Here is a 72,089-nt window from a genome sequence, read left to right as displayed (position 1 = left end):
GCCTCACAGAAGCCTCCCCTATCCTATCCACTTCTCTCCCTCAGGCTTGCCCCACAGAAGCCTCCCCTATCCTATCCCCTTCTCTCCCTCAAGCTTGCCCCACAGAAGCCTCCCCTATCCTATCCGCTTCTCTCCCTCAGGCTTGCCCCACAGAAGCCTCCCCTATCCTATCCTTTTCTCTCCCTCAGCCTTGCCCCACAAGAAGCCTCCCCTATCCTATCCTTTTCTCTCCCTCAGCCTTGCTCCACAGAAGCCTCCCCTATCCTATCCCCTTCTCTCCCTCAGCCTTGCCTCACAGAAGCCTCCCCTTTCCTAACCCCTTCTCTACCTCAGGCTTGCCCCACATAAGTCTATCCTATCCTGCTTTCTGCTGTGAAAGTAAAACTGAAAATGAAACTCCTCTCCTCTGCTTGTGTTTTGCATTTGGAACAGATTTCTTTTCAGGTGGGGAGGGGGAGTAGAACTCCTTAGCATCAGAGTGTGTTAATCATAATATAGGAAATACTAATGCTCTGATTGTCATTTTGAAAAATCCTTTCTTAGTGAGCACCTAGAAGCCAAGAGGAACATATGGCAAATTTCAAGTTTGTAGGCTTTACGATTCTGGAGATTTTGTGATGATGCGTGAGTGATATTTCGCTTTTATATATATATAGATAAGTATTTTTATATTTTTAATTAATTTTTAATCTATTTTTAATCTATACCGGACTTAGTGTGGCTACCATTTGTTTTAGATACATTTTAACAATATTACAAGCCAGGATTTTTAAGAATGGGGAAAAGGAGAAAGAGACAGCACTCTGCAGCACAGAATTCACCCAGGCCATTGAAGCAGCAGAAAATGGAAAATTATACTGCAAACAGTCTGTTCCAGTAAGTAACTCATCTGCAGTCACCTTATCAGATAAATTTAATTTATGTGATTCATTGGAATGGGACTTACAAACCAAACTTGAAAACAAACAGTATATAGAACTATCTTCCTCTGTCTCAGAAAATGGTTCCCCTCCTTGGAACTTACCAGCAGCCTTCCATGCACAAGAGGGAGATGTAATAAATTTAAAGGGGGAAAATGTGACAGATTTCCTCTCTAGACAATGTTTGCTTTCAGCTCAAACTGTAAACTCAATCTATGAACTTTTATCAACTGTCATAAATAAGGTTGACTGCCTGAAAGAATCTTTTGCAAAGTTTATTAAGAGCCACCCAAATACTGAATAATAGAGTTGGAAGGGACCTTGGAGGTCTTCTAGTGCAACGACAACAACAACAACAACAATTTATTATTACAATCTTAGACCAGAGACCAGAACAAATAAAAGCACTCGGTATATATACACTTAAAAATTCTAGTATAAAATAATAAATAACAACTAAAATCTATAATAAAATCCAGTGTCAATTATACATGGTCTGACTATACGATAGTTGCAATCCCTTGTGGCCCGTTGTAAATTCAACGCTAAAAGGGAAATGACAAAGCAGTGTAAAGGTTTGCCACAATTGTTATATAACTTTGCTATGGTGGAGAAGACACATGTTTGCGATGAATCCCCAGTGCTGCTTCACAGAATCTAGCCACCTGTGCTGTAGTTATGGACTGTTCATCCTTAATCAGCCACTGAAGATAGGTAGTGTCGGAACGGACAGGATACCTAGCAATTATTGGCAGAATATGTTTTTTCCTAATCTCCGTATAAAAGGAACATCTAAAGAGCATGTGACCCACAGTCTCCACCTCTCCTGAGCCGCAGGGACAGAGTCTTTCAGTGAATGGTATCCTTTTATACATGCCATACAGGACTGCCGATGGAAGCGCATGGCACCATGAGAGTGCAAATGCTTTCCGGTGGTTTGTTGACTCCAACTCACTAGGATAGCTGGCAGGAGCAACAACACATATTTTTTTTTCGAAAAGTTTTTCAGTTTTATTTCTTATATACATAAGATAAAATGTACATTTTCTTATACATAATTAATCCTACATATACATGTTTTCCTTAAAGAAAGCATTAAAAGAGCCTCGGTGGTGCAGCGGACTAAAGTGCTGTTAAGTGCTAGCACTTAGCTGCCAGCTGCCTGCAATTAGTGCAAGTTCGAATCTCACCAGGCTCAAGGTTGACTCAGCCTTCCATTCTTTCGAGGTAGGTAAATTGAGGACCCGAATTGTGGGGGCAATAAGCCAACTTTGTATAGAACAACACCACCTCGGTGGGGGGAAGCCCTAATAAGCAGGTATGTACAAAAAAGTATGCAGGCTATTGCTATAATGCATTGTAAGCCGCCCTGAGTCTACGGAGAAGGGCGGCATATAAATTAGACTAATAATAAATAAATAAAATAAGGCATTTTAATTACATTCGGAGTTGCTCTTCTACCCTTTCTTCCCTCATTTCGCAACAACCCTTCTTCTTCTTCTCCTCTTTCCCTTCCCTCCCTCCTCTCCTCTCCTACTTTCTCTTCCCTCCTCTCCTACCTCATCCTACTTCCCCTTCATTTCCCCCCCTCCTCTCTTCTTTTCCCCCTACTCACCTTTTCTCCTACTCCTATCCCCTACCCTTCCTTCCTCTCCTTTTCCCTTTCTTCCATTCCTTTCCCTCCCTCTCCTCTTCCTACCCTCTGCTTCTCTCTCCTTTCTATCTTCTTCGCTGTGGAATATTCTCCTTGTTTGGTATCCGAACAACTCCTCTATTCTAATAGTATATACTTTCTTTTAATTTCTTTTCAGATTTATTCTATCAGTATTATCATCATAATTGTACACTTATTCATATTATCTTTTTTCTTTCCCCCCCCCAATCCCCCTTTTTCATTTACTCTGGTGTCATCTGGGTTTCTATTTCTTTTTTATCCTCTCCCTCGTTTAACTTTCTATTATCTAAATCATTTATCTATCCTCTTATCTTCATATTTCTTTTCTAACCATGTATAAAATCTCCCCCATGTCTTGAAATACACTGATTCCTCTTTATCTCTTATTCTTAGAGTTAATCTATTCATTTCCGCACAGTCTAAAATCTTTTTTATTACTTCACCTTCTGACGGAATTTTTTCTGTCTTCCAATTTTGTGCAAACACAATTCCTGCTGCTGTTATTATATGTATAGTTAAATACACATCTTCTTTACTATATCTCTCTGGCAGAATACCCAATAAAAAAACTCTGGTTTTAATTCTATAGATTTATATAATATTTCTTCCAACCATTTCTGTATTCTAGACCAATAATTTTTTGCTTCTAAACATGACCACCACATATGATAGTATGATCCCGGCAAATTCAAACATTTCCAACATTTGGCTGATTTATCCTTAAACATCTTTGCTAATCTTTCTGGTGGCCTATGCCACCTAGAAAACATTTTATATAGATTTTCTTTATATGCAGTTGCCATTGTCAATTTATAATTCCTTTCCCATAGTTGCCATTTCTCTGATTCTAGTGCATATCCAAAATTGATTTCTTAATTTATAATAGTTATCTTCCTTCACTGTAATACATCTTGATAGTCACTGCAAAATGTATGGGACACTAGCAAAGCATATATAAGGGGTTGGCAATGACATATGCAGGGAAAAAAAACAAACAGGACAGACAAACTCAAAAGAAGTTGGAGCAGGAATATAAGAAGTTAGAGAAGGAATTGCAAAAAAATCAACAAGACAAAAAAAAACTAAAAACCTAATGGAATTGAGGAGACATAAATTGAATTTAATAGAAAATGAAGAATTGGCAAGGAAAATAAAAACATCAAAGCAAAACTTTTTTGAAAATGCAAATTGTGGAAATTGGGATCGTAGAAACACCCAGGAGCATAGAAGAGTCCAAAGGCAGGTGCATGAATAAATGTGATAAATGTATTTATTCATATAACAAAACATATTAACTATATACAAAGGCTGTCTTAATATCCATTAGGATAGGGGGCACACAGCGTGTGTGACTACCCCTATCAAAGATCATGTCTCATGGAGAACAAACGTAAAAGAGAGCAAGGTGGAAAGGTTAGAGAGGGTTTTATACTCAGTGTAAGCCCCTCCTCTCCACATAGGGGTGGGGGCACTTTCTGCCTCCACTAGTGTCTGTATGATATATGTGCCAATGGCTTGCAAATACTTGACAGTTCCCCTCCTTGCGAGCCAATGGCATGCAAACATACAAATGCAATGCACAACAGATTTTACCCTGTGAGACATAACTTTTTACACAGATCTTTGTGCCTATCTGCTGGTAGAGGTTTTGTGAAAATATCAGCTGTTTGATATTTGGTCTGACAATGTGATAAAGATATAAACCCCATCTCTACTAGTTGCCTAACATTTTGATAGCAGATATCAATATGTCTGGACCTTTTTCCCACCGCATAGGCTTTGGCAATGCCTATGGCCCCGGTGTTGTCTTCTATAATTTGGATGGGCAAAGTCGGTGGTGTCCAGATGCTAGAAATTAAGGCATCAAACCATATCAGATCATTCCCTGCCTCTGATAAGCATGCATATTCGGCCTCAGCGGTGGAGCACGAAACAAATTTCTGTTGCCCCACATGCCAATGGATGGGTGCCTCATTTAATAGTACCAAGAAGTCCGAAGTACTCCTACGTGTCTTGGTATCTCCGGCCCAGTCCGCATCCGCAAAGCATTTTAATTGGGCCTTGTCTCTATTCTCAGGTTCCAAGCGAAGCACGTAATCTGCTGTGGTCTTGAGATACCTTAATAGCTTTTTAATGGCCAACCAGTGGAACTGGGTAGGATGTTCCACTTGTCTAGATAGCAGGTTTACGGCCAGGGCAATATCTGGACGGCTCCAGTTACTTATATATAGTAATGAGCCGATCACTGACCTAAATAGAGTATTATTTTGGAACTCTGAGCTATCCTTGTGTGCCAATCCATAATAGTCGGTCTGCATTGGGATAGCCGTTGGCTTGCTATCTTCCATTTTACATTTCACCAAGAGTTCCTCTATCTTTTCCTTTTGGGAGAGAGCAAAACCTTTTGGTGTAGTGATGATTTGTACGCCTAGGTACTTGTCTACATATCCTAAAGACTTTAGAGTGAACTTTTTTTGTAGGGTCCTGGCAAATATAATACTTCCCCCCTTGTCAGGCCCTATATATAAAAGATCATCGACATACACTAGGACTTTCTCCAGCCCCCCTTTGGTATCCCTTGTGAAGGTACATTTATCAGCTGGAGATGGATGGAAACCCAGTGATTTGAGAGTTTTAGTTAGGCATTTGTACCACAGTCTGCCTGATTGTTTGAGGCCGTACAAACTTTTCTTCAGAAGCCAGGTGTGGCCTTCCTGCCGTTGAAATCCGGGGGCATCTCTGACGTAAATTTCTTGTTTTAGATGTGCGTGTAAATAAGCAGTTTGCACATCAAATTGAAAAATGTGTTCCCCATGTGCTGCTGCGGTGACCAAAGCAGCCCTCACACTTTCCGCTCTCACGGTGGGGGAGTATGTTTCATCAAAGTCCTGCAAGTAGCGCTGTGCGTAGCCTTGTGCTACCAGCCGGGCCTTATAAAGGAGTTTGTTGTTGGGCATTGGCTTGACCTTGTAGACCCAACGGGTGCCAATTGCTTTCCTCTTTTTGGGGACTTCCATGGGGATGAAGACTTTCAATTTTTTGAGACTGTCCATTTCCCGCTCCATTGCCACCCTCCACCTGCGCTGTTCTTCCTCGGGAAGCTGGAGGACATCTGAGTACGTTTTAGGGGCCATGGTAACGCTGTTGACCGAGGCAACACAGCCAATGTCCAACCTTTTGGGTGGCACCCCTTTATTGGAGCGTTTTGACCGTCTGGGAAATTGCCACTCACCATCATCATTGTCATCCGGAGCATCGGTGTCAGAATTGGGGCTGCCGGAGGTATCTTTCCAATCAAAATGGGGCGGGCCTCTGTCCCAGGCGCTGCGAAGATATGGTCGTTTAGGTGAGGCAGGAGGTGTGAAGTCACCCAGGGATTCCTTGTCTGAATCGTCAGAGTCAGGTAGGGATTCATCACCATCTGGATCTTCGCTGGTCAGTTGCTTGGAGTTTGTTGGTTCATCCTCTTCAGGTGGTGCTGCTTGTTCAGTGTCGCTTCTAATAGGGGAATAACCGGGTTCATTGGAATGAATTTTTGACCAATTTGAACCCTCCTCAAAGGAAGCTGATCTAGAGACAATGACAAGGTTATTTTTATCTACAAACCTAGAGGCCTTGCTGCCGGTTGCATAACCTATAAATCTGAGCCTCCTTGATGCCTTGCCCCCCTTTCTTCTGAGGTGCTTGGGAATATGGACCCAGGCATAGGAACCAAAAATTCTCAGGTGTGAGAGGCTAGGTTTCCTTCCATGGACCAGGAAGTATGGGATTTGGTTAATGGCACTACTCCACGTCCTGTTGACTAGATAATTAGCCATTTTGACCGCTTCTGCCCAAAGAACTTGGCTCATGTCAGCATCTGCAAGTAGGCAGTTCATGACATTCTGCAGCATACCATTTCTCCTTTCTACAATGCCATTCTCGGACGGAGTTCGAGGGGATGATTTAAAATGGAGGATACCTCTCTCCTTCATCCACTTTTCAAAAATCTTGGATGTAAACTCAGTCCCCCTATCACTCTGCACCTGAGCGATGCACACCTTGTGTTGCGTTTGGATCTGGTTGTAAAGATATTTGAAGTTGGTAAAGACTTCAGTTTTGTCCTTTAAAATAAATACATGGCCATAACGAGAGTAATCATCTACTACCGTTAAAAAATAACGCCCCCTACCAAGGGAGGGTCTAAAAGGACCAACCAAATCCATGTGTACCAGCTGATAAGGGTACCTTGCACGACGGGAAGAGACCTTAGGTATAGCAGCAGTTTTAGATTTTGCTGCCTTACAGATGGCACATTCCAAATAGGTATTACAATTCTTTATCTTAAGCCCATCAGAAAAATCTTGCATTTTCTTAATAACCGGGAAGCTGGCATGGCCAAGCCTGCGGTGTAATATATGAGCACAATCCAAATGTAAAGGTTTACCCATGCATACTTTGTCAACCTTATGTATCTTACCATTACAAGCCTTGGTCTGTTCAGTAATGAGAGTAGGCACTGGATTAATGGTCACCTTAGAGTTCCTCAGGGTTGGCTGAGGAGTTGTGACCTTAATGGGCTCAGCCTTAATGGCTTTGGATGTCCTAGGAGTTGGTTTAAAAGCTTCATTGGTTTTAGGTCCAGGGTCCTTGGGTTTGGACCACCTGGGGGCTGGCACAGAACCTTTCTGCTCTATCTGGGTGTTAGCTCCCTGAGCCCTCTTGTTAGGTTTCTTGTGCCTTTTGACCTGTGCTTTTGGGGAAAAATAAGGCAAATTGTTGATTTTTACAATATCGCCAACAACACCCCCATTTTCGAAAACATAACCTCCACCCTTCTCAAAAACCAGTTTTACATTTTTATCCTCAGTCAATTTTAAGATGCTTAAAAGGTTGTTCTTGATTGAGGGAACATATAGTGCCCCTGTGACATCTCCTATACCAGGCACATTGATCACGCCTTCTCCAGTTACCTCTGCCTTGTCCCCAGTGGCAACTTTTACTGAGGACTTGAGTGGGTGTAAAACCTTAAATCGTGGCTTCGTGTTGGCTATATGCGTTGATGCACCTGAATCAAGAAGCCACAGCCCCTCAGCATCCTTTACCTGGGAGGTGTGATTGTCACTAGTGACACTACAGAATTGGTATCCTTTATGACCACCTCCCCCTCTTCCACGGCCTCTTTTATTTTTATTGTGCTTAAGTCCAGCCGTGTTGGCCCTAGAGCGAGGGCACTCCCTTTTAAAGTGACCTTGTATGCCACAGTCAAAACAGGTGGGAAGGGTATTAATCCTTTCACATGTGTCCTGGCGCCTCCTCTGAGGCCTAGGTCTGTGATATGCCTCCTTCATTTCTTGTTGTTCCTCATCTCTGCGCCTTAAATCTTCCTCAATAAAGCGGCCAGAAAAGTATTCTATATTTCTTTGTTCCCTAGAAACCCCTTCTAGAGAAATAATAAAGGGACTCCAGGATTTGTCTAGGGAGTTCAACATCACACTAATTAAAGTGGATTCAGAAACAGGCTCCCCCCTCTGTATAAGCTCATCCCTCATGGCTTTAAGCGTTGCCAAATGTTCCCCCATTTTGACACCAGGTTTGAGTTTATAGTTGTGGAAAATTCTTGACAATCTGCTGGTTGCAGCCATATTGTCACTATGGAACAAATTATATAGGGCAGTCCAAACTTCCTGAGCTGTGAGGCCGTCTGAAAGACTGGCATACAGAGCTGTGTCTATAGAACTTAACAGGGTTGTGTAAGCTCTTTTATGCAGGAACTCAATTTCAGGGCTCCAAGGTAAAGGGGGTGGTCTTTTGATTATGTCCAGAGTATTTTCTCTTAAGAGAATTATCTGAATCTCTTTACACCATTTTTTAAAATTCTGACCACTTAAATGTAATTTTTCAAAATTATTTGGCAAAGTTACAAAATTATTGCCATTAAACTGCATGGGGAGTTGTTCAAATGGCTGAAAAGAGCCTGTTGTGAATGGCATTGGGATCCCTAAGCCTGGGATCGATTGCTTAGGTCTGGCTCCTTTTTGTAGTCCTTCTGTAGTTTGAAGCAACTGGGCACGTGCAGGAAATGGAGCATGCTCCAAAGCCTTTTCTTGTTGGAGCTCCAATCTCCCTCTCTGAGCTCTGAAGTCAGGTCTGGCTGGAGCTTCAGGGTAGGCCCGAACATCATCTGGGTGGCGGGGAAACCTTGGAGGAGTGGGAAGAAGGCCTGGAGATCTTTCTGGAGACTGGAGGCCTATCAGATGAAGTCCATGGGCTGGGTAGGCCTGGAAATGTCTCTGGATCTCCTCTTCTCCATCAGAGGAGCAGGATTGCAGCTCCGGATCATCCCAGCAGGGCCGGAAAGGTGCGGAGGCCTCAGCCTGGGCCTCCCTGGAGCATTCAGTGAATGGTGAGCGCCTCTGCAGTGGGGGGTGGGAGGCTGCAGGTCCATCTGGGTTCCTCCGGGGGTGGGAGGTTGGATTTGGGGCCCTCCTTGAGTGGGCAGCTGGGTCTGGGACCTCGGGGGGGCCAGTGGGTGGTTGCTCCATAAGTTGCAGGGCAGCGACCAGGGCCTCTATGGCCTCTTTGATGTTTGCCATGGCAGGCGGGGCCTGGCAAGGGGCTTGTGGGTTCGGAGTGGTCCTCTGGGCCGCTGGAATGCTGAACTGACTGGCTGGCGTTGTAGGCCTGGGCTGTGGAGCTGGGGATGGCCTAGCTCGTGGTTCTGGCAAAGTGCCCAGGGGAGCAGCCATCTTGGAGGAAGTTGCCTCCGGAAGTGGCCTGGCGGCCATTTTGTTTGGCGGGAAACTGGGTGGGGGGGCAGTCTCTCTGGCGGCAGGCGCCATCTTGGAGAGATCAGGCAGGGAAGTCCTTACCGGGATGGCAGGCATCTCTGGTGCTGCCTCCTCAGGCCTCTTTCTGGCTGCTGTCCTTGTCTTCAGGAGGCAGGCGAGCGCTGCTCTGCACTCCTCTTCTGACATCTCAGCCACTTGCCTGTCCAGGCTTTCATCTGGTCCTTCTGCCCCCTCTTCGTCAGTGCTGAAGAAGCCTTCTCCAACATTGCCTGGCTCGGCCCCTGGGATCTCTTGCTGCATTTGGGTGGCCTCTGGCTGCCAGGGTGTAGCTGGATGGAAACCCCCTTCAATGTTTTCCATCGTTGATTCAGACTGGGGCTGCTGTGAAGTTCTCCTCCATTGAAGGCCTCTGGTCACAACAAGGGAGCTTCTCTCACAGGTTATTTTGGAGGGCATCTCGCCTTTTCAACAGCTCCTGGAGTGGAGTTCTGCTACCATTCCCTCTGCTACCATTCTGTGGAAATTGGGATCGTAGAAACACCCAGGAGCATAGAAGAGTCCAAAGGCAGATGCATGAATAAATGTGATAAATGTATTTATTCATATAACAAAACATATTAACTATATACAAAGGCTGTCTTAATATCCATTAGGATAGGGGGCACACAGCGTGTGTGACTACCCCTATCAAAGATCATGTCTCATGGAGAACAAACGTAAAAGAGAGCAAGGTGGAAAGGTTAGAGGGGGTTTTATACTCAGTGTAAGCCCCTCCTCTCCACATAGGGGTGGGGGCACTTTCTGCCTCCACTAGTGTCTGTATGATATATGTGCCAATGGCTTGCAAATACTTGACACAAATAAACCAGGAAGGTGGCTGGCATACAAGATGAAGAAGGAAAAAGAAAGGAAACTGATAACTCAATTATTAGATCAAGGGGGAAAGAGATGTTTCTGAAATGAGGAAAAGAAAAAGATAATTGAGATATATTATAAGAAATTATATCAACAAGAGCAGATACCAGAAGAAAAGATAGAACAATATTTGGAAAAGGTAATGACCCCTAAAATACCAGAACAATTTAAAAAAACATTAGAAGAAAGAATAACAATGATGGAATTGATGGAGGGAATTAAAAGGCAGAAGAATGGAAAAACCCCAGGACCAGATAGGCTACCAGCAGAAGTATATAAAAAGTTGCAAGATGTACTAAGTAATATATTGTTACAAGTATGTAATGATTTATTAATAGAAGCCAAGGCACCGAACTCATGGATGGAGGCATATATAACTCTTATACCAAAAGAAGAAACAGATTTACAACAAATAAAGAATTATAGACCAATTTCACTATTAAATGCAGATTATAAAATATTTCCATCAATTATGGCAGAAAGATTGAAGAGGCTGTTAAATGAATTTATACACCCAGACCAAAATGGTTTTTTTCCCTAAAAGACAAATTAGAGACAATATAATAATTATTTTGGATACATTGGAATATTATGAGGCGCATCCAGAGAAACAAATGGCATTGTTATTTTTAGATCATTTTTTTAGAAAAAATGATTGTTGGGGGCAATAAGCATGCGCGAAGATGGCGGTTCGTAGGTGAAGCTCCTATGCCTCGGGGGAGAAGTAGGGCGTGCTGAGGACTCTCGGGGGGCCGAATATCAGCTGTTGGCCCCCGCCCAGCAAGAGGAATGTGTGGGCGGCCTGTCGCGAGCTTTTGAGCTCCCCTGGATGATCGGCGTGGGCGGCTGGAGCCGAAAAACGCCACGAGGCTATGGCGGCGGTGAACGGGAGGCTGGAGCAAGGTCGGGGCGGCGCCGGGTTGCCTTGGCATCCCCCCCAGTGGCGCCCCCCCCCAGCGGCGCCCTCCCAGCATTGGCCAGAGCGGGGAGGGGTGTGGGGAGACAGCGGCTCGTTGGAGCGCCCCCCCCGGAAAAGCACCCCGATATGGTTCCCAGCTGTCAGCAGCGGCTGCGACGGTTGGAGCGGCGGCTGCGGTGGCTGGGGATGAAACGACGGCCGCTGGGGCGGTGCTGGGTGGAACGGCGCTATCCTGGCTGTTCTCAGACCGACTTTAGACCTTTTTACCAGGGTCGGTTATTTACTGTGGAGGGAGGAAGGGAAGAATGCAGTCTAACTGGTTGCTGACTTCTGAAGACCCCTGAAGACCGGGGCTTAAAGGGGATTAGACGACCCTATGGAGACTGGGGGTTTGGCAAAGTTGGGCGACTGGCCTGCCTCCCCCTGGCCTGTATCCATTTTCCCCTCCCCGCCGCGGCCTGGTTATGGGCGTGGGCGGGGCTGTGGCCATTTGATCTGGACCTTATCTGCACCGGCACTGGACTGCATTGGACTTTTTTTTTTTTTTTTTTTTAATTTGATTTATATGCCGCCCTTCTCCGGAGACTCAGGGCGGCTTACAATGCGTTAAGCAATAGCCTTCATTCTTTTGTATATTTTATACAAAGTCAGCTTATTGCCCCCACAAACTGGGTCCTCATTTCACCTACCTTAGAAAGGATGGAAGGCTGAGTCAACCTTGAGCCTTGGAGAGATTCGAACCAGCAGAAATTGCAGACAGCTGTGTTAATAACAGGGTTCACTAAACCCCTGTACTATCAAGGCTCTTATTGGACCCCTGACCTGACCTGACTATAATTGACACCCGGTTTCCGGCTATATCATCAGTCCCAATCACATTTACAATGCCTTGCTGAGAGGAGAGGCTTAAGCCTGGGTGCGGTCACCGAGGGAGTCACCTTGCTGTTATTGCCACTGAATTAGACCTGTCGATACCAGCCGCCGTGAGAGGGTGGCTTGGTCATCGTTTTTTCAGGACATCGGCTTGAAACTCCTCTCCACTGCCGTGAGAGGACAGTGGAGCCCCGGTTCTGATCCGCGCCAAAATGGTGAACTGTCTCTCCTGGACCTTTAAATGTACCATCATTGAATCCTTAGCCTGACTCTATTTCCCCAGGCGAACTTGCAGGAATGTATTCACCGGCTGAGCTCTTTGCCTTGCGAGACTCCCCCCTCTCGCAAGCCTGGCCTTCCATGTTATCGAAGGCCTACCTCGATGAAGGGCTTTGGAACCCAGAGAGGTGGCATGTCGCGAAGAGGGGGTTGAGGGGTTTTTTATATAAAGTTTTAGCAAATGTCTTAAGGGGTTCCGGGGGGGGAGGGTTGGATCAGAAGTAAGGCCGTGGGTATGGGGGATAACCCACTAAGGGGAGGGCCAGGTATGGCTGTGGAGCACGGCACGGGGGGTGGGGGGCCCGGGGTCAAGAGGGGGGATAAAGTTCATCCAGATAAGGTTTTTACCATCAGTACTGTGGGTGGGAGGGGTAGATATGGTGGGAGCAGGGGGCCATATCGTGTTAGGGGAGCGCGCGCCCGCTGTCTTCGAGCGGTGGCGCGCTCCGGCCTCCACTCGTTTTCCAGGTGGCACAGATCCTCAGGGCCCTGGCCTCCGTCTGATGTTATGCAATGCCAGGTCTGTAGTAAATAAAGCCCCCCTCATTTGTGATCTTGTTCAGGAGGGGGGAGCGGATCTGGCAGGTATTACGGAAACCTGGTTGGGCCAAGAGGGGGGGTCCCTCTTGTTGAAATGTGCCCACCAGGTTTCCGCGCATTCCATCAGCTGAGGTTGCAGGGTAAGGGCGGGGGGGTAGCGGTTATTATTAACGAAGGTCTGAGACCGAGGGAGGCCACTGTTCCTCAGACGGCCGGCTGTGAATCCCTCCTTGTGAAATGGGGCCACGGGGTTCAGATGGGTTTGCTGATCACGTACCTGGCTCCCTGCCATGTGGCAGCAGCCCTGCCTGAGGTACTGAGCGTCATCGCCACAGTGGCGGTTGAGACCCCTAGGCTTATGGTCATGGGGGATTTCAACTTGCCGTCCGTTGGTGAGGCATCTGAGGTGGCTCGGGAGTTCATGGCTTCCATGACAGCCATGGACCTGACCCAGTTAATTCATGGCCCTACCCACATGGGGGGAAACACGCTGGATCTGGTTTTTGTCTCTGGACAGTGGTTGAGTGATCTCGAGATAGGGGATATAGTCATTGAGCCCTTGTCATGGTCTGATCACTCTCTCCTTCGTCTCGACCTTCGAACCGCTATACTCCGCCGCAGGGAGGTGGAGCCGGTAAGATGGTTCCGCCCCAGGCGCCTGATGGAACCTGATAGGTTCCAGATGGAGCTTAGGCCATTCCCTGAGGCTCTGGCACACGCCTTGACTGGAGACCTAGTGGCCGCCTGGGATAGGGCGGCCGCTGGAGCTCTGGATCGGGTCGTGCCTTTGCGGCCTCTGACCCGGCGCCGATCTCATTTAGCTCCTTGGTTCACTGAGGAGCTGAGGGAGTTGAAGCGCCGGAAAAAAATTGCTGAGCACATTGTAAGCCGCCCTGAGTCTTCGGAGAAGGGCGGCATATAAATCAAATTAAAAAAAAAAAAAAAAAAAGACGCCTAGAGAGTAGTTGGAGGGCCAGTCTTTCTGAATCTGACCGGACACTGGTAAGAGCTCATATTAGGAATTACCTAGTGGCGATAAAAGCAGCGAAATGTAGCTATTTTGCTGCTCTTATTGCATCATCAGATAATCGCCCGGCCGCCCTGTTTAGGGTGACCCGCTCCCTGCTCCACCAGGAAGCGCGGGAGGACCCCTTGGAGGGTAGAGCCGAGGATTTTGTTCAATATCTGTATGACAAAATCGCTCAGATTCGGGAAGATCTGGACTCCGACTGGATAGTCTCAGGGGGAGGGACTGGGGCAGGTCTTGAGAATGTTATCTGGGATGAGTTTGATCCTGTGACCCCTGAGGACGTGGACAGGATTCTGGGTAGACTGAACGCGACCACTTGTTTATTGGACCCGTGTCCCTCCTGGTTAGTGCTGGCTTCTCGGGAGGTGACACGAGGCTGGTTCCAGGGGATTATAAATGCTTCGCTGGGTGAGGGTGTCTTTCCTGCCACCTTGAAAGAGGCGGTGGTGAGGCCTCTCCTCAAGAAGCCTTCCCTGGACCCCACAATGTTGGTAAATTATCATCCGGTCTCCAACCTTCGTTTTGTGGCGGAGGTTGTTGAGAGTGTGGTTGCGCAACAGCTCCCCCAGCACCTGGATGAAACGACGTATCTGGATCCGTTCCAGTCGGGCTTCAGGCCCGGGTACAGCACGGAAACGGCATTGGTCGCGTTGGTTGATGATCTCTGGAGGGCTCGGGACAGGGGGTGCTCCTCTGTCCTGGTCCTGTTAGATCTCTCAGCGGCTTTTGATACCATCAACCATGGTATCATGCTGCACCGGTTGGAAGAGTTAGGGGTGGGAGGCACTGTGTTGCGGTGGTTCTCCTCCTTTCTCTCTGACCGGTCGCAGTCTGTGTTGACAGGGGGACAGAGGTCGACCCCGAGGCCCCTCATATGTGGGGTGCCGCAAGGGTCGGTCCTCTCGCCTCTCCTGTTCAACATTTATGTGAAGCCGCTGGGCGAGATCATCTGTGGTTTCGGGGTGGAGTACCATCAGTACGCTGATGACACCCAGCTGTACATCTCCACCCCGGATCACCCCAACGATGCCCTTGAAGTGATGTCCTGGTGCCTGGAGGCCGTACGGATCTGGATGGGGAGGAACAGGCTCAGGCTCAACCCATCCAAGACCGAGTGGCTGTGGTTTCCGACGTCTCGATATAGTCAGTTGACGCCATCACTGACTATTGGGGGCGAATCATTGGCCCCCAAGGAGAGGGCTCGCAACTTGGGCGTCCTCCTGGATTCACGGCTGTCTTTAGAAGAGCACCTGACAGCCGTGACCGGAAGGATTTTTTATCAGGTCCGCCTGATTCGCCAGTTGCGTCCCTTTCTGGATTGGGACTCGTTACGCATGGTCACTCATGCCCTCGTCATCTCCTGCCTGGACTATTGTAATGCTCTCTACATGGGGCTCCCCTTGAGGAGCACCCGGAGGCTCCAACTGGCGCAGAGTGCGGCCGCGCAGGTGGTAATGGGAGCGACATGGCGCTCCCATGTAACACCTCTCCTGCGCGAGCTGCACTGGCTCCCGGTGGTCTTCCGGGTGCGCTTCAAGGTTTTGGTTACCACCTTTAAAGCGCTCCATGGCTTAGGGCCTGGTTATTTACGGGACCGCCTACTACCACCAATAGCCTCCCACCGGCCAGTACGCTCTCATAGAGAGGGACTCCTCCGGGTGCCATCAGCCAAACAGTGTCGACTGGCGGCCCCTAGGGGGAGAGCCTTCTCTGTGGGGGCACCTACCATCTGGAATGAGCTCCCCCCGGAGATACGGAGGATCCCTTCCGCCGTGCTGTGAAGACCTTTTTATTCCATCAAGCGGGCTTGGCCTAATCTCTTCCCTTTTTAAATATGTAAATTTTAATCTGTTTTTAAATTATTGGGGTATTTTAATTTGTCTGGGCCAAATAATTTAATTTGATTTTATCGGGTTTTTAAACTTTGTGTATTTATGTATTTTATTGTTGGCTGTTCACCGCCCTGAGTCCTTCGGGAGTAGGGCGATATACAAATCAAATTAAAATAAGAAAATAAAAATAAAAAAAATAAAATAAGATGCGCAGAAAGTATTTGATAATGTGAATTGGCAATTTATGATTTTACAATTACAAAAGATGGACTTTGGGGATAGATTTAGCAATATGGTTAAGACTATATATAAAGACCAATCAGCTAAAGTAATAATAAACGGTGAAATGACAGAGAAAGTAGATATAAGAAAAGGAATCAGACAAGGATGTCCATTATCTCCACTATTATTTATTCTGAACCTAGAAATTTTAAACAGGAAAATAAGACAAGACAAAGAATTAAAAGGAATGAGAATTAAAAAAGAAGAGTATAAGCTACAAGCATTTGCGGATGATTTAGTATTCATTATGGAAGAACGAATAGAAACGGGTCCAAAGTTAATTGAGCAAATAGAGGACTATGGAAGTAGCTGGAGTGAAAATAAATAAAGATAAAACAAAAATTATAGTTAAAAATATGAGAGAAAAACAAAAGAAGCAATTAATGGAGTAGTTAGATATTCAAATAGTGAAAAAAGTGAAATATTTGGGTATCCAATTAACCTCAAGATGTATTAGGAGCAACAACACATCTAATGGCATCTGGAGCCAGAAACAGCGGAGCTTTCCCTAAGTCTGCCTGCCTCTCGATGTCCTCCACCCTTTGTCTCAAGATTTGCTAGATCATAGTCCATCTTAAGTATTAAAGCTGGGGAGAAGCCTAGTTTGGCAAGGTTGGACTCAACAGCCTTGATCCATGATGAAGAGAATTTGTCTTGGAGGATTAATGTAGCGAGACCTTTTGAAAAGAAGTTAAGCTTTATCCAGAGATTTAAGGACGCTATACAGATTCTTGCTTCACCTTTTGTCAATCCTGTCTCCAGACACAGAAGTGCATTTGCACAACGCGGCATCTGGAGAATTGATCTAATAAATTTGGATTGAACTATTTCTAATGATGTAAAACATGAAGCTGACAGTCCGAGCAAGGTCCCATAAAGAAGCTGTGCTACTGACTTGGCCAGAAAAAGCTTAATTGCAGCAGGGACATAATATCCTCCCTTTGTGTGGAAAAATTTAAGAATGGTGCTCGCTGATCTTTGGCCCAAGGCAGCTGCATTCTCCGTGTGCTTTTCTTCAACCATTGGCCTGAATGACCACCCCCAGGTATTTTAAGATGGTTACCTGCTCCATTTTGTGGCCATTTAGATAGCATGAATAAAGTTTTGGCCTTTTTGCAAAGGCCATGATCTTTGTTTTCTCATAATTTATGTCTAGTTTATTGTACTTACAGTATTGGAGAAGGGCTCGCAAGGCTCTTTTAAGGCCTACAGGCATCCTGGAGAGGATCAAAGCGTCATCTGCATAGAGCAGGAGGGTGATGCTTCAGTCACCTATTTTTTGGGAGTGGTGATTTGGTTTGTTTAGCCATTCTACCATGCCGTTTATGTAAAAATTGAAAAGCAGGGGGGGCAAAATGCACCTCTGTTTAACCCCCTTTTGAGTTTTAACTGACCTCGAGAGGGACCCTTGCATATTACACCTCACCTTGAGGGATGTTTTAGTATGTAGAGCATGTAATAGATGATGCCTCAATTGAGGCAGCTTCTAGATTCTTCCATAGCTTTTGTCCTGGTAACCATATCAAAGGCTGCCTTGAGATCTATAAAACCGGCGTATAATGATACAGGTCTATTTGATATGTATTTTTCAATCAGATGATGAAGCATTGATCTGTGGTGCCTCTCCACTCTCTAAACCCGGCTCTTCAGCTATCAAATTCTCAAGATCCAGCCACTCCTTTAGTTTATCTTAGAGGTGTTTGGTGTAGAGTTTGCTGATTATATTTAGCAGACTTTTTGGTCTGTAATTGGCAGGGTCATCTCTCTTTCCCTTTTTAAAAATTGGGACAATTGCCAAGTCCCAATTTTCTGGGACAGAGTCCGTGGAGTCGATATAAGTGAATAGCGCCACCAGAACTGATATCCATCACTCCAAATTGTTCTTTAGTAATTCAGTGGTAATGAAGTCAGCTCCTGACAGTGGTAATGAAGTCCAGCCAGTCTATTTGTCATCTCCCCTCCAATACTTCTTCTCAAGACTTGTTTTGGTTTTGTTGTTAAGTCCCTATCTTATTTGCCACGTTTGTAGTAGTCTCCATTGTCCTATGGAAGAGTGCTTATGGGAGGGTCCTCTGAAGAAGGAAGCCATTTCTTTGGCAGTGTGCTCTCCTGATTTGAACAATACCAACCAGGGATGACCCAAGACATCCTTCGTACAACCATTTATCTACCTGGAAAGTAGAATTTTGTTAGTTGCAGCTCTCTGTATGAGTACCTGGAGGGTCTAATCTCCATCTTTTCCTTTCAGTTGTTTGGTTTTTTTAAGCACACCTCAGTTTTAAATTGCTTGTTTTGAAGTTTACTTTTCCTTTTTGACTTTCATCTTCAACTGATAATCAAGTGGTTGAATATTAATTTATTCTAACCTCTTGATGGATTTTCATGTTGTTGTTGTTGTTGTTTGCTTTTTTTAACTGCTTTATTTTGGAGTTGTGAATCACTTTTGTTTTCACCATATGGAAGTCAATGGTGAGAGGACTCTCCTGCGTAGTGAAAGTGATCTGATTTGATTTACATTTACATTGGATTTTTATTAGAACGACTTTGTTTTCTATTAGTCTTTAAAAGCTCTGTTGTTATTTCATTTAACCTCTGATGGGAACTTCTCTTTTTTTCTGTTCTGTTGTAATCTAATTTGTTGCTGGCAGTTTTGAAGGACTCAGTCACAAAAGAATTGTCAAGAGATGCTACATTTCAACTTGTAGGAAGATTCCTTGAAAAACAAATTCTGTGAAGATATTTACAACAATGATTTATGAATTTGGGAAATGAGATGCAATTGTTAGGAAAGACCTCATTAAATTTTTTAAGGAAAAGTTTTATCATTAAGAATCAGTCAAAGATATTTGATCCTGGACGCATCAGGAATAATGATTGCAGTAGTTTATGGTAGATCAGAAGCCAAGATTGATGCCAGGTCAAATGGTTGGGTAAACAGAAATGTGGAAGTTCATAAACTGGGGGTCTATTTTGCAAGGGGGGAAACTATTATTCTTGAAATATATTTATCAGTATTCAACTGGAGGGGATAATATATGTGTATGTATTGTTTTTGTGTACATTTTTATATCTTGTTTAGCTATGCATTGCTGTTTTTTTCTTCCTTTTTTTGGAGTTTGTATTTTATCTTTGTGAATAAAATAAAACATTTACTTAAAAAAAGAGTAATGGTTATGGCAAAATTGCTTATTCTCAGGGTTCTCCTATTAATTAAAAAAAAGTTACAGTATTTGTGATTCCTTATATAAATGAGAGGATACTACAGCTGTGAGTGGCAGCAACTTGGCACTTCCTTCTTGGAATGAAGCCACAGTATCTGAAAGAACTCTTCTTCACAATATATTCCTGCTTGAACAGTTACCTGATGAATTGTTGAAGTGTTACCTGGTGATTTGTTGATTCCATATGTACCCAGTACAAATCGTGTTAACAAAAATTACAAAGTGCTCATGGAAATATCTTGCAATACCCAGACTTTGTACTTGTGTCCTGATATTGGATCCAAGTATTAAAGTCTTATGGTTTGCTTTGAAACATTGCAATACGCTTTTTATCATTTCCTCCATTTCTCTCCCCATGGATTCCTATGAATGGTTCTTCTCTGTTACATCCTTTAGCTCTTCGGTTCCCTTTCCTGTAAGAAATACTTGTTATTTGTTTTGTGTTAAATATTAGGCAAATGTATTTGATTCTCCCAAGATTTTTAATAACATTCTATTATGCTACTAGGTGTGTGTACATGCATGTGTGTCTACATGCATGCCTTTGAGTACATTTTTGACATCTGATGACTGCCTGAACAAGTTGTTGCAGTTTTCTTGGCAATGTTTTTTAAAATCCTTGCTTAACAATCCTTTGTTAGAATCCTTGCTTAACAATCCTTTGTTAGAATCCTTGCTTAACAATCCTTGCCTAATAGGGACCAGCAACTCTGCCGCTATGTGAAATCATTGCTATATGAGAAATCACAACTGCAGATGTGCTTTCCAGCTGGAAAGAGGCAAGATTACTCAGTTTCAAGCCTTTCACTTTTGTTTGCCTAACTACTCACCCCCAATTGGAATACTCAAATGCCTGAATGCTGTCTTGTACACATCAAAAGCAATGTAATCACCTATAGCCCAGGGCTGGGATCTTCAGGCATTCTACAAAAATAGCTTATTGTCCTGAAATCCCATTTTCTCCAATCTCTCTGCTGTGCAAGGCGGAGTGGGAGAAAAAAGCAATTTCTGTAAGTATCTCTCCTTTGACTGACCCTCTCTGGTTCATGATACAATTACTTTGCTCTCAATATTAGAATCAGAATAGAGTTGGAAGAGATCCCCCCCGGGAGGTATTTTAGAGTAAAATCAAACCGTTTAAAGTACTGAGCCCATCGTACTTGTTTTGGGGAGAGTTTCCTTGGGGTCGTTAGGGCTTCTAGATTTTTATGATCAGTCCAGACTTCAAAAGGGGTCTTACTGCCTTCTAGGAAGTGCCGCCAGGTTAACAGTGCCCAACGAACTTCATACGCCTCTTTCTCCCAAATAGCCCACCTTTGCTCAGTCTCATTCAACTTTTTGGATGTGTAAGCACAGGGTTGTAGTTGGTCTTGCTCATTCTTCTGAAACAGGACCACTCCTATTGCCACATCGCTGGCATCTGCTTGTATGACAAATGGTTTCTCCGTGTCCGGGTGTTGTAGAATTGGTTCTGCTGAGAACAGCCGTTTAAGTTTTTCAAATGCTGCCTGTCATTCCATAGTCCAGTTCAATGGTTGCTTTGGTTTAGGGTTGTCCTCCCCCTTTGTTTTTAAGAGCTTGGTGATGGGGAGGGCAATCTGAGCGAACGCAGGGATAAACTGGCGGTAAAAGTTGGCAAACCCCAGGAAGCTCTGTAACTGTTTACGTGTGCGTGGAGGGTCCCAATCAAGTACAGCCTGCACTTTTAGAGGATCCATCTCAATCCCCTGGTGTGAAATGCAGTATCCCAAATAGTCAATCTTCTCTTGATGGAATTCACATTTGGAAAGTTTAGCATAAAGTTTGGCAGCGCGGAGTTTGTTTAAAACTGCCCTGACTAGTTTTACATGTTCTGCTTTGGTCTTAGTATAGATTAAAATGTCGTCCAAATAGACCAGAACCCCCTTATATAAATGCTGATGCAGCACTTCATTTATTAACTGCATAAACACTGCAGGGGCTCCTTGTAACCCAAAGGGGAGCACCTTGAATTGGTAGCAGCCGAGGGGGGTGTTAAATGCCGTTTTCCACTCATCCCCTTCCTTAATTCTGACACGGTAGTAAGCCTCCCTTAAGTCCAGCTTTGAAAAATTTTTCCCTTTAGCGAGGTGTGCTAACATATCTTTCATAAGGGGGAGAGGATACACGTTCTGCACACTGATAGTATTAAGGTTTCGATAGTCAACACATAAGCATTTTGAACCATCTTTTTTCTCTCTAAACAACACTGGGGCTGCAATTTTTTGGTCGGGCTGGCTCGATGAAACCCCTTGCTAGGTTTTTCTCAATGAATGTTCTCAGCTCTTCCAAATCCCTCGGTGACATGCTGTACATCTTGGGTTTAGGGAGTTTCGCGCCGGGTAAGATTTCTATTGCACAGTCAGTGGCACGGTGGGGGGGAAGCTCATCTGAGGCTTTTTCGCTAAAACCCTCAGCTAAATCCTTGTATTCTATGGGTATGCCCTCAGTTGGTGTGGCATGACCAGGCATGGCTGTTTCTCGATTCTCTGCCCCCTCAAGTCCTTTATGTGGATACTCAGCAAAAGTCACCTTCCCCTGAAATTTTATGATGCCTTGTTTCCAATTGATTTGTGGGTTCCATCTTTTTAGCCACGCAAGGCCCAGAACCAACGGCCATTCCATGCCAGGTGCCACTATAAAGGTAAGCCTTTCCTCGTGGCTTCCAATGCCTATATGTAGAGGCACGGTGGCCAGAGAAGCTGGCTCCCCTCCTGCTATTGACCCATCTAGTTGGCAGAAAGCAATGGGGGTTTTCAGCTTTCTTACGTTAATCCCTAACTTCCCTACTAAGGTTGGACTGATCAAACAACGGGTGCACCCCGAATCCACTAGGGTGGGGATACTTATCTCCCTGTCCTGGTTTGGGATAAATAGTCTTAAGGGGAGGGTAAGCGGTTTAATTGGTTTGCTTACCAGTGGCTCATCATCTGGATTGCTTCCGAACGAGTGTGATTCCTCCTGTTCAGATGCCAGGGTTTCTTTCCCAAAGAGGGGAGGGGATGGGACTTCTACGGTCTCCCTGCTCCTCAGGGCAGTCTCCTTCCCACGCCGACCCGGTTTTCCAGGACCCTCCCCCGGTGGGTGGTTCCGGGCGGGTGTTTGCGAATGACACTCTGCAGCCCGGTGCCCTTCTTTTCCACACTTGAAACAGGCTGAAGATCTCGGGGAGAATGCGGTTTGTGGTTTGTGGGGCTCTTGCTTCCATTGGGGTGAGGATTTCTTCCATGCTCGCCCCGCTCGATACTGGTTTCTGGCCATATCGATCTCAGCTTCTTCGGCGGTAACATACCATTCATGTAGGTCATTCGGTGCCCCTCGGGCCACGCAGGCATTGTATAGATCATCACTCAGTCCGTCCTTGAAACAGCTCACCAAAATACCTTCCGGCCAGTGCACACGACATGCGAGGTCCCGGAATTCTTCAGTATATTCTGCTACTGGCCGTCGCCCCTGCCTCACCACCTTAATGCAGTCACGTGCTTTGCAATCTGTCAGTGGGTCCTCGAACCGACGTCGCAGGGCCATCATGAAACGGTCAAAATTCCGCAGTTCTGGTGCGTTGGCATTATGTAGGGTCACCATCCATCTGGCTGCGGCACTCTCTAGGGCTAGGATCACAACTCGCACTCGTCAATTTACGTTATCAAATGCCTTTTGCGCATCTAAAAACAACAGCGCTATTTGCTTCTCTGAATGTAATTCATAATATTCTAGTGTATTTAATATAATTAGCATATTGTCTCTAATTTGTCTTTTTGGTAAAAAGCCATTTTGGTTCAAATGTATAAACTCTTTTAATAATTTCTTTAATCTTTCGGCCATGATTGATGCAAAAATCTTATAATCCGCATTTAATAGAGATATAATAGTCTATAATTCTTTATATATTGCAGATCTGCCTTTTCTTTTGGTATTAAAGTTATATATGCCTCCATCCATGAGTCCAGAATTTTAGCTTTAAGTAGTAGTTCATTAAATACTTGCAGCATCACATTGCTTAATACATCTTGTAGGGTTTTATATACCTCTGCTGGTAATCCATCTGGACCTGGTATCTTTCCATTTTTCTGTCTTTTAATTCCCTCCATTAATTCCATCATAGATATTCTTTCTTCTAATAGTTTTTTGAACTTTTCCGGGATTCTAGGCAGCTCCGTTTTTTTCAAATATTGTTCTATCTCGTCTTCTGCAATTGTTTCTTGTTGATACAATCCATTGTAGTATTTCTCAATTATTCTTTTCTTTTCCTCTCTTATAACAAATCTTTCCATCTTGATCTATTAATTGACTTATTAATTTCTTTTCTTTCTCTTTTTTCATTTTATATGCTAACCATCATCCTGGTTTATTTGTATTTTCAAAAAAAAATTGCTTTGTAGCTTTTATTTTATTCGCCAATTCTTCATTTTCCATTAAATTCATCTTATGTTTTTTCAGATCCATCAAATTTTTAATATTTTTGTCATGCGGGGTTTTTTTGCAATTCCATCTCTAATCTCTTATATTCTTCCTCTAAATTCTTTTGCATTGCCTGTTCTGTTTATTTCGTTTTCCTAAATATGTCATTGTCAATCCTCTAATATATGCTTTACTAGTATCCCACACATTTTGTAAAGATGTATCTTCTTTAAAAAAGAAAGTCAGTTCTTTTTCCATATATTGTTGAAAAATTTTTTCATTTAGTAGTTTTTGATTTAATGTCCATCTTATTTTCCCTTTTTTCCCTTTCCATGTCATTATTATTGGATTGTGGTCTGCCCATACATTTGTTCCAATATCAGTCTCTTGTATTTTAGCTATTAATTCTGTTGACATCCATATCATATCTATTCTTGACCACGACAAATGCCTATTTGAATAGAAAGTATACTGCTTTTCTTTTGGATGACTTTGTCTCCAAGCATCTTGTAGGCTTAATTCATCTATCATTGTGAAATGTTTTTCTTATCTCCTTATTAAGTTTTGTAGTTTTATAGTCCAACTCATTGTCTATTATTGCATTAAAATCCCCTAATATACATATCTCTTCGTATTCATATTCTATTATTTTTTTATGTAATTTCCCATAATATTCTTCTTGATTATCGTTTGGAGCATATATTGCCACTAACAATGGTTTTTTCTTTTTTTATTCATAGTTATTTCAACCATTAGTATCATTCCTTCCTCATCTTCAAAAATTTGTTTGGATTGAATTGTTTTTTCAATGTATAATGCTACCCCTCTTTTACTTTGACTGGCAAGTGTTGTATATAATATTCCCAGTTTCGTTTGCTCCAATAGATATTTATGCTGTTTCTTTTATTATTTATTTATTTAAAAAGTTTTACAAATACATTTTCTCCCCAGTTTCCCCCCCAAACCCCCCATACCCTCCCTAGCCCTCCCCTTCCCCCCATAGACTTCCACAATATAAAATCCTAATTGAAAAATACATTTTATAAAACTTTTATAAAACTTAAACCCCTCCACCCCCCTATATACTATTTATACCTTCATAAAGCTCTATTGATTTGTCCCTACATAATACATTCATTCAGCTAAAAGCTATCTGATATTTCTTAATTTGATATTTATTCTGCACATAATCTATCCACTTTTTCCACTTCCATACATAGGTCTCTTGAGTTCGGTCTTTTAAATATGCTGAAATCTTCGCCATCTCAGCAAAACTAGCCATCTTCAGAGTCCATTCTTCAATAATGGGCATAGCTTCATTTTCCCAATATTGACCTATCAGTAATCTCGCTGCTGTCACCATATACAATATCAACTTTGTTTCGCCCAATGTAAAATCCTTAACTATACACAATAAAAACAATTGTGGAGAAAACAAGGTTTTTCTTCAAAACATTTTGCATAACCCACCAAATTTTTATCCAAAAAGCCTTCACTTTCTTACAAGTCCACCACATATGGTAATATGTGGCATCTAAGCAATCACATCTCCAGCATTTTGGTTGAACATTAGGATACATACACGATAACTTCTTAGGATCTAAGTGCCATCTATAAAACATTTTATAAAAATTTTCCCTCAAATTCTGCGACTGTGTGAATTTAACATTCTGGACCCATATTTTTTCCCATGTTTCCAACATCACTGGTTCTTCGAAATTTTGTGCCCATTTTTATCATACAATCTTTAACCAATTCATTTTCCGAGTCCCTTTCTAGCAAAACATTATAAACCCTCTTAATATGCATTGGACCTTTCTCTTTTATATGTCTAACCAATTCTTCTTCGTACATCTATACCAGTTTTTTTATCTTCTTTCCATCTCAGTTGAAGTTGATTATATTGTAACCAAGTTAAATTAATTCCTTCATCCAACAGTGTCTGTAATGTCTTCAGCTGCCATCTGCCCGCATCTGTGAAAAGAACCTCTTTATATAAAAACCCCCCGAGTGACATTATATTTGTATTCCACATAGTATGACCAAGATCCAGCCATAGCGGTATTTTGTAATCCCATTTGAGTCGGTGCTTCTTCCAAACTCTCATCAAAGAATTCCTAAGTATGTGGCTATTGAATACTTTGTCCACTTTGTTCTCATAAAATAAATATGCATGCCAACCAAATTCAAGATCATGACTTTCTATATTCAATATTCCAGACTTTATCCTTCCAAACCAGTCACTTGCTTGTGTCAGAGCTGCTGCTTCATAATACAATTGTAGATTTGGAAGTTTAAGGCCTCCCCTTTCTGGAGCATCTTGCATTATTTTCAGTTTGACTCTCGGCTTTTTCTCATTCCAAACAAACTTATTCAATCCATTTTGCCATTCTCTCAATTGCTTATCAGTTTTAAGCACCGGAATCATTTGAAACAAAAAAAGAAATCTAGGCAAAACGTTCATCTTAACTGCTGCTATTCTTCCAAGTAGCGACAGCTGCAGTTTTTTCCAGGTCTCCATATCCTTTTGTACCTCTTGCCACAACACCTCATAATTATTTTGAAATAATTTTGAATTTGAATCTGCAACTTGAACTCCTAAATATTTAACCTTTGATACTATTTCAAAGCCTGCCTTGCTTTCAAGTTCCTGCTTCCGATCTTGTGTCATATTTTTAACAATCATCTTAGTCTTTTTCTGGTTCAACCTAAATCCTGATATCATACCATATTTGTTTATAATGTCTTTCATCTGGATTATTGATTCCATCAATAGGGTAACAACCCTATTAGGGTAACAACCAGATCATCTGCAAATGCCCTGGTCCTGTAATCCTCATGCCTGATAGCTATGCCATGTAATAAGTTTGAGTCCCATATTGTATTCAACAAGACTTCTAATGTTAAAATAAATAACAATGGGGATAGCGGACAACCTTGCCTTGTTCCTTTTTCAATACTAAAATTTGTAGTCAAACTTCCATTAATAATAATTTGTGCCGTTTGCTGTTGATAGATTGCTGAAACCACCTGTATAAACTGATCCCCAAAGTCCATTTTTCTCAAAGTCTTTAATAAAAAGTTCCAATCCACTCTATCAAAGGCCTTCTCCACATCCAAAAACACCAGCACTGCAGATATCTGTTTATTCTTCTCAAGATAGTCCAATAAATTTATTATTTGCCTTACATTATCTTTCATGTATCTACCTTCTATAAATCCTGCTTGGTCATGATGAATCACCTCCTGAATAACTGGCATTAATCTGTTGGCTAATACTTTTGCAAAAATTTTATAATCATTGTTCAGAAGAGATATTGGTCTATAATTCTCAGGTTTTTTAAGATCTACTTGCTCTTTCGGTATCAATGAGATATAGGCTGATTTCCATGAAGGAGGTATTTTACCCCCTTGTTGTATACTACAAAATAAGTCTTTAAAATGTTCAATCATTTCTGCTTGTAAAGTTTTATAGTACACCGCAGTTAAGCCATCTGTCCCTGGGGCTTTGGCTGTTTTCAATTGTTTACTTGCGACAATAATCTCCTCAGCTGTAATTAATCGACTCATTCTTTCCTTTTGATCACTAGAAATTTTTATAACTCTTTTTTCTTCTAAGTATTTATCTATGAGTCCAGTCTTTATTTCATCTTTAGCATATAATTTAGTATAATAATCTAAAAAAGCTTCTTTAATCAGTTTTTGTTGAAAAATTTCCTTCCCTCCAATGTCAATACTGCCAATAACCCGTGTACTCTGGCGCTTCCTCAATGTGTAGGCCAGCCATCTGCCCAGTTTATTGGCGTTGCAAAATGTATTATGTTTTACAAATTGTAAATTAGTTGCTGTTTGCTCTGCCATAAGCATATGAAATTGATCTTTCAGAAGTTTAATAGCTCCTCGTGTTCTTTCATCTGTTGGGTTCTTTATAAGTAGCTGCTCTTTCTTCTTTATCTCTGCTTCCATTTCCAGTCTTCTCTTTTGTCGGTTTAATCTATGTTTAGAGTTCATATGGATAAGTACCCCCCTCATATATGCCTTACTCGCATCCCACACGATTTCAATAGGGGTACCCTTATTCAAATTCATTTCAAAAAATTCTTTCATTTGCTTTTTAAGTTCATTTACATTTTTTTCATATCTAAACAAATTTTCATTTACTCTCCATGATCTTCTCTCAGTCTTTCCCATTTCAATTTCTATCCATACCGGGCTATGGTCAGTTAGAGTCCTTGGAAAAATCTTTGGGTTTTTTTGTTTTTGCAAGTAAGTCAGATGATAATAAAATAAAATAAAATAAAATCAATCCTAGAGAAGGATCTGTGTCTGTCTGAGAAAAAGGTAAAGTCCAAATCTTTCGGGTTATGTATTCTCCAAATATCTTTTAATTCCAAATCTTCTTTCATATCAAAAAAAATCTGTGGCAGTCTATTCCTTGACTTTGCCAAACTCTTTTTATCTATTTTCGGATCAATTACTCCATTCCAATCTCCCATAATTAAGATAGATCTATAGTCCCATTGCAATACTTTAGAATACAATGTTTTATAAAAATTTTCTTGTTGTTGGTTAGGAGCATAGATTCCAATCACCAAAATTGGACCATTTTCTGTATAAAGTTCAATTGCTATAAACCTCCCAGAATCATCTGCTTCTATAATTTTAGATGATAGTCTTTTATTTACATAAATCACTACTCCATTCTTTTTTTCCGAACTAGAAGCTATAAATTGTGTTCCTAATCTGGAATTTATTAAGTATTTTTGATCTTGTATTCGAATATGAGTTTCTTGTAAACAAATAATATCATTGTTAAACTGTTTCAGATAATTAAACAATTTTCTCCTCTTCTGTGGTGAGTTTAATCCATTCACATTCCAAGATAACAATTTAATTGTCATTTGAGATCTCTTGAAGCGATAGGAGCAATTGCTGAAGATTATCATCCAGATTGATAGTCTTCGGCTCAGCTCCCCCCATGGCTTCACATGCTTGTGTACCCTTAGCTCCCTTCTTTTCTTGTTGTGGCTTGGACCTCTCCTGTGTTGTTTTTCTTTAAATTGCTTATAAACTGCTCGAGTTATACGCTGCTCTTTAGCTTCAGCCATCCAGGCCAGGTCCAAAACCACTTCTCTTGTATTAGTGGGTACTCCAAATGCAGGTTCCAGAGGGAGATCTAACAAAGGCTCATCTAGAAATCCACCTGTAGCTCCCTGCGTTTCCATTGCCTCCCCTCCAACTGTTTGCACTGCTCCTCATTCTCTTGTTCAAACTGCTTCTCTTTATCGCTCTCCTTTATCTCCAACACTGAAGATGTGTGTGGGGATGTTGTACCTGTTTTTTTAAAAACTGCAGAATAAAATTCTTCCGCTTTCTCAACTGTATTCAATCTATACCTTTCTCCTTCATACTTGAATATTATGCCAGTTGGGGCATCCCATCTGAATGGGATTTGCTGTTTCTTTAGTTCAGACACTAAAAATCCAAAATCCTTTCTATCTTTTAACATCTTAGGTGGCAGCTCTTTGTAAACTCCAATTTCTCTTCCATCCACTTGCACAGTAGAGACAAAGGACGTTTGCAGAATATCATTTCTTATTCTTCTATCTGTGAAATATATTACCACATCTCTAGGCAATTGTCTTTGTCTAGCCACCCAGGAATTCACTCTATAAGCTTTATCCATCTTGCAAAAAATCTCTTCAGGGCTGGTCTTTAACAACACAGCTAAGACATCAGCACAGATCCTTCTCAAATCTTCTCTAATATCCTCTCTTATACCTCTAAGTCTTATAGCAAATTCCATAGCCCTGAATTGCATCATGGTCAGCTCATTTTCCATCCTTTGCATTTTATTATCAACATTAAAAATTTTTTGATCTGTCTGCTTCATTTTAACATCCATCTCAGATTTATATTCCTCTACTTTCTTATCAGTTTGCACAACTGCAGCTGAGAGACCAGTCACCACTGTCACTAACTTTTTAGTCACCTTGTCATATTTTTCTTGAACCACCTCTTTAATTTCTTTAATCTCCTGCTTAATTTCCTGTTGAGATTTTTTAAACTTCGCATCCATATTTTCATCTTGTCTCATCAAAGCCTGGGCAATAAACTCTTTCAAACTTTCAAGATCAATCTCCTTTTTCTGACTCTGCTGGCTAGAAGGCTGTTGTTGCGGCTTATGCGTGGGGGATTCCCCCCCCCGCCGCCTTCATATCTTGCTTTGGCTGTTTAGAAGCCATTCTGCCACGTAGCCTAACTTTTTCAAAAAGGGAGATTCTTTTTTCCCTTCTTCCTCCACAAAGTCCTCTAAAAAATTCCCCCAGGTTTGATCAAATTAGAAGTAAAGTTAAGTCAAAGTCAAGCTTGCTTATTTTTAGGAAAAAATTTTGGTCTTTTCTCTTCAGTTATTACAGACAGTGAGACTTTGTAGCATGTTAAAGTAACTAGGCAAATCCACTTTCACTTTCAGCATTCCTCTGTGCTGAAGCCGGGCGCCATTTTCAGGAAACTTTCAATCTCTCACTTAAGTTTAATCACAGGGCTAGCACAGCACAACACAGATACTTGCGGTTTTAAGGTTCAAGTCCCAGTTTCACCCTGTTCAATTAGGAAGTTTTCTTTGTTTTCACTTGTTAGGATGGTCACACCGTCTTGTTCTACAAAGTAGAAGCGTCCCCGAGGTCCGGAGCTTCGGCGGGCTGGAGAGGGAGCCTCGCCTGTTTCCTCCCCCAGAAGCAAAAAAAAAAAAGCAGTCTGGGGGCTTCACAGGGGCTCAACCAAGTCTCGCCGGCTCTGCTCGCAATTCCTTATGGATTGGGAGTTTTTCAAGCCACTTCTCTTTTCGTGAAGCGGCTCTTTACAGAGTCTAAAAAAAGACCATCTAGCAACGACGAAGACCAAACCGGAAGTCGATATTTATGCTGTTTCTTAATATGAACTTCTTGTAAATTTATAATCTCTAATTTTAATTTTTCTAGTTTGTTGAATATTCTTCTTTTTATTACTGAATTTAGTCCATTTATATTCACTGATATTACTTTTACTTCTTCCATTTTTATTTGTTTAATAGATCTAGTCACTCTTGTTTCTCTTTGTTCTTTTATCTCTTTCGCTCTTGCCCCCTCTCTTAATGCTCTTGTTCCTTGGTTGTCTCCATTAGTTGTTCTTTTTTCTCTTCTTGGCAGCTTGCCCCTCCTTCTTCCCTCACTTTCACTTCTTCTTGTTGTTCTATATATTGCCGATAGAATAGCTCTGCCTTTGTTTTTGTAGGTTCACCAGAATTCCTTCTGGTATCAACCATCTAAAACTCACTCCTTTTTTAATCAAATGTTTCGTCAAAAATTGGTATTCTTTTCTTAGATCTCTCACTCTTCTTGAAACTTGTTTCAATGCCACTATATCTCTACCTTTATATTGTATTGTTGTGTTCCTCATAAATTGCAAGATCTCTGTTCTCAGCGTTTTGTTTTGTTTTTTGTTTGTTTTGTTTTTTTGTGAATCTAACATGTATTTCTCTAGGTAAGTTTCTTCATCGCATATCTTGTGTATACTCTGTACACACTCATCTATCTCATTAATTATCTTTTCTGGGCTCTCTTTCATAACTTCCACTAATATTTCAACAATTTTTTCTGGTAAGTTTCTTTTTCTTCCTCTATGTTTTCAAATCTTAAGTAAAAGTCTGCCTTGTCCATTTCCAACTGTATAACTGCCTTTTCCTAGCTTTTATCTGTGGTTGTAAGGCTATAGTCCATCTCCTCCACTCTGGCCAGTGGCTGAATGGTTTAGATATAGGGGATGTAGTGATTAAACCCTTGTCATGGTCTGACCATTCTCTCCTTCAACTTGACCTTCAAACCACTACACCCCGCCGCAGGGAGGTGGAACTGAGTAGGTTGTTCCGCCCCAGGCGCCTGATGGATCCTGATAGGTTCCAGACGGAGCTTGGGCCTTTCCCTGAGGCTCTGGCTCACGACCCGGCTGAAGACCTGGTGGCCGCCTGGGATAGGGCGGCCGCTGGAGCTTTGAACCGTGTCGTGCCTTTGCAGCCTCTGACCCACCGCCGATCTCACTTACTTCCCTGGTTCTCTGAGGAGCTGAGGGAGATGAAGCGCCGGAAAAGATGCCTAGAGAGCAGTTGGAGGGCTAGCCTTTCTGAATCGGACCGAACACTGGTAAGGTCTCATATTAAGACCTACCTAGTGGCGATAAAAACGGCAAAGTTTAATTATTTTTCCATTCTTATCGCAACTGCAGATAACCGCCCAGCCACCCTGTTCAGGGTGACCCGCTCCCTGCTCCATCCGGAAGCGAGGGAGGACCCCTTGGAGGGCAGGGCTGAAGATTTTGTGCAGTATCTGCATGACAAAGTCGCTCAAATTCGGGAAGGCCTGGACTCTGACTGGGTAGATACAGACGGGGTGACGGAGACAGGTCTTGAGAGCGTTATCTGGGAGGAGTTTGACCCAGTGACCCCTGAAGACGTGGACAGGATTCTGGGTAGACTTAGCGTGGCCACTTGTTTATTGGACCTGTGTCCCTCCTGGTTGGTGTTGGCTTCCCGGGAGGTTACACGAGGCTGGCTCCAGGGGGTTGTTAATGCTTCTTTGAGAGAGGGCTACTTTCCCGCCGCCTTGAAAGAGGTGGTGGTGAGGCCCCTCCTCAAGAAGCCCTCCCTGAACCCGGCTGTTTTAGCAAATTATCATCCAGTCTCCAACCTTCGCTTTCTGGCGAAGGTTGTTGAGAGTGTGGTGCGACAGTTTTCCCAGTACCTGGATGAAGCGGTCTATCTCGATCCGTTCCAGTCGGGCTTCAGGCCTAGGCACAGCATGGAAACGGCATTGGTCGCATTGGTTGATGATCTCTGGAGGGCTCGGGACAGGGGCTGTTCCTCTGTCCTGGTCCTGTTAGATCTCTCAGCGGCTTTTGATACCATCCACCATGGTATCATGCTGCGCCGGTTGGAGGGGTTAGGGGTGGGGGGCACCGTGTTGCGGTGGTTCTCCTCCTTCCTCTCTGACCGGTCGCAGTTTGTGTTGACAGGGGGCCAGAGGTCGACCCTGAGGCACCTTGTATGTGGGGTGCTGCAAGGGTCGGTCCTCTCGCCCCTTCTGTTCAACATTTATGTGAAGCCTCTGGGTGAGATCATGCATGGTTTCGGGGTGAAGTACCATCAGTACGCTGATGACACTCAGCTGTACATCTCCACCCCGGACCACCCCAATGATGCCCTTGACATGATGTCCCGAAGTCTGGAGGCCGTACGGATTTGGATGGGGAGAAACAGGCTCAAGCTCAACCCATCCAAGACCAAGTGGCTGTGGCTTCCAGCGTCCCGATATAGTCAGTTGGTGCCATCTCTGACTATTGGGGGCAAGTCGTTGGCCCTCACAGAGAGGGCTCGCAACTTGGGTGTCCTCCTGGATGCACGGCTGTCTGTAGAAGAGCATGTGACGGCCGTGGCCAGGGGGGCTTTTTATCAGGTTCGCCTGATTCGCCAGTTGCATCCCTTTCTGGATCGGGACTCCTTACGCATGGTCACTCATGCCCTCGTCACTTCCCGCTTGGACTACTGCAATGCTTTCTACATGGGGCTCCCCTTGAAGAGTACCCGGAGGCTCCAACTGGTCCAGAATGCAGCCGCGCGGGTGATTATGGGAGCGTCATGGCGCTCCCATGTAACACCTCTCCTGCGTGAGCTGCACTGGCTCCCGGGGGTCCTTCAGGTGCGATTCAAGGTGTTGGTGACCACCTTTAGAGCGCTCCATGGCTTAGGGCCTGGATATTTATGGGACCGCCTTCTGCCACCGAGAGCGTCCCACCGGCCAGTATGCTCCCACAGAGAGGGTTGTCTCCGGGTGCCGTCGGCCAAACAATGCCGACTGGCGACCCCCAGGGGGAGAGCTTTCTCTGTGGGAGCACCTGCCCACTGGAACGAGCTCCCCCCGGAGATACGGACGATTCCGGACTTACGTACTTTCCATCGGGCCCTCAAAACCTTTTTATTTCATCAAGTCGGGCTGGCTTAATCTCTCCAATTGTGTATTTTAATTTGGATTTTTAATGGTCGGGCCAAAATGTTTAATTTATTTTTAAATTGTTTTTAAATTTTGTATTTGATGTTTTTTACTTCTGGCTGTTCACCGCCCTGAGTCCTTCGGGAGAAGGGCGGTATATAAATTCAAATATTAAATTAAATTAAATTAATAATAAACAATAAATAGAGGAAAAAGAGTATGTGTCCAAAATCCAAAATGTTGAATGTCAAAAGGTGCAAAATCCAAAAAAGAAAAGAAAAATACAATATCCAAATTTTAGTTTTTTTCACATTTCAGGTTTTGAGCAAAAATAGTGGAAAGGAAGAGAAAAGATCCAAAAATTTTCACTCCAAATAGTCAGCATAAATAGTATAACAGCAGATAATACGTGTAGACAAAAAATAACAATTTAAACAAAATAGTCTTTAATCTATTATTGAGTTGGTAATCTTTTTTCTTTTTCCCCTTCTCCTCTTTTACTCCCAATAAGTCATAAGACAGTTTATCTCAAATGTTACTCAAGGTCATTCTTTGTTCTCTTCACACATCCAAGAAAAAAAAGAGATTTCTTTTTCACCATCAGATGGTACTATATAACTTCACAACTTACTTTCACTGATCTGAAGTCTATTTGTTCCGACTTAGACCTTTCCAGTATCTATTTTAAAGTCCAAAATCCATCCGTATTTCAATCTAAATTCACTTTGCCCAATCTGCTTTCCATTATTTTCCAAATCAATTCATATTCTTTAAGAAAATTAATTTTTATTTGCAGCCATTGCTTTTTCGTCGCTAACCCGGAAATGGGGAGGTAGCCAGATATCCATTTCCTCCCCTTTCGCTCTTGCCGTTCCTTTTCGTTTCTAATTAGTTTTTTGTTTTTGTTTTTTGACAGTTCAGGTTATGTGTTAAAAAGTAGAGGTCTTATTTCCAAGACAGAAGTTTCTTTCTCATCCAGATGTTGTGCCTTGTTTCCTCTTTCGTTCCCTTCACTCGTTACCACTCCGGCTTTGTGACAGCTCTCAATGGCTGTTTTCCCAGCTGCAGAGTTGGCTATGGTCCCCTCTGGACCCCCAAAACAGCTATGATATCGGCGCTCACTCCGGAGCCCCGAAGTTCACGTCATTCCACCATGTCGCAGGCCATGCACCACCACCACCACCCCGGTAGTATGCATTTCTATGAAGCAAGATCTATAGACACGCAGTAATCTATTTGCATCAATACTCTTTTTATTACTTTATTTTGTTTTATTGTATTTTACACACTATGATATATGTTGTACCACAGGTACACAATATATCATAGAATATATCGTGGTTACAACAATAACCATTTGTGGTTATAACAAACTTTTTTACAAAGCATCAAAATCCAAAAATTTTGAATTCTTTTATTATTTTAAGAACAGAAATGCCTGTCCATGACTCAGTAATATAATTGCTAATTTGATGATGTTCTACCAGAAGTTAACAACTGACAGTCAATTATTACTGTGGACATATTTGCCTTAAATTCTGTACACTCTATAATCTTGTCTATAATTTAGGTAGATTTTCTTTAATGGAAACATATATATTAGATTTCATTGTAGAATATTTTGGGGTCACTTACTGAAGATACATCTTTATACTGTACTTGTGTTGAACAGATTAATTAAGGATTTTGCTTTGCTTTTTGCAGTTACCTCATCGCCGAGTGACATTCTCTGCAGCCAATCAAGCTCAAGATCTGCAGGATCCCTCCCAGCACAGTTACTATGACAGTGGCCTTGAAGAGTCAGAAACACCTAGCAGCAAATCTTCATCAGGGCCTCGGATAGGGCCTCTGGCTCTACCTGAGGACCACTATGAACGCACCACACCTGATGGCAGCATTGGTGAGATGGAACACCCTGAGAATGGTAAGAAAGTTACAGCAAATTAAAAAGCCCTCTAGTAAAGTACATCTAATTGGCAAAGAATTTGTACTACTTTTACCCAAGAATGATATTGGGAACTAATTGTTCATCATGCTGGAAATTTTTTTGCAGATTTTTATTGCAGGTGATTGAGGCACAGAAAATAATTAATTAATTATTCCACCCATCTCACTATTGAAGAAATTCTGGACAGTTCAAATGAATGAGAAGAAAAAGAAAGTGAAAAGCATACTGAAATAAGATTTTAGGTTTGAAGAACTGTCAATAAATGACTGCATTTGCCCCATTCTTTACCATAGATTTTCTGCTCTATAGAACTTCCTTCTCACATAGAGCAGGCTTTCTTTAATGTCATCATTTCAGGATGGAGAGTAAAAAATATTTCTTGATTAATGAGACATTAACTATTTCTTGCATCCAAGTATTTAAATCTCTCTTGAAGCTTATCCAGAATGAGAAGCAAAGGACAAGAAAAGTCAAGAGAGCAACTGGGTAGTCTTATGCTTACGAATATCTAGTTTGCTTCCTCAAGCTGCAAACAGAAATTATGCCTAAAGATTCTGGCCAGGGATTATCACCTGTCTCCAGCGTTACATCAAGTTAGAAATTAATGCAAGTGAATGTATTCTCGAAGCAAACTATACATGTTTTGTAATAACATATTAATCACTTCAGATCTCCATAGACAGTTATGAGAAAGCCAACTTGATGTAATGATAAAGTTACCAGATTAGAATCAATGGTTTCCAACTCATCAGCTTCTGTCTTTATATATACCTAACAATGTATCAATCTCTAATAAGACATACTATGAATTATTCTCATCTACGGTATAATGTGATCAAGTGCAGAGAAAAACCAGACATATTTTACCATGATTACCAAAGTTAGATGGACCAGATCTAATTTTGCTGTCCCGATCCATACTAAATATAGCACCAGCAAGATGTAGAATCATGGTCTTCCAGATTCTCAAGTTGAACCAAACCTTTTACGTACTGTACATTTTAAGCACATATCTCCCAGTCTTTAAATCAGAAAGAAGATAATCAGATTTCCTTTAACTTAAAAAGGTGAAAGGAAATCTCTAGAATGTAAACCATGGAGGCAAGTAGATCAGGCAGGCAGACAAACAGGCAGCTCTATCCTTTGTTTTACAGTCCATGGCTCCCAATTTCTCTGCAAAAAAGCTAATTGTCTCGTTATGTCATACCTACAGGCTTTTGCTATAAGTTCCTTAAAGGGTGATATGCCTGGAGAATTTGTTTGTTTATTAAATTTATATGAAACCTATCTCACAGGTCAAGGCAACTCTCAGTAGCTTACAGTGTAATAAACCATAAAGACATAAAACAGATTAGAATTACAACCCAGCAGTGGTACTTTCTTTATCACTGCACCAATCACCTCCAGAACTGAAATTTATTGCCATGCCTATTACAAAGTCTGACCACTGAAGGAAAGGAAAGGCTTGCTGGAAGGGAATGAAATTGGAGATTATCTGTTTCTTTCTCTTCCTTTCTTATCTTTTACATATATACCCCTATTATTCTTAATGGTAGTAGCTAGAGGTATCTCCATTCAACTTCATTACTAATTTTATCACCAGAAACCCAATTCACAACTGATACAGATAGTCCTCACTTACCAACTGTTTCAGCAATTATTCAAAGCTATATCAGTGCTAAAAAAATATCTTTGCCACCAATACTCTCATTTATAGTTGTTACAACATTCCATGGTCATATAATTGCCATTTGCGTGTTTCATCAGTATCCCACAGCCACATGATCACCATTTGCATGTTTTGCATTTGACGCACATTTACAACTGCTGCAGTGTCCCACAGTCATGTGATTGCCATTCATGTCTTAGACTAGACTTCCAAGGTCCCTTCCAACTCTCTTAATCTAAATTGTTTTTCTGTATAAGCATTTTGCAATTGAAAATCATGATTTACCAGGAAAGAAAGTAATGGACTAAGAAGGAAGGAGCATTCACATGTTCTTTCATCATGCAATGCTATAAGTTACATAAGAAACAGGAAGAATGGCTGCTACATGGGACAGTTCTCGAAAAGAAGGGTAGTCTCAAATAGCAAGTGTCTTACTCAAGCCAGTGCAGGAGAGCTAGTTTCTTCCTTTATGCAGCCAGCGGATGTATGAAAGCTCTCTTCCACTATTTCAGAATAGTAATATGCCTTAAACCAACCCCATATAACTGCTGAGCTATCTTCTGTTTGTAGCAGAAAACAGAATTATTGTTTCTTAAAACGTCCACTTGAAAACAAAGATTTTTTTCATTCTCTGTGACCATTTCATTTCATTTTTTAATTTTAGTATTAAAAATCTTAAGTATAATACTACAATGAAAACAAATTCAGTTTGAAAGTTTATAATACTAAGAATAATTGACATAACAAAGAAAATTTATCAGGTATTTTCTGATTTGATTCAAGAAACACTATCTGTTTTCCTTTTGCTATTGTTTCTTAAGTAAATATACTGCTTCTGAAGATTGAAAGAGAACCATCATCATTTTTGGATCTGTCTCTCTGAGGCTTAGTAAAATGGGCCAGCTGCTGATGAGATTCCCTACTGTGTGATCCCAGCACTTCCTTCAAATCTAATCTGCTTAAAATTAGTTAGGGAGTATTCCACTTAGCTCCAAGACCTTCTTTTACTTTGAATTTTATTTTATTTTCCAAATTCCACTTTTGTTAAGTTTGGTCTTTTCCTTTCCCTCCAACTGAAAGGGGAGAAAACAAAGGTGTGGCACCTCATGAGAAGCAGACAGACTACCTTAACAAAGTAGACTGAGACTGACTGAGCTGAAATCAACGAAATGCTTGCTGACTTGCTTGCTGGGGCAGCCCGGGGAGCTATGTGGGATTGGAAAGGTAGCTTGGCAAATGAATGTTTGCCAGCATTTGCTGAGACTTCCTAGGGCATAGGAGGCAGTTGCAGAACTATGTGGTTCTGGGTTTGCTTGCTGCCCTGCAAATCCAAAAGGACAAAGGAAAGAGAGATAGGCAGGTGGGGGTAGTTGAAGGCAGTCCCTTATCTTAATGAGGATTGGGCTGGGAGGGACCCCGGAATGGCTTGGCTTGGGCCACGTAGGTACTTGCTTAACAATCCATGATTCTCAATCAACCGCAATAAAGTGAGTGTAAGGACCTGCCCCAGCTGGTCCCTCAGGAAAGCAAAACTCTTGAATCCATTAAGTTGAATCAAAATAACTTTTACTGAGAGAAAGTGATTGCAGTAAAGTCAGGCGGAATCTGAAAAGTCATACAATCATACAGGGATACAATCAAGATCAAGTGAGGTACTAATACTACTCTATAAAGCCTTAGTAAGACCACACCTAGAATACTGCATCCAGTTTTGGTCACCACACTATAAAAAAGATGTTGAGACTCTAGAAAAAGTGCAGAGGAAAGCAACCAAGATGATTAGGGTACTGGAGACTAAAACATATGAAGAATGGTTACATGGACTGGGTATGGCTAGTCTAGTGAAGAGAAGGACCAGGGGGGAGATGATAGCAGTCTTCCAATATTTGAGGGACTGCCACAGAGAGGAGGGGTTGAAGCTGTATTCCAAAGCACCTAAAGGCCAGACAAGAAATAATGGATGGAAACTGACCAAGGAGAGATTCAATGAGGAAGAACTTTCTGACAGTGAGAATAATCAACTAATGGAACAGCTTCCTTCGGAAGTGGTGGGAGCTTCATCACTTGAGATTTTCAAGAAAAGATTGGACTGCCATTTGTCAGAAATGGTGTACACGTACAGGTGGCACACGTAGCCATATCACTGGGCATGTGAGCTCAGCTCCGGTGCGCACCGGCCAACTGATTTTCGGGCCTTTTGGGCCCGCCAGAAGTGGGGAAACAGGCTGTTTCCTGCCTCCGGAGGGCCTCGGGGGGGGGGGGAAAGGCTCATTTTTTGCCGTCCCCAGCCTCCAGAGCCTCTCTAGGAGTCTGGGGAGAGCGAAAATGGCCTCGGAGGTCCTCGGGAGGCTGAAAACAGCCCCTTTGCCAACTTCCGGAAGTTGGCAAATGAGCCATTTTTGGCCTCCCGAGGACCTCTGTGGGGGTGGGGAAGGCCGTTTTCGCCCTCCCCAGACTCCTAGAGAGGCTCTGGAGGCTGGGGACAGCAAAAAATGGGCCTTCCAGTCCCACCGGAAGTTGGGAAACGGGCCATTTCTGGCCTCTGGAGGACCTCCATGGGGGTAGGGAAGGCCATTTTCTCCCTCCTCAGACTGCTAGAAAGGCTCTGGAGCCCGGCAAGAGAGAAAAACGGGCCTACCAGGCCATCACGTGCCAGGAGTGCGGGGGATCGCATGCACATGCGCGGGGTCGGGGCACATAGAATTATAGGTGTGGACACGTGTGAGAACCCCCCCTGCCCCCCCCTCCTGGCACGCCATGACAAAAAGGTTAGCCATCACTGGTGTAGGGTCTCCTGCTTGAGCGGGGGCTTGACTAGATGACCTATAAGGTCCCTTCCAACTCTGTTAATATCTTTCCATCTTCCTAATTGGGATACTGTATGAAAATGCCTTGATGTGTGTTAGTTATGATAGTTGGCCACCTTACTTCAGACATTCCAATCAACTGAGGAGTGAAACAGAGTTTTATTCTAGCTCTCCTATTTAATATCTATGTCAATTCAACAGTAATTGTCTTAACCAAAAAGGAATTTCACCATCCTAAACTGGAATATGATACTGCTACTGTATATGACAATGATGTAGCATTTTTTTCATTCATGTAAGTGGGCCTCAGGAAAATCTGTGGGCCTTAGTGGAGTTGTGTAAGGAGGAAGAGTTTTCCATTAATAACTCTAAAACCAAAATTACAGCTTTCTCAAGAAGACTTTGTTGTCCCCCAAATCATGGAAAATTGGAAATAAAATTGAATTTTGATGTTGTTCAGTCACTAAGTCGTGTCTACTCTTCACAACCCCATGGACCATAGCACTCTAGGCCCATGGTCCTACACTGTCTCCTGGAATTTAAAATTGAATAAATTCCAGCATTTAAATATGGTGTGATTTTTCAAGTTCTCAAACCTTGGCAGTAATAAGCTATAGCAATTTCTGCCAAAGCCAAGAAACTGGGCCTGCAGAAGATTTGGGAGGCCTGCAGAGTGCTTCTGGGGCTGGGGAGGGAAAAAGCGCCCCCGTTTTTGCAAAAAAAAGTCCGTTTTTGGCCTCCCAACCCCCCATGTGTTGCATTTTTGCTCTCCCCAGTCCCCAGGAGCACTCTGCAAAAACGGGATGCATGGGGAGGGGTTTCAGAAGGCCAAAAATGGCTGTATTCGGTGTATAACCAACATTTCCACCCTCTTTTGGGGAGGGGGAATGCGTCTTATACTCTGAAAAGTATGGTACCTATTGTCAGGGTTCCAAGTAACACCCCCAACAAAATCAAACTCCGAGGCCTGAATTTCCTCAAAGCTATTTTTTATTGGAGATGTCATATTGGCACATCTGGGAAAACCTGAATCTGAGCTTCCAGGTTTTTCTCACCCAAAAGAAAGTTCAAGTCCTTGCCCATCACCCACATGTCCATCACATGAACCAATCAGGTATCCTCCGGAACAGAAGATACCTCCCCAGTGGCCTTGATTTTCTGGAAAGAATGTATTTTGACTACATATCATCTTCACTCCATACAATCCCCCCTCCCATTTTCCCACAGTAGAATTTGTGGCAGGCCTGAAGGCTCAAAGGTAAAAGATGGCTTCCAGGTCTGACACCTGTCCTGTTAACCCTTTAAAGCCAAAATAATATCTCAGATGCTATATGGTGCAAGGTATGCACTCACAATAATTTAAAGCCAATGCACATTGTTCACTAGTTTCTCTTTTTTTAAAAAAAAAATTAAGTAGGAGTGGATGGAAATGTATCAAAAAGAGATCCAACCTAGATCTAAGGAGAAATTTCCTGACAGTGAGAACAATTGATAAGTGGAACAGAAGTTGTGGATGCTCCAGCACTGGAAGTTTTTTAGAAGAGATTGGACAGCCATTTGTTCAGAATGGTATAGAACAATGATGGCTAACCTTTTTGCCATCGCGTGCCAAAAGCAGGGGGGAGCATGGGGGGGTCGAGCGCGCACGTGCCCACATCCATAATTCAATGCGCCCTGCTCCCGTGCATGCACACGCGACCCTCCCCAGGGTCCAGAGGCTTTCTAGGAGCCTGGGGAGGGCAAAAACAGCCTTCCCCACTCCCCCGGAGGCCCTCTGGAGGCCAGAAATGGCTCATTTTCCAACTTCCAGAAAGGCCCAAAAGTCAGCTGGCCAGCGCACGATGCAGGCTGGAGCTGAGCTAGGGCAATGCTCATGTGCCCACAGATATGGCTCCACGTGCCACCTGTGGCACGCGTGCCATAGGTTCATCATCACAGGTATAGAATCTTCTGCTTGAGCAGGAGGTTGCACTAGAACACATGATATCAGTATTCCAGTATTTGAGGGGCTGCCACAAAGAAGAAGGGGTCAAATTATTCTCCAAAGCACCAGAGGGCAGGACAAAAAACAATGGTTGGAAGCTAATCAAAGAGAGAAGCAACCTGGAATTAAGGAGAAACTTCCTAACAGTGAGGACAATTAACCAGTGGAACAGCTTGCCTTTAGAAATCGTGGGCACTCCATCACTGGATGTTTTTAAGAAGAGTCCAGATAGTCACTGGTATAGGTTCTCCTGCTTGAGCAGGGGGCTGGACTAGAAGACCTACAAGGTCCCTTCCAGCTCATTTTATTCTAACTCAAAGGTCCCTTCCAACTTCGTTATTCTGTATTCTGAAGATTTTATCTTGTATTTATTATTTTTATAAATAACTAGAGTGGTGAATATACCTAATATTCCTTCCGCCTTCTTTTTTCTCCAAAATAGCAACCCTGTTAGGTTGAGAAGGGTGACTGGCCCAAATTGACCTTTCTGGCTTTCATGCCTAAAGCAGAATTAGAACTCAGTCTCCTGGTTTCTATGCCAGCCCTTTAACTCAGTGGTCCCCAACCCCCGGTCCGCGGACCGGTGCCGGGCCGTGGAGTACCTGGCACCGGGCCGCGCAGCGGCCGGGGGACATGAACGCTGCAGCGCAAAGGCTCCTGGGCCGTGCGCAAAAGCTCCTGGGCCGTGCGCAAAAACTCCTGGGAAGAGAGCCCCGCGCAGGTACGCACGTGTGGCCCAAAGCCCCCACCCCTGCGCGCGCTCAGCGGGCCACGGTAAAATTATCAAAGGCTGATTGGTCCGCGGCAATAAAAAGGTTGGGGACCACTGCTTTAACTAGACCAAACTGGCTCTTAGGTTTTCTTACGATACCTCATTTTGCATTTCAAATACTATAATTCTCATGGATGCTGATATTATTCCACTAGAGGTAAGGGTTCATAATTTTTGTTCCAAATTATTTCCCAATCCTCTAGTTCGATATTATGTCCAATATTCCTAGCCCAGGCTATTATAGTTCCTTTTACTATGCCTTCAGCTCTGTCAAATTCTAGTAAACAATTATAAATTTTGGTTATTAATTTTTCATCTGGGCCAATTATTATTTTATCTAATTATTTTGGTAGAATTTCAATGCCATATTCATTTTTATCTTTTATATATCTTGATTTTAATTGTAGATAAGGCCACCAATCTATATTTATTCCCTGTTCTTCCAATTCTTGCCTACTTTTTAGATTCCCCTGGTTGTCTAAAATTTCATTGTATTTTACTATTTTACTTAAATTCAATGTATTAGGATGGATCATTGCTTCCATAGTTGAAACCCAATTTGGAATTTTCATGTAATGTTTTTTCTTAATTTCATGCCATGTTTGCATTAGAGCTTCTCCTATTTTAGGTTGAAAAAAATTGGAATGAGATTTGTTCTCTCTGTCCCATATGAAGGCATGCCATCTTTTTTTTAAGTCATGTCCTTCCAGTGTGAGTAATCTTTTATTTCTCAGGTTAATCCATTCTTTAATCCAAACTAGAGTTGCTGCCTGATAATAAAGTCGCCAGTCTGGGAGCCCTAAGCCACCTCTGCTTCTACTGTCCTAAAGGTCTGATAATTTTATTCTTGCTTTTTCCTTCGCCCATATAAATTTTGTTGTAATTTGATTCAGTTCTATAAAAAATTTCTTATCTAATTTTATGGGAATAGTTTGGAAAAAAATATAACAATTTCAGAAGAATATTCATTTTAATCGTCAACTCAGTAAGGATAGATTTAATACCCCCCATCTTTCCAAATCAATTTTAATTTGTTGCATAAGCTTTACATAGTTGTCTTCTTTGATTGAAGAACATTTCGCTGTCAACCAAATTCCTAAGTATTTAACTTTTCTCACATTCTGTAATCCTAATTTCCCCTCTTTCCTGTTTCCTCTTTCCTGTTGTATTGTTAAATTTTTGACTATCATTTTTGTTTTTGTCTTATTAATTTTAAGGCCCGCTACTTCCCCATATTTTTTTATTTCCCGTAATAATATTGGTCCTTTGGGTCTCCCCAAAAAAAATATCAAATCATCCACAAAGAATTTATATTCTTCCGTTCTAATTTTCGTTCCTATAATCTTTGGGTTTGCTCTAATTTTCACCAATAGCGATTCTAAAGTCAAAATAAAAAGCAGAGATGACAGAGGGCATCCTTGCAGACTCCTTTCTTTATTTCAAATGTTTTTGTAATTTCTGTTTATTATTATGTTTGCTTTTTGAGACGGATAAATTGCTTCAATCATTTGTTCAAATTTGCCGCCGAATTTCATTTATCTAATTTGACTAATCATATATTTCCAATTTAAATTATCAAATGCTTTTTGTACATCCAGAAAAACAAGGTGTTCTGTCCCGCTTCCCCACACAGGCAAACACACAACCAGGCACACCTGCCAAGATTTTATTAAGCAATCAGACTAGAAACCCTTGCAGATAAGAGTTTTGGCAGTAAACTGCGAAATGCCTGCCAAGTCAGTTTTCACTCACAGTCAACAAGAGAGAGAGTTTCTCCTCAGTCCGGTTCGGTAGCAAAAAGTAATCCACAAAGCAAGAATTAGCCAAGGTCCAATCCAAAATATGCACAAGACAGATTTCAGGTAACGCGATATGACTCTCAGTTTTTTAACTTTGACCGTCACAAAGCCTGAAGAGCAATCACACCAACTTTTATTCCTTGTGGGGTGTGGCTCAGTGACTCAGCTCAATCTCTGGCCCTCCCACGCCTCTTTCGTTGCTGCGCATGCTTCTCCCTCCGACGCTGCCTGGGATCAAGGCAGGATTCATCATCCTCGCTCCCTATCTGTTGTTGTTCTGATATGCTTTCCTCCTGACATATCCCAGGCTGTTCCTCTTGGCCTTCGGATGGAACCTGAGGCATTGCCAGAGAGGAGGGTCCTGGAGATGGAGGCCTTATCAATTCCTCCCCATCACCTTCTGAGTCCTCTTCTTTTGTTAGGACAGGCTCAGGAATCGGGGTCACAACACAAGGGCAATTTGTTTCTCTGGATGCGCCTCGTAATACTCTAATATGTTCAATACTATTCTTGTGTTATCTCTAATTTGTCTAGAAGGGAGAAAACCATTTTTGGTCAGAGTGAATAATTTTATTCAGTATTTTTTTCATCCTTCCTGCTATGATAGCCATAAAAATCTTGTAGTCTGCATTCAGAAGTGAAGTTGGCCTGTGGTTTTGAATTTGGTTTGGGTCGGTACCTTCTTTCATAATCACTGTGATATATGCTTCTCTCCACGAAACAGGGATTTTTGCTTTTAACAAGACCTCGTTATACAATTCTAAAAGAATGGGTTCTAATAGCTCCCCAATGTTTTTGTAAAATTCTCCTGGTAAACCATCTGATCCCGGGGTCTTATAATTTTTTTGTTTTTGAATCGTTTCTTTTAGCTCTGCCAATGTTATTTCTCTATTTAGCAGCGTTCTCTTTATCTTCCCCTATGATGGGCATCTTTTTCTCTTTTAAATAGTCATCTATTTTTTCTATCTCAGTTTCCTCCTGTGTATATAAGTTCTCAAAATATTTTAATGCAATCCTTTTAATTTCTTCTTCCTTATTTTGTAAATCCCCTACCTTGTCAGTTAGTGTATTATTCTATTTTCCTTTTCTTTTCTTAATTTGTATGATAACCACCTTCCTGGCTTATTTGCATTCTCAAATTGGTATTGTTTCGCATATTTAAAGTTTTTGACGTGCTCTGCTTGTTCTATTAGGTTTAATTTATGTTTTACTAATGTTAATTCTTCAATTAGTTGTACATCACTTGGCCTTATTTGAATTTTTTTTTCTAGCTGTTCTAATTCTTTTACTAATATATTCTGCTGTTTAAATTTTTCCTTGTTTCTTTTTGCCATATATGCTACAGTTATTCCTCTTGTGTATGCTTTTATTGTGTCCCATAGGTTCTGCAAAGAACTGTATTGTTTATTATTTACCTCTAGAAATAAGGTCAGTTCCTGATTAATCTTTTGTATGTATTCCTTCTCTTGTAGTATCTATGGGTTTAATGTCCATCTTCTTATTTTCTTTTTTTGACCTTTCCATATTATTTTCAGGGGGTTATGATTCTTCCTGTTTGGGAGAATCTCTACATTTTCTACTTCTTTACTTAGTTCTTTATTTGCCCATATCATATCTATTCTTGAGAAGGATTTATGCGGGTTGGAATAAAATATAAATTTTTCCTCTTTGGGGTTTAGTGTTCGCCATATATCATTCAGGTTTAATTCTTCCGCCATATCGAAAAAAGATACAGGTAAAGATAAAGGTAGTACATTCCTTTTTTTCCCCTTTTTCTTCTCACTAATATAATCCTTTTTTATATATATTATCCCATTGTAGTCCCCCACAATACATATATTTTTATAACCTGTTTCAATGACTTTTCTATGTATTTTTTTGTAAAATTCCCTCTGGTTTTTATTGGGAACATATATATTAACAAATAACATTTTAACTTCCCCCATTATTAATCCCAATAATAATATTCTTCCCTTCGGATCTTCATATATTACACTTGTTTTTATTTCTTTTCTGACATATGTCACAACCCCTCTCTTTTTTCTCTCTGCCAGTACAGCATATAAATTCCCCAACTTATTATATTCCAAGTATTTCTGATCCTGTTTTTTGATATGTGCCTCTTGGAGAAATATAATATCTACATTCTTTTTTGTTAATTTTGTAAGTATTTTTTTTTCCTTTTCACCTGGTCATTCAATCCGTTTACATTTATTGACAGTAATTTAGTTTCTTTCTCTATTTTCTTAATTGTCTGCTGGTCTCTGGTTTTTGTTTGCTCTTGTAATTCTTTGTGGTCTGGTACTCGTACTCCTTTCTTCATTTCGATTCCCCTTCTTCTCCCTTTTGCTGCTTAGAGAGTCCATTGAATGGGTTAATCCTCATGTGACTGGCCAGAGACTGAGTAAGAATTTGTTTAAATATGCCTCCACTTCCTGTCTAGCCCCAGTTCCTTACTCAGTCCGGCCTTAGAGACATCTTTTTTTCTCTAGCTCCTTCTTTGGACTCTCTAACCATCTCAAAGGGATTTATTTCTGCCTTTCTGCCTTTTTAAGATTGTGGAGTGTGTGAAATCGTCTGCCAGCAAGCCGGTTGGGCTCAAACGTCACTCAGCTGATCCACGACTTTGCCAACGGCTTTTTACAGCCGCGTTCGGCCCGATCGTCTCAATTCCACGTGGACTCCTTTCTGGTTGCCGTAAGTGGTTGCGAGCACGGAGGGGGAAGTCTTTTCGTCAGCTTCACGCAGCAAGGATCGAGGGAAGCCCTGTTTCGTTGGGGCTCGGCTTTCCCTGGGATAGCCCTTTTGACAGGCTCAATTTGGGAGAGTTTCGTCTGCTCCGATTGCCTTGGGCTTTATATTGGCATGCAGGGAGCTGTTTTGTCAGTTCTTTGCCATTGCATGCTTGCTGCCTGGCGCCTTACAGGGCTGTGTTGTCGGGCCAGCGCCATTTTGGGGTGTTTTCACCGTGTGAGGCATTTTTTCTGTTGGGACTGTTCTGCCAGCCCTGCGCCATTTTGTTCTTACCTAAAGGCTTCCATGAGCTGTTTTGTCAGCCCCAGGCCATTGTAAACATCTTCTCTACCAATTGAACTTATTTCAGGGTTCCAGCCTTATTCTTTGTGCTCAGGCTGCCCCAGTTACACCTACCAGCTATTGTTTTCTAGAGGCATTTTAATTGCAATTGCCCTTCTCTGCTCTTATTGGTTGCAACCACTCAGCATTTCAAAATGGCTGACCCTAGTTGTTCTCCATCTAGGAGGTCCAATTCTCCCTCTCACCATAAGAGCAGATCTAAGACCAAGCATTCTACCAAGGCTAAAACATCCAGTGTGGCCTCTTCTTCTGCTGCTGCAGAAAAGGATGCCAAGAGAAGGCATTTGGCTCTGAGTAGGCAATTTGACAAAGCCAAACAGCAGGCAGACACCATTGCTCCACCTACCCACCCACCCCGCCCCCACCTCCACTGTGGCAGCTCCATCCACCTCTGCCCCTCTGTCAGCGTCTCACTGCTGGCATAGAGAGGAGAGAGATAAGCCCTGAACTTTTGCCTGCTAAATCCCTTTGAAGCTGGGTCGTCGTGGAAATGAAGGGAGGGGGGACATTCCTGTGAAATGACGAGACAAGAAGTCAGGAGAGTGACTTGGAAGATAGCCAATGAGAAGCAGATAATTGGGGATCGGAAAGGGAGGGATTGGGGGGCAAAAGGTCAGTCTTGTCCGCATCAAGTCATGATCCGGTTGCTGTGCTCGAATAAAGAGAAGATTTCCTTAAAGATTGGCAGTTTGGAAATTCATTTATTTTGAGATAGGTTCGAAGTCTGACAGACTTGTTATTTATCTCACGCAGGCCTCACTGGGAGAGTGAAGGGAGAGGGGCCGGATGTCAGTGTCTCACCGCTGGCATAGAGAGGAGAGAGATAAGCCCTGAACTTTTGCCTGCTAAATCCCTTTGAAGCTGGGTCATTGTGGAAATGAAGGGAGGGGGGACATTCTTGTGAAATGATGAGACAAGAAGTCAGGAGAGTGACTTGGAAGATAGCCAATGAGAAGCAGATAATTGGGGATCGGAAAGGGAGGGATTGGGGGGCAAAAGGTCAGTCTTGTCCGCATCGAGTCATGATCCAGTTGCTGTGCTCGAATAAAGAGAAGATTTCCTTAAAGATTGGCAGTTTGGAAATTCATTTATTTTGAGATAGCATCGAAGTCTGACACTGTTACTGAACAGTCATCCCTTCACCCCAACTCTTCATTGACACCGTCCAGTGTCAATGGGCTCAGCCTGGCTCCATAGCCACTCCCAGCGGCCTGGACAAAAAGTTGTACACAGTCAAACAAGAACTCGAGGACCTCCTCAAGCTTCCCACAGTCGACATTCCCATGGCCAGCCTGACCTCACCAAGCATCCTTCCATCTGATGCAGCCGAGGGTCTTCGCACAGAGGACAAACAGGCCAAGATTTCTACACATAAGACTCACCAGGCTGCCGCGTGGGCTATTAAATCTGATACGCCAGCGTCCTTCACCAAAACTTCTCTTATTTGGCTGCATCAGATGCAGGCCAGAGCATCTCCTGAGGATGCTTGTCTACACCAGGACATCATCAAGATAATCGCCGCCACAGAATATGCTGCGGATGCGACTCTCAACTCTGCCAAATTCGCTTCGGGCGCCCTAGCATCCAACATCACATCGAGACGTCTCCTCTGGCTGCGTCATTGGCAGGCGGACATGAGAATCAAATGGCGCCTGGCAGTGGCTCCCTTCAAGGGCGGTTCTCTCTTCGGTGAAGCCTTGGACCCGATTCTGGTGGAAGGTAGGGACAAGAGAAAGATCCTCCCATTTGTGTCCAGATGCTCCGATAGAAGGTCCGCCTTCCCCTACCGGAGGCAGTCCTTTCGGTCTTCCGACCCTGGGTACCAAACCCCGGGCCCCCAACAGCCGTTCAATCAGTTGGCCGATAGGTCCCATGACAGAGAGCGCCCTCGCCAGCCTCAATCCAAGCGACCCTTTCAAGGATCCACCTTTGGTCCCTACCGTAGAAAATAGAGATTTCACTCTCCAGGGGCCCATTGGCAGTTGTCTCGCTGCTTTCTCGAACACCTGGCGCTCTACGACTACCGATGCCTGGGCCATTCAAATGGTGTCCCTTGGAGTCACATTGGAATTCTTTTCTGAACCCCCAAGGTGCTTCATCACCTGTTCCACATTCACTGACCCCTCCAAGAGAGCTCAAATGAAAGCCGAAATTCAGCATCTCCTGGCCATTCGGGCCATTGAACCAGTCCCTCCAGAACATCTCAATGCCGGCTTTTATTCAATTCTTTTCATGGTGCAGAAGAAGTCGGGGGGCTGCAGGGCCATATTGGATTTGAAACATTTGAATGCCCATATAAGGTACAGGCGTTTCAAGATACACACCCTGCATACTATTCTGGGCGGCATCAGACACAGAGATTTTCTGTCATCAATAGATCTCTGGAAGGCCTATCTCCACGTTCCCATCAGACCATCCCACAGGAGATTTCTCAGATTCTGCTATGAAGGGGCCCATTTTCAATATAGAGCCATGCCCTTCTGACTTTCTTCTGCCCCTCGTATTTTCACCAAACTCCTGGATGTTGTGGCGGCTCATTTAAGAGCGTCACCAGTCAGATTGCAATGTTACCTGGATGACATTTTAATTCAATCTTCCTCATTCCAACAGGCAGAGAAAGATCTCCAGGTAACAATCACAGCCCTCCAGCAACACGGCTTCACCGTGAATTGGGAGAAGAGTCAGGTGACTCCTTCCACCGAACTGGTCCACATAGGGGCCCGCATCGACACAATGTCTGGCCTAGTATTCCTGTCGCAGGAACGAAGAGACAACATCCTGGCCACGGTGCAACAGGTGAGGTCTCTAAGAAGGGCACCCCTACTATTGCTCAATTGCTGGGGCAAATGATTTCATACTTGGCAATCGTCCCTTCGGTGCGGTTGCACTCACAACCTCTTCAGTCGCTTCTATTGCCAAGCCAAAAGGCGGGTATCAGCAACTCCAATACACGGATCAGAGTTCCCACAAAGGTCCTCAAATCCTTCAACTAGTGGACATCAGCAGCCCTGGCAAGGGGTTCCCCTTTCCACGAGCCTCAGTGTCTGATTCTCACCACGGATGCCAGTCTGTTCGGTTGGGGTGCTCACTTAAACACCCAAATCACTCAGGAGCATTGGTCAGCCAAGGACCGGCCTTCTCAACAATGTCAATTGGCTGGAGTTGCGGGCCGCCCATCTCGCACTCCGCCACTTCCAGCGCCAACTGTCGGGGCACCGCGTGCTTCTCCGGACAGACAACATACAACAAAGGCCCACGTGAACCGCCAAGGCGGCACACGTTCCAGGAGCCTAATGAACAAAGCCACACAGCTGGGATTGTGGGCGGAGAGACATCTGCTCTTGCTGCAAGCAGAACATATATCAGGAACCTCCAACTCCCGAGCGGACTGACTTGAGCAGAACTACCATCGACCAGGCGGAGTGGCAATTACACCCCACTCTCTTTCTGCAAACTACATCAAGCTTCGGCCATCGTCAGATGGACCTTTTCACCAGTCCAGAGAATGCTCAGGTTCCTCGCTTCCTCACCAGGTTCTGGACACTGGGGGCCGAGGGGACCAACGCCCTCCACTGCAAATGGCCTCCGGGCCTCCTTTACGCCTTTCCCCCGATACCCCTGATACCAAGGGTCGTGCGGAAAATCTTGGAGGAGGGTGTAGAGGTCATCTTAGTCGCCCTGTATTGGCCCCAACGGGCATGGTTTGCAGACCTCATGGGTCTTTCAATCGAGTGCCCATGGAGGATACCTCAGGATCAGATCTCCCTTCGCCAGGGGGCCATTTACCATCAGGACCCCCAGTGGTTCCAGTTAGCCGCTTGGCACTTGAAAGGGAGATCTTGAAGAGGGACCACTTCTCATCCAGGGTTATAACCACCTTCCTCACTTCGCGCAGAGGGTCCACCACCCGCATATATGACGCAACTTGGTCTTCCTTTCGTCGCTGGTGTGTCTCTTCAGAGATTGACTCCACGCAAGCGTCCATCCCGCAGGTGCTGGACTTCCTTCAAACGGGTCTGGAAGCCAGTCAAGAAGTCAACACCCTACGACAAGTCGCGGCATTGGCAACCGTCCTCCCCAGCAAGGATCAGGGCACCCTGTCTCAGCACCCACAAATTTGATGTTTTCTATGGGGAGCTTCCAACCTTCGCCCTCCACCTGTTCACAGGTATCCCTCCTGGGATCTTTGTCTCATCCTTCAGGCCCTAACGGGATCACCTTTTGAACCGCTGTCCTCTGCCAGCCTCAAAATTCTGACCTTCAAGGTTGCCTTCCTCGTCGCCAGCCTCAAAATTCTGACCTTCAAGGTTGCCTTCCTCGTCGCTGTCACCTCAGCTCGCAGGGTGTCAGAGTTGGCGGCCCTTTCTATGCGCAAGGACTTGTGCATATTTCATTTGGATCAGGTCATTTTAAGAATGGATCCCACCTTCCTCCCAAAAATCAACACCTGGTTTCACAGGGCCCAAGAGATTGTGTTAACTGACTTTTGTCCTGGACCCTCTCATCCCAACGAACGATGTTGGCACACTCTGGACTTTTGCAGGGCCTTGAAAAAGTATATTACCAGAACAGCTCCGTTCCGTAAATCTGAATCTTTATTCATTTCCTTTCAACCAAGTTCTATGGGTCTGAAGGTGTCCTCTTCTACCATTGCTCGCTGGCTTAAAGCCTGCATCTCCATGGCATCTCCTACGAACGAAAGAACAAAATTCCTCCTGGCCGCATCACGGCACACTCAACACGTAGTGTGGCCACCACCACCGCCTGGGCCACCCAGGCTCCTCTTCTCGAGATCTGCAGGGCAGCTACTTGGGCTTCACCAACACCCTTCATTCGCAATTACATATTAGACAAGTTTGCATCAGCCAAAGCTGCCTTCAGCCGCAGAGTACTCCAGCAGGTCCTTCCTCAGGAGGGTCTGTTTGACTCTACTTTCCCTCCCACCCCAAGGGATATTTAGCTTGAGTATATCCCATTCAATGGACTCTCTAAGCAGCGCAAGGGAGAAGGAACATTGGACTTACCTGAAGGTTCTTTCTCCTTGCGCTGCATGAGAGTCCATACCCTCACTTTTTTGGGGGGGGGATCACGAACGTCTATTAACTCCTTTTCCATTCAAGTTTCTGTTTCTTCAGATCTGGACTTCGTTACATGAACTGGGGCTAGACAGGAGGTTTTAAACAAATTCTCTTGTGATTTTATAAATAATATCTCGCACGTTTTTGCATGCAAATCTGATATGTACTTCCCTTGATGAATGGTGACGCTTTGCATAATTGGTTTGAACTCTGTACAATTCGTCCATCTTGTTTATAATCTCTTTTTTATCTCTGTGGAGGGCTTCCGCAATCAGTCCCACCATTATCTCTCCTAGGTCATCTTTTTTGTTTCTGCCACATTTTGAAATCTCAGGTAAAAAGAGGCTCGATCCATTTCCAAATGCATTAATGAGCTTTCCAAGTCTTTGTTTACCACCATCATTTTTTGGTCTATCTGCTCAAATTTTTTTTCAGTTTATTCAGGTTTTATTTCCATGGACCTAATTTTTTGCTCATTTTTTTTGTATCACCTCTTGAATTAAATCCATTTTGTTGTCTAAATTATGTATGTCAGATTTCAATTCTCCATGGTTTTTCATCATCATCTCCTGCAGTTTCATCATAGTTTCCTGAATCATTATGAGAGTAGTCTGCATTGTTTGAGAAGTCAAATTGGAGCTTGATTTTTCTGTAGGCAGCATTCCTTCTATTGTCCTCTGGGTTGATGGGGAAGCCATTGCCACCGTTGGGTTTGATGCTGCCTTTTTCCCTGTTCTCAGGGAATACTGGTGATACTTGTCATTTCCTTTAGAATGTTACTCTGTTCTCCTAAAATTTTATAAATCTTTTCCCAGATTACCATCCACTATTTTTATCGCTAATAATAATACTTTCTTTTATCCCTCTAAGTTAATTTTCTTATAGTTATGTTCCTTTCCCTATATCTACAGTATTTTTGGCTTGGCCACTTTTATATTACTTTTCGCTTTCTCAATATCTTTTCCCTTTACCTATGAATATTGTAGCGTTTACTTCTTTCACATTTTGTTTTTTCTAGTCTCTAGATTTCAGTTTCTATTTTTGTTGGTTACCTACCCAAAAAACTTATAAGAGTTTACAACTGTAAGTCAATCATAAAGGCATGCAATACAATACGGTATAATCATATATCACTCCAGATAGATATTAATATTAGCTTAAATATCTTAATTTATAATAAATATTAATTATAGATAGTTCTATGCTAAATATAATACCTTCAGTACAATCTGACTAATCTTAAGCTACTATCTATGTCAATATTTCATTGTGTACTTGTAAATGCTGTTTTACCACAAAAATTGCAGGCACATCACTATTCAGAAAATATCCCGTTGCCAAAATGTTAATCACAGATTATAATGTAACAATATGACAATCTATTTTCTATTTCACTCAGGATATGTCCTCTCCTTTAACTTTTTTTTAAAATTCTTTTAGTTTAGTTTCCCAATGCTTTATTGTATCTGGATTTCTCAATTTTTACAGTTCTTTTTTCCCTTTCTTCTCCTCGCCCCTCTCTCTCCGTCTTCTCACCGTCTCTTTCAAGCGTTTTTAACTTTGTAACTATTTAAATAAAGATCGTTTCCGTCGCTCTGCTTTCATTTTTCGTTATAAATCCTTGTTTTCCTCCACCAGGCACTGTTCTCAACTTGTTTATTAAGACGGATTAGACCTCTGTCTAATCTTTTGGTTGTCTCCAAGCTTCCTTCCTTGTCTCTCATGCTTTCTCTAATCACTCGATCTCCGTCCATCTTAATCGTCTTTCGCCACCCCCTTTCTTTTTTCTTATCAAATTTCGACGTATGAGTTCTCTTTTTTTCTCTTCTCTTACTCTTCCTCCATTATCTTACACTTATTTGCTCTCCCTCTCCCCCTTACAGTCGGCTTTCGATCTTCCTTTCTGTTTCTCCCGATCCTCTCTCGGCATTTACTTTCACTTAGTCATGGCTCGTCTCTTTAATTCGCCGCTAGTTTCCTGCCGGAGCTCTCTGTAATTTGCCAAATACCTTGCTTTGGTCACTTTGACAGTTCCAATTGTTATGCATATGGGAGTCTCTCACCAGTGGAAATGAGCACATGCTGATTAAATTTCCTCTTCCAATTCTATCGTGCGCTGTCACAGCCTCGGATCCGCCATGTCAAGATGAGATGACAGGACACATTCACGCCGGGTTAAAGAGGGTTTCCCTCATTCCAGCAGGCGGTTGCATACCACCTCGCTGAACTTTGGGCTTCCCCTCTGCTTCGTGTAGCTCTCCAAGCCTTCAACACGCCTTCGAAGGGTCCCCCAGCACGAAAGAAACAGAGTCATTTGGAAATTGTACTTCTCTTGATCATACTTCTCTGTTTAAAACTGGAATTGCTTTTTGCTACATCACACTGTTTGATCTCATTTAGCTTGATATCTATCGCTATTTCAATAGATTTTTCCTACAAATTCTTGTATCACAGTAGAATCCACTAGCTATTCTTTTGATTTTTCTTTCATAAATGAAGAACTTTACATTTGTCCCTGCTAAATTTCATTACATTATTCTGAACCCACTTTTTTCACTGATTAAGAATATTTTCAGTTGTTTTCCTGTATTCTGTGACATGAGTTATCTAATCCAGTTTTGTGTCATCTGATAAATATTCTCTTTATCTTTTCATCTAATCCAGAGGTGTCAAACTTGATTTCATTGAGGACTGCATCAGGGTTGTGTTTAGAGGGCCATGGAGGGCCATGGTGGCGTGGCCATAGAGGGCATTACACAGGAGTTGTATCAGGGGGGCACCTGTGGTGGCCAAGTGCTAAGGCAGGACTTCCCTCAGACTCTCCCTCACTCTCATTATACCTTCCTTCCTTCCTTTTCTTCTTTTTCCTTCCCTCTTCATTTTAATTTCTTCTTCATTCCCCTCTTTCCTTATTTTTCCTTCCTTGCTTTCTTCCCATCTTTTCTTCTTTTTCTTTTCCTTTGTCTTTACTCTTTCCCTTTCTACTTTTCTGCCCCTTCTTGCATGGTCAAATGCAAAGGAGGAAACATTTCTCCTTTTGTTTTGTTTTTAGTTTTGATAGTGCTCTGCCAACCAAAATGTGGGCAGGGGGTCGATGCTAATAAATTTGAAATAAGAATGAACAAAATGTCAGCTTGCTCACAGTTTGGCTCTTTCCTCAAAAAAAGAGTTAATAGAAGTCAATTCCATTGATGAGCAGGAAAACAGAAAGCAAGTGTGGTAATTTAATTTTAGTTGAATTATGTGTGTAAAAGCTGGGGAGGAAGATAATGAGCTCAGTAATATGACAAACAGCTTCAAGGATGAGGGTGCAAGTTCAGAAAGTAATCATAAAGACCTCAAGGGGTAAAAAATCAATGCCTGCTTGGGTTGACATTAGTTGAAAAAGCAGATTGGGACTACCAAATACAGAGAAAGAGACACAGAGAGAAAAAGAAAGAGAGGTAGAATCCAAGTCAACATAGGACTCTAGAAACCTCAGCCAAGCCACCAGTCCCTTTTCTGTGACAAGTAGAATCTGTTAAAAAGAAGGACATATTTAATTACCTCTCTGGGGAATATAAACAGAAAGGGGATGGGTGAAATCCTCCGCGGTTTGCCACCGGTTTGCTGCATGCGCAGTGCGCACCAAACTCAAGTTGCGCACGCATGCGCACTGAGTGCCAAACACATGCTGAGTGTGCATGTGCAGTATGCACCAAACGCATGTGCATGCACAGTGCACACCAAACGCATGCTTTGTGTGGAAAAAGGACACTTAACAAGGTAAGTAGACAAGCAAGGTGGGAAACAGCTGTGCTGCGCTATTTAGATTTTCTGTTTTCTAGCAAATATAAATTGCGCGGCACAGCTGATTGTCGGAAATACTGATTCGGACCAACCGGTAGCTTTTTTATACTACCAGTTCGCCAAACCAGTAGCTTTTATCACTACCAGTTCGCCCGAACTGGTGCGAACCTGTAGGATTTTACCACTGGGATAGGAGTGGGGATATGATTTTCTGAATAGTCTCAGAAAGAAGAGAAAAAGTGAGTTGAGAAGCAAGTCAAGAAAATCTCACTGTGGAACAACAAAGCAAATTCCAAGGGCTTCTTGAGCAAAAGTCACAGCAGGAAGATGCAGAGGAAACCTCAGAGGAAGAAAGAAAAGGAGACTCAGCCCAGAAAAGGCAGCCAAGGGAACTGCCCAAGCAAGGAAAGAAATCCTTCTGGTTATAGGAAAAAGGACAGGTGCAAACTAGAAAGTGCAGTGAAAAGTTGGGGTTAGAGAAAGGCTGAATGAGAGAAAGGAAAGAAATGCTGCTAAAGAAAGGATCATCTTGCCTTGACTAATTGTAGGCAAAATTCTGATAGACTAAAGCTGCCTAAAGTTGAGTCTGTGTAGCTTCAAGAATTCCTTCTCTTGTCCTCTCTGCCATTAAATCAGAAGTCTTCCAGTCCTCTCAACGAGTGTCAGTGAAGGAAAATTAAGGATCAAAATTTCCCAATTCAGAAACCTCTTGGCCAGTGCAAAGTATTCTATCATGTGCCCAATTTCACTGCCTTAAGAAATTGACCCTGGAAGAGGGATTTCCTTGCAACTGGAGTTTGTTATCCAGTCCACATTTTGTTTGTTTTTAACTGCTTTTCTCATTCCTATACCATCCATATTTCTTCTGTGACAATGTCCTCTCTGCACCTTATATTTGGACTCTGTTCTCTTTGGCCACCTCCTTTTTTGAAAAAAATACTTTCCTGACCAATTCTTTTTCTTTTGATTTCTGCCTGTGTTCCCAACTATTTTCTTTCCCAACTATTTTCCTGCAGCACTCCAGCAGCCAAAACGGGATGCCTCCCCACCACCTGTGCCCTGTTTTGGCTGCCAGGGTGGTGCAGGAGGCCGCCCAGGCCCAAAACGGGGCTCAGGGGAGCAGGCCACTTGCGAGGAAAGTGTCCCATCCAGCTTCACCAGGCACACCTGGGGAAATGAGACTTAAGAAGACGCCGTGGAGAGGGGCATTTGTCGGGAACAAATGCTGAGTTCCTGAAGTGTTGTGTGCTGCCGTTTGAACTTGTCAAGAGTCCTTGCATTCTGACTTCCGGTTTGGCACCGCAGGCGTCGTGGACTGTCTCTTTAGACCGCCAGCCCCGCAATCTCGTAAAAGCAGCTTTGACAGCGCTAATCGGCTGTCTGGCGGCTGAAAAACCTCTCCATCGGGAGAAGAAGGAGAGGAGAGCCGGTGGGTGCGAGTAGAGCTCCCCGAAAGTCCTCTGGAACAATTCCAGAGGCTTGGAGGGTGAGAGCTCCCCGGTCAGCCCACCAAGAAGCTCCGGATCCGAGGCAACTCTGTTTTAAACAGAGCCAGACGCCGAAACCATCCTGCTGTCAAAAGTGAGTTTGATTGATTACAAGCGCAGGCAGAGCGGAAACAGGAGAACAAGCCTTAAAGTAACAGAGCTTAACTCCGGAGTTACTTTGTTTCAAATTGAATTTCTTTGAGCTGGAGGCTGAAGATGGCGTCTTTGTTATGGTTTTGAAAGTGAAAGTCAGAAACAAAAGTGCTTATTGAGAACTTTTAAAGCTGCTGGGAAGTGAGAATTTGTGGAGAAAAGACTATTTTGCCTGATAAATTAGAGACTATAAATTACAAGCACTTTAAAGTTGTTCAAGGGACTTTGTGGCTTTGGGGGGAAAAAAAGATTTCTTTAAAAAGAAAAAAAGATGGCTTCTAAACAAGTTAAGCCAGGAGTTGTTAAAGGAGGGGGAGGTTCCCCAGTTGTGTCAGTGGTGACACAGAAAGCACAACTTCCAGCTGATTCACAGAGTCAGAAGGCTGCTCTCAATGATTTTAAAGAGTTTATGAAAGAAGCCATAAATAATCAAGCAACAGCAATGAAAGAAGCTTTGAATAATCAAGCCACAGCAATGAATAATTTAACAGTACTTGTGGAAGGGAAATTAAAGAAAATTGAGGAGGATATAAAATCAATTAAGGAAGTGGTTGTAAAAAAACACGATGAAATAAGAGATATTGTTTTTGCAGTATCAGGATTGTCAAAACTTGTTATTCAGTTGGATGAGAAAGTGGAAGAAATTAATCAAGCCAATTTAAATTTGGAAAGCAAAATGGGAGATGCCATGACCAAAACAGAGAAAGTTGATGATGAATTGGTAATGTTACAATACACGTCCATGGAATTTGCTTTGAGATTGAGAGGCCTGAAAGAAAACAGCAAAGAAAATTTAAAGGATATTTGTGCTGATGCTATTGCAGAGATAATTAAAGAAAGACCAGAAGAGGTGGCAAGCCGAATTGATCAAATCTACAGGGTTAACTCCTGGCTGGCAAGGCAAAGACAGCTGCCAAGAGATGTGGTGATTTATTTTACTACCTGGAGGATCAGAAATGACATTTTACAAGCTTCCTACAAGAATAAGGTTCAGGTGGCTGGGCAAGAAGTGGTGGTTTTGAAAGAGATCCCTCCAAAGATGTTGAGAAGTAGAAAGGACTTTGGCTTTTTGGTAAATGAGCTGAGAAATCAACAAGTGGCATACAGATGGGACGTTCCAACTGGTTTAATAGTGACTTATAATGGAGAAAGATACCGGTTAAATACAGCCTGGAAGGCAAAAGATTTCTATGTTAATGTTTTAAAGGCTGGATACCCACCCTCACCAGGGGGGGAGCAGAAAGAAAATGGAGATGATACAACAAGAAAAAGATGGAAAGCAGATACAAACCTATGCTGAAGTTGCAGCTGGAGGAATCATCACGGAAGAAGATCTGGATCTTGGGGGCTTACCCCCAACTCTGGAACCACTCAAGAAGGGAGAACCGAAAGTACAACGACTGACCCGATCAACTTATAAACTTCAAGAACAACAGTTAAAAATGCAACAATCTAAAGATTTATCTCAAGAAGTTCAGAAAACAGAAGCAGTGGGGGGGGGGCTAGGCCGAAGAGTAAGGTGGAGGAGGATCTTCAGCTGGTGCTCATGCGGCTTCAAAAAGCTAAAGATGGCAACTAAATTTCTATCTTGGAATGTTAATGGCTTAAATTCACCACAAAAAAGAAAGAAAGTATTTCATTACTTGAAACAATTTAACAACAATGTTATTTGTTTGCAAGAAACACATATTACGTTATTAGACCAAAAATATTTGATAAATTCAAGATTAGGTACACACTTTGTGGCATCAGCGCCAGAGAAGAAAAACGGGTTAGTTATATATGTAAAGAAAGGATTATCAGCTAATCTAATCGAGGCAGATGATCAAGGAAGATATATCGCAATTGAATTATTAACACAGACTGGAAAAATGCTTTTAATTGGAATATATGCCCCTAATCAGCAACAAGAAATTTTATAAATTTTTACACACTAAAATAATACAATGGGATTATAAATCTTTTATATTAATGGGTGACTAGAATGGAGTAATCGACACACAGAGAGATAAAAAAAGTTTATCCAAGATTTCAACACGTGCAAAATTACCTAAATCTTTTTTTGATATGATGGAAGATATGGAACTGAGAGATATTTGAAGAGAACGCAATATGGAGGAAAGAGATTTCACCTTCTTTTCTGATAGACATCAATCCTTCTCCAGGATTGATTTTATACTAACCACAAATGATTTTATTTCTAGGGTGAAGAAGACCAAGATATGTCCAAAAATTTTAACTGATCATAGTCCGGTTTGGGTGGAATTTGAACAGGAGAGGGGAGAAAGGAGGTCTTGGAGATTAAATGAAAATTTATTTAGATATGAAGAAAATGTGAAAAAGCTTAAAAAACAAATGAAAGAATTTTTTGCTATTAATATGAACAAGGGTACCTCTATGGAAATGGTTTGGGATGCTAGTAAGGCTTATATGAGGGGTAAGTTAATACATATGAATAATAAACATAGACTAAAACAACAAAAGAAGTGGAAAGAGATAGAGGAAGAAATAAAAAAGAAAGAACAATTACTTATACTTAATCCAGGAGACAAGAAAGTAAAAGAAACAATAAATATATTATGAGGACAATTTAATATGTTAATGGCTGATCAGGTGGCAACTAGCTTACAATATGCTAAACATAATACATTTTGTAATGCCAATAAACCAGGTAGGTGGTTGGCCTACATGCTGAGGAAAAAACAGAAATCACGAGTCATTGGAAATTTACCAACAGAATATGATTAAAAAGGCTTTTTTAGAATTTTATACAAAGTTATATGCTAGTGACTCAATACAAGGTATAGATATAGATAGATACTTAAATGAAGGGAATATTCCGGAATTAACGTTGGAACAGAGGGAAGGATTGAATCAACCAATAACTTCTGAGGAGATCATTGCGGCAATTAAGCAGTTAAAAACAGGGAAAGCTCCAGGAACAGATGGATTAACAGCTGTTTATTATAAGAATTTACAGTTTGAAATGGTAGAACCGCTTAGAGCTCTATTTTGTAAAATTCAATTAGGGGGAGGAGTTCCACCCTCTTGGAGAACAGCTTTTGTTTCATTGATTCCAAAGGAAGATCAAAACTGTATCAAACCTGAAAATTTTAGGCCAATATAAAATTTTTGCTAAAATATTAGCGAACAGATTAATGCCAGTTATGCAACAAACAATTCATAATGACCAATCAGGTTTTATAAAAGGGAGGCAGATGAAATATAATGTTAGACAAATTATTTTTTATAGATGGCATTTAGATCCTAAAAAATTATCATGTATGTACCCGAATTTGCAAGCTAAATGTTGGAGATGTGAATGTGATGATGCAACCTATTATCATATATGGTGGACCTGCAAGAAAATCAAGGCATTTTGGATAAAAATTTGGTGGGTGATGCAGAACATTTTGAAAAAAAGGTTGAAATTTACTCCTCAATTGTTTTTACTGGGTATAACGATGGATTGTACAGTATTAGAGACTAAATTGATTTTGAACTTAATATCAGCAGCAAGGCTGTTGATAGCGCAATACTGGAAGAAGGACTTTTTGCCTACTATTGAAGAGTGGATACTGAAAGTAACGAACTTAGCAGAAATGGCAAAAATCTCAGCATATTTGAAGGACTATACACAAGAAAGATATGTATCGGAATGGAGAAGATGGATTGATTATATTCAAAATAAGTATCAGACAAGGACATATCAAATAGCATATGAATGAACGTTAAGTATTAGAAGTATTATGTTATCTACAGTGGAGTTAAGGTTTTAGGGGGGGATTTAGTAGTCTGAGGATAGATAGGTTAATTTAGCTTATGATTGTTAATTGAAGTACCCTGTATTTTGCTCTGGGAAGTCTCAGGGGGGGAGGGGAGGGAAAGGGTGGGGGGGATTCTTTTTTTTTGTAAAACTTTTCAATTAAAAAAAAAGAGTCCTTGCATTCCTTGTTGGCATTCTGGACTAATTATCTGGATCTTTTGCTTTGCTCTTGTTTTGCCAAATATATTTGGAATTTATTGCTGTGCAGCCTTGGTGCAGACAGCGCTGGGTTGGACTAAGTGCAGCCAGAGGCTACTTGATGGTTGTGTTCGAGTTTGTTATTACTCTGCTCTGGGACTTGCCAGAAACGTGAGAGCATTTGGGGAGATTTGGAGCAATAAAGGGGCAGTTTGAACTGCTAGCTGTTTGTGTTATCTCTGTGCTGTGTCCTGGGTCATCACATATATATACATTTTAAATATATATAAAATATAACATAATTAGAAATATTATATATTTCTAATATATATTAAATTGTGTGTGTGTGTGTGTGTGTGTGTGTATGTATGTACACACACACACACACACACACACACAAGTTCGAATCCAAGTAAAGGTATGTCTAGCTGATGAGAGCTAAATAGCTTGAAATAGATCTATACTAGTCTCCCTTTATTTCTTTATCAGTGAAATATAAATTTGGTGTGTGTGTGTGTGTGTGTATACACACACATGCACATGCGCGCACACACACACAATCATTGGTGTAAAAATGTCACTACACTAAAGAAATTCTGTGATGTGGACAGAGACACTACTCATTAATTTCATGCCCCCCATGAGTTCTGTTCTTTTATACTAGTGGTATACCTACCACCCCAAATGTCATTGCCCCTGCAGAGTCTGAGGAGGAGGAAGAGACAGAGCTAGGGCCAACAGAGAAACGACCAGAGGAACTGGACGAGGTTTCCCTCGGGCCTGGGAAGGGTCACCAGTGAGGGAGAGGGGGCGGAGGAGGGCCAGGCGAAGCAGAGGAGCGATGGAGCTCTGGCAATGAGCAATTACCTCTCCCCAATCCCCGAGCATGAAGAATGGAGAGAAGGCGGGATCAGTGCAGGGCAACCTGACGACTTGGGAGGAGGGCGCCCCGCCCCTCTTCACAATGCTCACCTGAGGAATGAGATTTAAAGAGACGCTGTTGGGAGGGGCATTTGCTGGGAACAAGCGTTGAAGCCATGGAGCCTCACATGCAGTTTCCTATGTCTGGATTTTGTTCTTGCCTTGTTTGCTGCCTTGTTAACTTTGCTTGCTGGACTTCTTGCCTTGGTTGCTGCTTTGCTTACTGGACTTCTTGCCTTGGTTGCTGCCTTGTTAACTTTACTTGCTGGACTACACGCAGCCAGAGGCTGTCGGAGGTGTGTGTAAGAGTAATAAAGGGGAATTAGAACAGTTCTCTGGCTGTGTTGCTTCCGTGCCCACCCCGGATCATCACACCAAGCTTGTATAAACAAGGCATTGCAAACCTTAGCTGACCAAATCATGTGGGCTAAACAGAAACTCCCTACTCATTGTAATAGGAGATTTTAACAGCATTAACCTAAGCCAGGAGCTGCCAAGATACACTCAGCATGTCAGCTGTCTTACTAGAGGCAAAAATATTTTAGACCACTGCTGCTCAACACTAAAGAGTTGCCTATCTTGCTCTACCAAGAAGAGCTATGGGACACTCTGATCACTATATGATTCACCTGGTACCTGTTTATAGACAAAGACTTGAAATCATAAAACTGATAGTTAAAACAGTGAAATCTTGGACTGAAGAGGCAAAGTTAAAGCTACAGGTTTGCCTCGATTGTCTCTTCTTGCTTCAAACACTCTACTATCATCCCAGTGCCCAGAAACACTCCATCAAGGAGCTGAATGACTACAGACTGCTTGCTCTGACATTTGTAGTTATGAAAACCTTTGAAAGGTTAATTCTGGCCCACCTGAAAGCCATCATGGATCCACTGCTAGACCTCATGCAATTTGCATATTGTGCAAATAGATTGGCAGATGTTGTTCAATATGGCACTGCCATATTACCTACATCTTACAACATCTTGAATCCCCAAAGACCTATGCAAGGGTTCTTTTTGTAGACTTCAGCTTGGCATTCAACACCATCATTCCAAAAATCCTTCTCTCCAAACTGGCTCAATTAACTGTGCCTGACTACAGTTGCAGATGGATTATAAGCTTTTTAACAGATAGGAAGCAGCAGGTAAAACTAGGTAAAATCACATTGAATACCCATTCAATTAGCACAGTAGCCCCCCAGGACTCTGTGCTCTTTCCATTATTTTTTTCTGTCTGTACCAATGACTATATTTCAAAGGATCCCTTTATTAAAATACTGAAGTTTGCAAATGACACAACAGTCATTGGTCTCATTCAAGATGATGATGAGTCTGCATACAGATAGGAGGTAGAACAACCGGCCCTCTGGTGTAGCCAGAACAATCTGCAGTTAAACACTCTTAAAACTGTAGAGATGATAGTATATTTTAGGAGAAACCCTCCTATTCTACCATCTCTTACAATATTAGACAACACAGAACCAACAGTAGAGACCTTCAGGTTTCTGGGCATCCCAGGACTCCCAGGACTTGAAATGGACACCTAACATTAGAACCATCGTTAAAAAGGCACAACAAAAATGTTCTTCCTGTATCAATTCAGGAAGTTCAGATTGTCCAATGGTCCACTGATACAATTCTACAGAGAAATGATTGAGTCTGTAATTTGTACCTCTATAATTGTCTGGTTTGGCACAGCAACCAAACAGACTTCAACGAATAATTAGGACTGCAGAAAAAACTATTGCAACCAGCCTGCCTTCCATTGAGGATTTGTGAACTGCACAAACCAGAAAGAGGGCTGAGAAAATATCTACAGACATAAACTGGACATAAACTGTTTCAACTTCTCCTCTCAAGATGCCACTATTGTGTTCAATTTCAATGTATTACTTTTCTTCTTTAGGTTCATATATGGGGTCATTTTTTTAACCTTTTTGCTCTCTATTGTTTTAACAGATTAACAGAGTTGGAGGGACCTTGTAGGCCATTTAGTTCAAACCCCCCCCCCCATCCAAGCAGGAGACCCTACACCATTTCTGACAGATGGCGGTCCAGTCTCTTCTTGAAAGCTTCCAGTGATGAAGCTCCCACAATCTCTGAAGGCAAGCTGTTCCATTGGTTGATTGTTCCCACTGTCAGAAAAATTCTCCTTATTTCCAGATTGAATCTCTCCAATCTCTCCTTGTTCAGTTTCCATCCATTATTCCTTGTCTGGCCTTCAGGTGCTTTGGAAAATAACTTGACCTCCTCCTCTCTGTGGTAGCCCCTCAAATATTGGAAGACTGCTATCACATCTCCCCTGGTTCTTCTCCATGTCCAGTTCATGTAACCATTCATCATATGTTTTGCCTCCAGTTCCCTAATCATCTTGGTTGCTCTTCTCTTCACTCTTTCTAGAGTCTCAACATCTTTTTTATAGTTTGGTGACCAAAACTGGATGCAGTATTCTAGGTGTGGTCTTACTTACTAAGGCTTTATAGAGTAGTATTAGTACCTCACTTGATCTTGATTGTATCCCTCTGTTGGCTTTTTTGGCTTCTGCTTGGTTGGGTGGCCTGTAGTATACACCTATGGCAATGTCATTATTTTTTTCTTGCATAATTTCCATTGACCCGTATGCATTCTAGGAGGTTTTCGTCTTTGATTTCGTACATTTCTATAGCAATGTAGTGGTCCTTTACATACTGAGCAACTCCACCTCCTCTTTTATGGGGTCTGTTTTTTGGAACAGTTTGTATCCTTCTGTTCCAGTCATAGGTTTTGTCCCATCAAGTTTCTGTAATTCCAACTATATCGTATCTACCCTCATGTATTAATAGTTCAAGTTCACCCTATTTGTTCACCCAAACTTTGGGCACCTGAGGTCTTTATGTCTGGCTCTGGGTATGCTTCCTATGTCTCCTATTTGGTATTTGAGTTTATCTTCTTCCCATCCCTCCTTACCTCATTATTTGACTTTTTTTCTAGGGGTTTTTGCTTGTAATTAGGTCCTGGAGATCCTAAAGATTGGTCACCCTCCCCCTTCAATTTTAAAGACCTCCTGATAAGTTGAGCCAGTTATTTGTTGGAAACATTCTTCTTTATGTCTTTATGAGGTACAGCCCATCCCTTGCCAAAAGCCCATCATGGAGGTAGTGCAGACCATGGTCTGGGAATCCAAAGGTTTTTTGGCAAAACCAACCCTTTATTAAAGGTTTACATTGTGTTTAATTTTGGTGTAGTCTTCTTGCTTAGGTTGGGGTTTGTCACTTTGCTCATTGAGTTTCAGAGTGGCTAGAGTTGCCTCTAGATCCCTTACTTTTTCTTCTAGTAATTCATATAATTTACATTTGGTACATACATAGTTTGGGTCTTCTGTGAGCATAAGCACAAATATATATTTTGCATGTCACTATAATGCCAATCCCTTTTTCCATGACTTTTTTTAGTTTGCTTAAAAATTTATTTAAAAATTTAGAACGGATGTTGCACAGAAAAAGGTCAAAACCTGTTCTCAGTATATGGGATATATAATAATGAATTTAAATTAGAGGAAAGATTATTCTAACTTTATTAGAATATTAGCCAATTATTCTAAAAAAAAAACTAAGAGCAGTACAATGTGTCATGTCATTGGATGTCTTCATATGGAGTCTAGATAGGCATCTGCTTTAAATGCCTTTATTTCAGTAATTCCTTCACTAAGTTGATGATCTACAGTATATGGCTTTTTCCAACTTTGTGGTTCTATGATAGTTACAAGGAAATTACTGTTTAAATATATTTTCCAAGATTTAAGTGTTAGCTAGTCATTGTTCTGACCTAGGCTCCCTTAAAAAGCAAGAAGCAGAGTTTTAGTCCTGACAAAACCTCTTTTATTTACATAATTGTGAATTACTATCATTCACAGTCAGCAAGGCTTGTTCAAACAATTTTTCAAATAAATATTTATCAGGACACCTTATCTTGCTTGGCAAGCTGCCACGTAACTTGTTTCCAAATGCAGAGTAAGGCAAAACTTGGCATAGAGTCTCTTAGAGTCATGAACAGAACTTTCCACTCTTGAAACAACCGAACGAACAAATTATTTCCTGCAAAAGCCATCTCCAAGGTGTGTCTTTACTCCCAAGTTGGCCCTGCTAAGTTGTTATTGTCTTCTGGCAGCTCTGCGCACGCGCACACTGGGAACAGCTGTTCTCTGCCTCGCTGTTGTATATCTCCCTATCTGCCTCCAATGCAGAGCCCTCGTCAGAGCTTTCCCCAGCCCCCAGGATTGGCCCATGTTCCTCCCCAACCTCCTCACTGTCTGATTCTGCTGCCAGCTCCGCTGGCCACCGGCAGGCCACAACAGTCATGTTGTTGCATTATACATGTATGAATGAATGTTTATTCTTCCCTTTTCTTGTTTCTTATTTACAGATCTCCGACCTTTGCCTGATGTAGCCTTGACAGGGACCTGTACTCGAGAATGCACAGAGTTTGGTCATTCTGATACCTGCTGGATGCCAGGTCAGTCCTCTCCAAGCCGGCGGCCCAAGAATGCCCTCAAACTCTCCACATTTGTGCCTTATCAAGACAGAGGGAGTCAAGAACAAGTTGGGAATGGAAGCCCCAGACTCTCAGAAGAGCGCAACAGCAAAATGGCTAATCTCCGTCTGCTCCCCACATACAGTGCCTTCTCCAACAGTAGCCATGAGCCCTGCAAGAATTGCCCCATGGAGGAAATCCCTCTCACCCAGACCTCAGATTTCCAGACAGCCACCACACCATCATCCCAAACTGCCAAACGAGAGATTTACCTGTGAGAGTGAGGAGGCCACATAATATTTGAAAAGAATGCTGAGACCAGTGTCTAGTGCTCCAGCATGAAGTGACTTTTCAAACTATGATTCTTTATCACTCAGATTGGCAGTTCTGTGCCTGCCAGATGAGACTGCCATGCCCAGTCATTGGGCATGGAAATACTTCATTAACTGATTCCTCACTGAGCAAGGGAACTGACACCAACCAGAATAGCCAAGCTCTCAATAGAGTGGTCCATGGATAACTGGAAAGAGAGAGAAAGGAATATAGTGAAGAGAACTTGGCTTCTTGGTTTCAGGGCTGGGGTGGGTGGGAAATGGCTTAGTTACCAAAGGTTCACGCAGATTTGGTGGAGTCCATTGGGCTGAGAGCACTTGGTACAGGTACAGGGGGAAAAGCTGCCTCTTGCTACTATAGACTCCTGTAAATATGAATTTTAGGAATGACATTTATGTCTTGCCTGATTGAGTTTTATTTGTCCTTGGAACAAAGAGACATTGAAACAAACAACACCACAGGGAGAAATTTTCAGCTTGAATTTTTCACCACACAGAAAAGCACATTGGGGCAAGCACTTCCAACCAGCCCACCCTTTACTTCCACAGTGTAAATAAGAATGAAGCATCAGTTGGGAGGGGGGTATTCTGGCTGGTCAGCAGGACTAGTAGGAAGGACTTGGCAGAGTTTTTAAATCTTAATCACTTTTCAGACTTCAGAAACTCTTATCAGGTATGGAGGAGCCCTATAGCTGATAGTCAGAGCTTTTAGCTGTCCTCCTTTGCCCCTACCCCATAGATAATGAACTGCAGTAATAAAAAAAATGGAAGAACCTTTAGTTTTTCAGGTGGTAGAATGTCTAACTCCCCCAAATTACTCCACTGCCTCATGTGAGGCAGAGAATTTCCATGGGGTCATTAGATCCCAGTGCCATGATTCTGGCCTTTGATTTGTCTGCCTGTAAGCCACCATTGCCTTTGTGAAATGGAGCTTGGACTCAGGATCACACTTGGGCCCATAGGCCTCTGTATGCTGGAGTCACATACCCCCTCCCTATACCTTTAGACAGCCTCAAGGGCTCCAATGTTCTCTTCCAGTGCCACATGTTTAGCCACATAGTATTCGACTACAGGAGCCTGTCATAGTTTCAGTAGAGGCCCATAAAAATGGTGCAACTATTCATGGGCATTATTATCCCCAACCATTGATGTCATAATTTGGGATCACTCAAAAGACCAGTTCTGAATTTATAAGAGAGCACTCTTCCTCCAGCAAGCAGTGGGCTGCTTTGGTGACTAAGTTCTTAAGTCCCTCAGTATTCTAGATTTAACTAGGCCTGATTCCAGATAGTATAGTATTAATGGCAATCGCCAGCTAGTATTTATGGGACTTTTCCCAGTACATATGGTAGTGGAAGAGAGTCTCCAGGCTGGGGACCTATCCACCAGATTAGCTGACATTTGTTGTACCCATCTTGTTTCTCTTGGCTTAATTCTGGTTCCAACAGGCCCAACTTTTTCCTCACACATTGCCATGTGTTTTTCTAAACTGTATTACAGAAGGTGGGCTGGATGTTGCCCTTCTTTGCTAGTCCTCTGTTCAACTTTCTCAACTGCATGTGTCTAGGAAGGAAAGGAAACAGACATGACATGCTTTGTAAAACTATTGTTTGTGTGGGTATATGGGTACATGTTTGAAAGGACTGATCATTTGGATATAAGTTGGTTATCAAACTAGTAAACTGGTAGGAGCAACATAAAGCAATTTTCATTTTCCTCTGATCATCAGAGATGATTTCTAGGATATGAAATTTTAGTGTCTCCCTGTATTCTCTGTCCTCTAGTAAGCAGATTGCTGATCACCTTCTGACCAAATATAGTGGTAGTGGGAAGCATTGCAAAGAGAAGTCCAGTGACTCTACTCATATAGTAAACTGCTACATGCCATTGGTGATTAGAAGACTGAATTCTTGAGTCCCAGGTTTGAGATCACAAGCAACTTCCAGTGTGTATAAAAAAAACAAGGACTTCTACCCCTATACTTTTTAAGGCTCAGGGCTATTTCAGCAGCAATCCATAGGATGGAGAACAGGAATATAGCACTTCCTATCCACTCTTGTATCAAGAGCCTAAGGTTAGGGTGATCATGTGTAATGTAAACAGGAAAAAGTTCTGAAATAGTTTGTTGATTTTTAACTTAATATGATATGTGAATCCACATATTATGGCTTAGCAAACCAGACTGCTTTGGCTTGTGCCTCAATTCTTGGTTAAAAATCTGTCTGGACTGTATGTGTAAATATAGTTATTGAGGTAAATAAATAAAAGCATAAACAAAGACTGTCCAAGGAGGGCTTCAGCCATCCACCATACCCAGATTCTTTCCAGTGTAATTATATTGTATGGAAAGGACAGGTCTTTCCTTTTCCTATTCTATTCTATTCTGTTCTGTTCTGCTACGCCCTGCCCTGCCCTGCCCTTCTATTCTATTCTATTCTATTCTATTCTATTCTATTCTATTCTATTCTATTCTAATCTATTCTATTCTATTCTATTCTATTCTATTCTACTCTACTCTACTCTACTCTACTCTACTCTACTCTACTCTACTCTACTCTACTCTACTCTACTCTATACTATTCTATCCCACTATGAAAGGAATAGATGGGAGCCAAAATCACTAATGAAGGAATACCTGCGTTGCTCAGGTAAGATTATCCTCTTTTAGGCCTATCCATAGGTTTGAACTCACTTAGTCAAAATATAACAGGAGGCAATTAATTTTTAGTCCATCCCTTGCAGATGGGAGTTATAAAACTGACCTCATCCCAAAATTGCTTCGGTATTTGGATATACTTGCTATAGGCCCATTGGAACAAATAAGGTTGCTTTTTGGTAATAAGCCAAGGCTGATAATCTGAATGTGGAGAGCTCTTCATCTCTTTTCCTTTGGTTTTTCCAGAGATATGAAATAAAAAAGACTGGCTATTCAGGTAAAGGGGTTGAAAAGCAGTATTACCTGGCCTCCCAAACTCAACTAAGACTTTAAAATGTGTTTTGTGTGAGGCAAAAGGGAAGATGACACCACTAGTAATTGAAAATAGTCTTGAGGAATATAGTCTTAAGAAACGCAAAAGTTGCCACTGAACAAAAATGCCATAGGAGTGTAATTGGTTGATAATCCAATGGTCAAAATACCATTAGAAGATACCTTCACCATTTCAAACCAGGAAATGTATGCCTAGGAAAAGAGGTGGAGAAGGTTAGAAAAAAGATGATTCCATGAGTTCTGGTCCAGACAAGCGCATTCAAAGGCAAGGGGAAGAATTTTGAGCAGCATTACTTTAGGACAAGCCAGGGGTAATACCAAATGTGCAAGACCAGACACAGATCAGTTGAGTGAGATGGAACAAAGCAACCCCCATGTAATTCTTCGTGTTGATTCTATTTATATGAGATTTCAGTTCTTGCTTGTGATGCCTTGTTTTTTTGTACAGTTTTATGTACATGCAGGTGTAGCTTTTTCTAAAGGAGAAATCCTACAGCAGAGTAAAGAGTACCCAACTATTTTTGAATTGTGCCATTTGTTTAGGTACTGCCTCTTTCTCTCTTGCTAAGGTTGTATTGCTCTCAATGTGATGCATATCCCTTGCACTGGGAAAGCTTTGGGCCTAGGGCTCTCCCCTGGCACTGTGAGCACAATTGATTCCTTTGTAATCCTTTTTGTTTGGAGCCGTGAGCATGACACCTCGTGAGCCCGTTTTGTTCTCTTCCATTCTGTTGGTTTGCTGAGCTGTCAGATGACAAACACCACTGTAATTAGCCCTCCCAAAGCTTTACAATAAAAAATGTGAAAACCTTTCGGCTTGGCCTGATTTCTTATCTCTGCAGATCAACTGAGCTGTGTATTGGTTACATGTGTGTTGATGTTTTTTTCTTTTCTAAAAACCAAATTATGTAGCATGGGATTTTTCTCCCCCTCCCCCCCATACTATGTCTATCTATGTGTATTTGTGCGTGCATGTGCACACCTGTGTATGTGCGTGTATGAGATAAATTTACAATATATATCTTTATATATATGAGATGAATCAGCTTGGAATAGAATTAATTAAATTCACACAAGATGGATTCCTACAAATAAA

General features: G+C 42.3%; 1 protein-coding gene across 1 annotated transcript; it reads left to right on the top strand.

Moving 5' to 3' along the window:
- The first annotated feature begins 33,334 nt into the window (after positions 1-33,334).
- On the top strand, positions 33,335-67,950 carry LOC139315012 (protocadherin-9-like). The gene is made up of 4 exons (XM_070941036.1): positions 33,335-33,406; positions 35,402-35,621; positions 67,565-67,714; positions 67,811-67,950. The coding sequence occupies exons 1-4, from the start codon at positions 33,335-33,337 to the stop codon at positions 67,948-67,950; spliced, it is 582 nt and encodes a 193-aa protein (XP_070797137.1).
- Positions 67,951-72,089: the final 4,139 nt, after the last annotated feature.

This window comes from Pituophis catenifer, unplaced genomic scaffold, assembly GCF_029215685.1.
Source record: "Pituophis catenifer annectens isolate HBS135680 unplaced genomic scaffold, rPitCat1.0.hap2 SCAF_3, whole genome shotgun sequence".
NCBI classification, from domain to species: Eukaryota; Metazoa; Chordata; class Lepidosauria; order Squamata; family Colubridae; genus Pituophis; species Pituophis catenifer.
This window is presented reverse-complemented; position numbering and strand designations above follow the sequence as displayed.

Coding starts and splice junctions, on each gene's coding strand:
- LOC139315012 (XM_070941036.1), top strand. CDS start 33,335: ATGGGAGCGTCATGGCGCTCCCATGTAACACCTCTCCTGCGTGAGCTG. Junction 33,407..35,401: donor GGCTCCCGGGGGTCCTTCAG/GTGCGATTCAAG, acceptor TGCTTTTTGCAG/TTACCTCATCGCCGAGTGAC. Junction 67,715..67,810: donor ACTCTCCACATTTGTGCCTT/ATCAAGACAGAG, acceptor GTCTGCTCCCCA/CATACAGTGCCTTCTCCAAC.